This window comes from Fukomys damarensis, unplaced genomic scaffold, assembly GCF_012274545.1.
Source record: "Fukomys damarensis isolate Sample0158 unplaced genomic scaffold, DMR_v1.0_HiC HiC_scaffold_34, whole genome shotgun sequence".
In the NCBI taxonomy this organism is placed as follows: domain Eukaryota; kingdom Metazoa; phylum Chordata; class Mammalia; order Rodentia; family Bathyergidae; genus Fukomys; species Fukomys damarensis.
In genome coordinates, this window is record NW_022900946.1 from 10,118,782 (window position 1) to 10,190,607 (window position 71,826).

Here is a 71,826-nt window from a genome sequence, read left to right on the forward strand (position 1 = left end):
GGAAACATGGGTCAGCCAGTGAATTTTTGTAGTAAAAATATAACTATGGCTTAAAAGACCAGTGAATGATGAGTTTCATAAATGTGGATGGTTTGGTGGAAGGGATGAGATGTGACCATTCCGTAGCAGCAAATGCACTGCTACTCCTGTTGACCTTTCAAGCCTTGGTTGGATTCTGTTGACCCTTCAAGCACGTACCTGAAGGTTCTGGTCTAATGAACGAAGAAACTGAAAAATCACCGCCTGAATTTATTTTAATTAGCTTAAAAAGTATCCAAGTTATGTGCCATGTACAGGATTCCTGATAACTCCAGGCGGTGTAAACATTATATGCTGTAATGTGAGCTGAGACAAATAGGATCAACAAGTATGAAAAGGGGGATAGGGCAACCCGAGGAGGAGGAGGAGGAAAGGGAGGGAAGGATAAGGGGATGAAAAAACCAAACTGTAACATGTACATGGATATGATTGTAAACTGCCTGAGTTGCAAACGCGCCAATAAAAATTTAAGAATCATATTAGTTAATCTAAAATTATTTCCCTCCCTAATTAAGCTCTGTCTGCCCCTTATCTCATGTAGAAAGGTAGGTTAAAAAAACAAGTTACAAGCAACGAAGTGATCCGTGGGCCATAGATGTAGCATTTGGAAGGAGGCACAAGAATTATTGCAGTATTTGATGTAAAAAAGTAAGTTTAAGATTTATCAAAATTATTTGGATTAGAGAAGAAAATCATGTAATTTAAGAGCTTCTTGAAAATTTAGAAAGGACTCTGAAATGGAGAACAAGGACTGCTTTTTGTTCCGAGAAGAGGAAGAAACAACTTGACATTAATAGATTGGGGTTGTCCTTGTTACTTGCCAGAATTTTTAAGTTCCCCAAGTCCGTTCTTTTATTTTCCCTCCCAGTATCTACCATTCACTAGTGATACCGTTACTAATTTTATAGGGGATTTGGAAGCAAAAGTTCTCTCCCCCCAGAGAAGGTTTTGACATTGACTTTGAAGGATCCATTCCCCATAGATAGCTAGGAAAGGGACGTGGGAGAAGGAGACACATCTCTTTGGGCTTTTGTCCAGCCACTTGAGAAGTCAGTGACTTCAGGAAAGGCTGGTCGCTTTTGAAGCCCAAGGGCAAGAGAGGCTGATGTGTATTTTCTATCTCAAACATTTAAAGCCTCTGTAAGATAATTCTCTCACTCTTGAGGAGATAAAGTCATTACATTTAATTATGACTACAAATAGAATCTCTTGGTGAGGAAGGAGTGATGGCTGAATGGAGCTTACTCAGTGTTGGAATCACTTTGGCTTTGGGGACAATTTCTAATTCTACAGCCATGCCAGTCCTTGTTGGCAGTACACTACTATTTAAAATTTCTCTCAACCATGCATAGATGAAATAATGAAAGAAGACTTTGCTAAAGGCCTGGGAATATGGCCAAAAAACCAACAATTAGACCTTTGAGGAGATAGTCAGATGTAAAGTCTGTAAATAGCCTTGTCACATTAGTGGGGTCTCAAAAAGAATAGCCTCTCCTAGTCCTTCTTCTTTGGTTTCAAGTCTCACCTTCAGCATCCTTCTTCCCAAAAAGTGAATGTAGATATCTAGACTATCCAAGTCAAGACAAAGAGACGCTGAGCTCTCTCCTGCTTTCGAAGAGCCTTTTCCTTTTCACTTGCCTGATGACAAATGCTATGATGACCTCACTCTCTGAGGAAGACCCTGTCCTTTCCCCTCCTGGTTGTGGCCTTTCTCTGGTAGACCTTGCTGGGACAGCTGTGTCAGATAACATCCTGCCCCAGATGATCAGGTACAGGCAGAGGCCCACGTACAGCTACAGGGAGTCATTTCCTTACAACCTCTTAGAAAGCAGGTATTTCTAAGATTAATTTATAATAAGAAGAAGCCCTTGTCTCCAGCTGAGGAATATTTGTATCCTCTCTCAAAGCCTTGGAGACATACTTGACATACTGGGGGCAGGTGACCCGTACCAACGCTCATCCCCCTGCCAATAGGACTCTTTCCATTTTTATCATCACTGGAGCCAAGAGACAGCAACCCTAATGAGATAGGAAAGTGTTCTTTATGCAACTGCCACCAGTTCATTCTGACTGCTGAAGTTTTATTTCCGGGATTAGCAGCGAGGGAACACTCTGAGAACTAGGGTGGCACTGGGGACCACATTTCATGGTGTTGACATTGCCCTTGTGCTTACAAGGCAGGCAGCAGAACCACTGAGCTAATTCGCCGGCCCCTCTGCCCTTCCTTTTTGAGGTCAGTACAGTAGCCATTCCCCTTTTACAGATGATGAAAGTAAAATTCGGAGACGGGAAGTGAGTTGTACAGTGTCACAGCAGGAGAATAGTGAAGCCAGGACTTGGACCCAGATCTGCTCTCCCCACACTCTTTCTCACCAGCCCCCTGCTACATTAAGGTTTTGCAGTACTTCAGGTACCTTATTTGGGTGCTATCTTGGTTCACTCCTAAAACTGCTATTTGGTATCTGTGTTAGTTACTTTTTTCTCATTGCTGAGGCAAAATATCTCACACCCAAAGTTTAAAATGGAAAAGGTTTATTTAGCTCACAGTTTGCAGAGGTTTCAGCTCATAATGGGCTGGCTCCAAGGCAGAGTGGCACATGGCAGAGGGGCAACAGTTTCTGACTGCAGAAGACAACCAAAGTGACAAGGGACTTTGACAGCCTCTTTCTGCCCCTTTTATCCTGACTACTTAGGGCAGGCAGCACTCACATCCGTAATCCCAGTGCACTTGCACTTAGCACTGCACCATGAATTAGTCCCAGCATCACACACTGTAGATCTACCCACCTCTGAAGAAGCCCTACCTATGACCACATGAGGCTTTGGGGAGACATCTAAACACAAGCCATAACAGTATCCTTATTTTAACCAGAGTCAGTTAAAAGTATTTTTGAGGCTAGAGCTTTTAGAGACCCGGATTAGAGCTGGGAAGATGAGCATACAGATGTCGAGGCTCTCTGTCCTCAAAAGTGTATGTCTATGGGGGCACCCAGCATCCCAGCCATATTTTGAGAATGTGCAGTTAGCAGGAGGATCAAGAGAATTTTTTTCTTGTCTTTTCTCTAAGTATTTTGACAATACAACACACCTGAATCTCTGCTTTCTTGGTGATTATGCAGTTTCCTGAGCCTTTTGCAAAATTCCCTAGGTCACGAGGAACAAGAACAGGGGACCATATTTTTCTTTCCAGTAGTTCTACCTTCACTCACACAGGGACTCTAGTTCCTCCTCTCCAAAGTATTTGGAAGCTATTCTCTTGATCTTTCTTCCTTTTTCACTCTATCCCCAGTGGAGAAGAAAGGTCTTGACTAATTTGTAGAATTAGGAGAAGGAACACTGTCTATGTGACAAGTCACTTTCCCTCTCCATTTCCCAGGTTGGCCTGCCCCTGGGAGGGACAGAATCTGACTCTGTTTCTATATAAGATCACTAGCTATATTGTGGTTCAAGCCTGCCTTCCAAAGGATGGTGAAGGCCTATTTATCTCTTTAGCATGATGGATTAACTTAGGAGGCAGAAAGTCTGTGTCACTGTTTACTTTTCAATCCCAGTCTATCTGGGTGTTTGGTCCAAGGTTCAGCCTGGTTGGGGAGGAAGTCCATTGGTCTTGAGTCCAACCAAGGTTCTCCAGTCCTCCCTTCTAGTAATGGAGCTTATCTCTGATCCTCATCAGACCTTTTTCTGAATCTCTTTCTATTTGCTCTAAACCCCCAGAGGGGGATAGTGGGCACAGTTTCTTAGCTCCCATAAGGTTCAACCATGAAAAGTGTATACAACTGTGAACTTTCAAGCAATTTTGGAATCTAAATTAGTGAAATGATCACCTGATGGATTATTTGGGAGAACTGTATTGTGATTTCCAAGTTCTTATAGTTGACCAAATATTAGTAAGGAGGCAAGCGTTTCTCAATCTTGGCAATATATCAGAATCACTTTTCTGGGTATGTTTTTAACAATTCTGATGCCTTGGGCTCATTCCTAGAGATTCTGATGTAATACATCTAGACATAGATTGGGACATAAGTTTAAAAAAACTTCAAGTAAGTCTAAAGGGCAGTGAAGTCAGGAAATCATTGAAATAAGAAACTGTTAAGGCTTCACTATTTAATAGACCAATTCTTTCCAAAATATAATGCTTGTAACTTGGAGGGGGAAAAGTTTAGATCACACAGGGCTTGGCTTTTTAATATTTAAGGATATCGTGAAAGTTGCCCTTTCTAATTTGCCACCAGTCCCTATGATTAGGTTAAGGAGAAGGTCTTCATATGGTGGTATGAGATCTTTAACATCCAACTTCTGTTTTTAGCAAAAGAGACTGGGTATCAGTTTCAGACAACAGTATGTATTCACAATTACTGACAGGCTTTGGTCATCTGTTTTAATTACTTCTATTTATGATGGATGATAGTAGCTTGTATTTATGGTAGTTTCTTTAAAGAAGTAGGCAGTTGTCTATCCTGACTGAACATTGGACCCATCTGAGTGGCTTCATGGTATGTTGGTGTCTGGGTTTTATCTTGGGCATTGAGATTTTCCAAAGTTGTCCAAGTGTGAAAAATAGTTGATTTAAAGGGTAATGCCTCTCGAAATTTAATGTGTGTATGAATGACTAGGGGACTTTGTTAAAATAAAGAGGGAAAGACTTTTATCAGGCTGAGTTGGAGTTTGTAATTCTACATTTCCTACAAGCTCCCAAGTGATGCCGATCTTGTTGGAGATCTTGTGTACTATGATTCAAGGCCCTAGCGGAAACTGATTGTGTAAGAAATCACATCTGAAAATAGTTCATAAAATGAATAATGCTATCCTAAGATCTTTTTCAGTGGGGTGGGTAAATGAAAATCTGTATCTTCATATAAAATTTTTTCTTTTTTTCTCATTGAGTTTATTGGTACATTTTAGGTATACAGTACAGTTACATTCGTCACTGGGATCTTGTATACAAATTTTTCTTAAATCAAAGCTATGGACAAATGGTTTCAGGACCTTGGACAGAAGCACTGGCAAATGTTTTGAAGGGCCAGGGCCTTAACTGGAGGAAGACTGAGAGTTAAAACTGTATGTAGCCCGGTGTGGTGGCACATGCCTGTAATGCCAGCACTCGGGAGGCTGAGGCAGTAAAATTGCCATGGGTTTAAGGCCAGCCTGGGCTGCGTAGTGAGTTCAGGGCCAGTCTGAACTACAAAGGGAGACCCCTGCCTCAAAAACAAAACAAAACAAAAACAAACAAACAACAACAAAAAGGTATGAAAGCATTTGCCAAACAGTGACATTGAAAATATCATTGAGGGCTATATAGGAAAGGTTTTCTTTTATGTATATACCTTATTGTGCCTTCCCTGCTAGTAGGGTCTGTATTGTTTTGTGTATAAACTCTATTCTGCCAAATTCTACTCTATTTTGCCATATTTCATCAAACAAATAAATTGGGTCATGAAGTAGAACTCTACAGCATCATTTCTCGATGACTTTGGACTCCTCATGAATGGAATTAGAAGATGACTTTAGCCTGAATATCAACCTCGAATGATGAAAAGGCTAATGGATCCAAGCTGCTAATTCAGGAGAGAGAGTGTGTAGGTTGTCAGCAAATAGATATTGAGGTGGCCCGCTGAAGTGGCTTTTGGAACCATACACAACGGAGCTTAATACCAACTCACAAATCACTCACTGTGGTTTTAGGTGAACTGAATTTAGTCCCCATGAAGCCCAGTTTGCTTATCTGAAGAAAGGAGGCAAGGCGCTCTCCTTCAAAAGTTATTGTGAGGGTGAGGTGAGATCACCTACTAACATTTAGATTGTGTGACCATAGGCAAAGGATCTCTTGGGTCTTGGCTTTTTTTTTCTGTTGAGTGAAATAATTTCTGAGACTTATTCTGGCTCTATAATGATTCAGTGATAGTGAAATGAGGATCTAACTTTTGCTGGTTATTCTGCAATTTCTTCCCATCTTGTTTTGTCCTTGGTTTATTCTTCAGGTTTATGCCTTGGGATCTGGGTACTAAGAACTGTGCCACTTCATTCCCTTCCTGCGTGACTTTTCTCTGAGTTTGGCCAGTGGGAGGTATCGGTGTAGTATCAAAGGAAGTAAGAGGGAGGTTGGAATGTTCCCATGCCTTTATCTCTGGCACATATATCTGACTGTGTATGGCACTATCTTGCTGGAAGGCCCCTCCTCCCACAGCACAATCCTCACTGAGTTCCAGTGACCCTGTCCTGTGATGGCCGCATATGGCCGAGGGAGGTAAGATTACCCATTATTTCTAGGGGAGCTCCAAGAAATTTTGATGGTGCCCTTACTCTTGCACAGAGCATTGTTAACAGTCTGTTGGTTAAAGCCCCGTTGAAACCACGTGAGAGTAATTTGCCCCCCCCCAAAACTCAGATTGATATAGAAATAGGTCAAGAGGAGCCCCACTGAAAACCTTGTACAGAGTTAATAGAGATCCTTCAGGTGATTACTTCTTTGGGTTAATCCAGATCCTCCACATTGTAGATGAAATATCACCTCCTCTTCCTCCATCTTTGATGGAGAGAGATACTGTGTTACTGTCATTCTCACACAGAAGTAGGGCTCCTTAGACAGGGTAGCATCTCATGCAGAGAGTTTATGAGAAGACATCTGTCTTTTCTGTGGCCCCATTTGCTCCCTTGTAATCAGGAAGTTTCTCTCTCTTTCTCTCTCTCTCTCTCTCGCTCGCTCTCTCTCTCTCTCTCTCTGCATGGCAGTGACACATTTTCTGTATAAATCCAGGAAACTCACAGTGTCTATTTACCCTAGTAGACAGGAGACTCTTCTCCTCTCTTGTTGTGTCTGGCAAGTACTAGATTAACCACACACCTTCACAGAGCCTGGGTCATCACATTTAGCTGAATGCATTTATAAAAGGATCATTATTTAACAGCTAAGCCTCAATTAACTCACTTTTATCTTGCCTCCCTGAGTTGGTGAGTAAAATTAACGAGGATGTTGTTGCCATGCCTAACAGCTTCTGTTTGTGACCCTTTCATCAAATTCTTTGCTTTTATGTACTTACTGTCCGCTTTCAAGTCACTTTCATTCTCCAAGCTGACGCAAAGATGGATTGCGACAATAGTTTGTGGGTGGCTGTCAGAATTGATGGTGGTTTGTGTGGGAAAATGCATAGCAAGTTTGAGAGCTGATAGAATCAATTAAGAAACTTCTACCTTACAGGAAAAGATCAAGCTAGGTGTTTTAATTATGATGCTGTTATAATATAGCTCATGCTTGGATGACCTGGGTTTGAAGAGTTGCAAAACTATTAAATATTTCCAACATGAAAAAGGACATACAAATAATGTGATCTTTTGGAGGATGACTCAGTATCTTTCAGAGAAGCAAAGAGGTAGAGTGGGAAGGGTGAACTTGAGTGACTTGGCCTCCATTCTGGACAAAACTGTTTGCCAATTTTAGCTTAGCTTCCTCACCTCTAAAATGACGTACAACTGGAGGTCTTAGAAAGTTTTCATAAGCACTGCAGAAAGACCTTACTGGAACTATGATTAGTCCCATTTTATGGAGGAGAAATTGAGACTCAGAGAGATTGAGAATATTACTCAAGGTCATCCAGCCTGCAAAGTCACTGCCTGTAAATAACTGGCTCCAGATCTTGGGCATCTGACCAGGAAAGCATCAGCTTGCCTTGTAGCCAACTTAAAAAAATTTGCACCATTTTCTAGATGCCATCATCAGTGATCTTCAAGTTATATGGTCCAAGGCCATATAACTTACAAGTTGTGGAGCTGGGACATTGACCCAAGACTAATACCAACCTCCATGCTCTTAGCTTTTATGCTAAATTCTCAATTATGATTACAACCATACTGTCTTGAAGATATAAAGAGGATGTGATGTGAAAAAAATTCAGATTTATACCCAATAGATAATCTAGTTTATAATTATAGGAAACAGTTCAGGGGCCTCAGATTCTGCACTATATTTGGCTAACCAGGAGGAGGTGGGACCTGGGGTTTTATTCTAGCTCCTAGCATAATGTGTAAAGGAGATGAGCATTTAGAAGTTTTAATCAGAATTTTGTAACTTGGGGGATATTATAGTAAGTGAAAATAAGCCAGATCCAGAAAGACAAATATCACATGGTCTCACTTCTATGTAGAATCTAAGAAAGTCGAATCCATAGAGGTAGAGAACAGAGTGACAGTTATAGGGACTGGGGGAGGTGGGAGCAAGGGAAGCTTCAGCTGGACAAGAGGAATAAGATTTGAAACCTATTGCCCAGTAGAGTGACAATGATCAATAATACTGCATATTTCAAAATAAGACATTTCCAAGTGTCTTACCAAAAAAATATGTGAGGTATAGATATGTGAATTATTTTGATTTAATCATTCCACAGTGAATACATATATCAAAACACCATGTTGTGTCCCATACTGTATACAATTAATATGAAAAAAGTCAGCATTCTGCAATTGCTTGAATATGTATGCAAGTACGAAACACCAAGTGTGCACCATTTTAAAATTTATTATAATACAAACAAGTCCAAACACAATATATTATCTAATTATGAAAATATGAACATTTACTGTTTTTCTGTGGACCTTCTGTTCCATCCTTTGAGCTGGAGTAGCCAACATCAGAGTCTCCTATTCACTTCAGGTGAGCTCCTCCTGTTGGAACAGGGCACCAACTGTGCAAAGTGACCTTTCCCAACACAGGTGTTTGCAAGATGGAAGTTCATGCCTTCTCATTGTCTGTGTTTTATTATTTGTCGCTAATCCTTCTCTCTTCCTTCCCCATGAGATATTTCAGTCTCAGAGTTATTTAGTGACAAGACATAGCATGTACATGTGTAGCATCATCGCAATGTCCAACCAAAGAATCCGGCAAAGGGTAGCAGGCTTTGAAAGAGCCAGCATAGAGACCCAGGCAAAGGCAATGGCTTGGGAGTTCCAGTGGCAGCTGTTTACATGACAGGCTCAAAATTCAAGGCTTTCTTTCCAAAACTGGCCTGAAAGAAAAGGCTTCCAAATGTCTTAGAGTGAAAAATAAAACCCTTTTCATGATTGTCCGTGGTTATTATGATAAATAATAATAAATTAAAAAATACTTAGGTGAGCCAGGGGTTTAGCTCAATGGTTCCACCGCCTGTCTCCCAAGTGCAAGGTCCCGAGTTCAATGCCCGGTACAAAAAACAAAACAAAACAAAAAAACAAAACAACCTTAGATGATATCACATATTTTCAGGACACATGTATCAGCCAAACCCTCTGGGCATTCATAGGTATTTTCAGCAGAAGATGGCAACTCACCAGAGTGCTTTCAAGAATCAGAACTTTTAAAATATCATTTAGCAAAATAGAAAATAGACTCAGAAAGAAAAAGAGATCATGACACTACTTGGTAGAACTGTTATAGGTGAAAGAAGGAATAAATGAATGTCTGAAGCCAACACTCCCAATGCCCATCCAGTTTTAAAAACCAACAATTAATTTTACATATACAGGTAAAACTGGAACAAAGAGTGTTAAGATTCACAGGCTATTTTCCTTCTTAATGTACATCCTCAAAAAGGAATTGCTTAACTTCGATAGATATTGCACTCTGACTCATTCATGTAGAGCTCATACTAGCATTATTCAGAGCTATGTATTTTAAAAATAAATAAATAAATAAATAAATATATATATATATATATTCAGTATAGGTAGCCTTTGGTCAATGTTCAGTTATAAAGGGGTGTGGTGGAATCACGCCATACACTTAGGTAATGGACACACATTCAGCAACACATGCTTGGCAAAAAAAGAGACTGAGAGAGATCTGCAGTTTAAGGGATATAGGGGACTCTACTTGCCATTTCCCTCAATGAGCCTACACCCTGGGGAGTAAGTCAGACAGGAAGCAGAAGTCTATGGCCCTCAGTCAAACAACTTCTGTGCCCTTCTTTTAGTGGGAGCGTCTTACTGTACCAGGGTGGTCCTGACGTTCTCAGACACGTTAGATCATACAGCACAGCCCTCAAACACAAGTCCAGTGAGTCTTGTCTTCAGTGAGCCTTTTCCAATGCAGGAGACAAATTTAGCCATCCCCAGTTTTTAAAGGGGTAGTAGTTGATCTTCCACAAGACTGTTCACTGAATACTTTGCGCAGACAACTTTGGCTCTGCCAGAGTTTTTCTTTTGCACTAACTTTAGAATCTAACCTTCTAGTGCAGTAAACAAGTAGGATTTAGGATCATCAGGACTAATGGGACACAGAATTATATTGAGTTAGTATTGGCTGAAGTTTAGGGCTTGTGCTGCCCTGAGGTCTTTTCTACCCTATTCACTTATTGCAAACTCCTGTAAAAAGAATAAAGACATATCTTCCGATTTGGAGACAAAATGCAGTAAATATTAGGCTTAAGGAAACAAGTGTCCCAGTTGGACCATCAGCTTTTTATTTGGCCACCAAAAATAACACGCAACCCCCAAATCAGTTTGGAAAATTTCTTCCAATACGGGGATAAGTTCACATACTGAGAATCTGGGAGAGAAGTTAAAAAAAAAAAAAGCAAAGCAAGAGGAGCTCCAGCATGAAGTTCCCTCTTATAATACATTACCGGACATAGAGGGGCCTCACCAAATCAAGTATACATGTGTGCGTGTGTATGTGTGCATGTGCACACATAAATGGAAATTCCCAACGAAGCTCCTGTTAATTGCATCCTCAAACTGTTCTTGCCTTGGAAAAGCAAAAAGGGAAAATAAATACATTTATGTTTTATCATTTTGCAAAGGGTCCGGGTTAAACTCTTTCACCAAAAACTGGCACTGTCTTCCAGCATGGCAGCACTCACACCTTTCCGTGTCAGTTGTGCCTGCATTTGTGGTCTCGTGGCAATGCCAGCTGGACTGTGGACGGGAACTGAGAACGTCTCCTTTCATACCCAGAGAGCTAACATTCCTGACCCTTGAATATTACATTCAGTTAGGAAGTCACTTCAAATAAAACAAAGGGCTTCAGCAAGCAAGGAGGCAGGGTTGGCGATTCTACACATAAAAGGCTTCTCTAGGAAGCTGTGTGGTACCACAACAGAAGCAATTTTGTATATGGGGTTGTATACAGCCGACACAGAGATGGACTAAAACAATGGCAAGAGTGGGCTTATTTTTTGTTTTTCTGGGCTCAATAATTCCTCCTTTCCCATGCACCAGGCAGGGTCTTTGTTTGGGAGGCGATAGATAAAATCTATACATTATGGCAAATACAAAACCACATTTTAGACCTCAGGTCATAGTTACATTGGTATGGAGCCTCCCTGCAGAAGCTCTGGCCAGTGTTTGGGTGAGATGCAATACTCCCCTTTCCCCATTATGTGTTTGTGCAGCCAGGGGTGCCAGGGTCGCGTCAAGGCCACCACTCCTTCTAGGACAAAGGGCACCTTGGAAAAATCCCTGATCACTCAGCATTGTGAGCTGCTGGGAATGGCACAGGGAAGCGACAGATCACCTCAGCTCTTGGAAGAAGAGTGTGGCTTCAGCTACGTGCTGCTGTGACTTGGTGTGTCAGTCACATAAATGAGCAGTTCCCCGTGATTGTGGATGGGCCAGGTGCAAAGTCACAGACTGTTCCTCTACTGGGTGTTCTTACTGGTCACAGGATGATGACACTTAGGACCTCCAACGGCATCTTCCAACTGGTAGGAACTTTTGTTGTCAGCATGATTTTGTGAAAAGGAATACATAAATAAAAACAAGATTCATGCTTTCCTTTCTTCTCTTCTATTTTTTGTCATCTACCAGTTTGAGAGTTGCTCACTCTGTGGAGATAGGAAATGAGGTGAGCTCTCTTAAGAAGAGCTGTTGAGCCACAGGATAGGAAGCCCTCCCATCTGGAAGTGAATAACACAGAGGCACTAGGTGCCCAGCCCTTGGGGTCACGGGGATACCTTTATAGGCTTTCCATTTTTGTCATACTGGTACACCAGCATCTTGATACAGTGTGAGTTTGCTGGTGAGATCCAGGGGCTACTAGTTATGGAAAAGTTGTGATTGGTGTAGAACTGTACAGGCTGCTTCTGGCACTTGAAGAAGGCCTTGAGGGTGGCAGCTGCCATGGTGCGGAACCTCTTACTGATGAAGCAGTAGAGGAAGAAGTTGATGGCTGTGTTCAGAAGGGCCAGCATGTTGGCAATGTCAGACATAATGTGCACCAGCCAGCGGTTCTGGATGGGTGCCCCATAGAGGTGGTAGAGAATCACGATGATTCGAGGCGCCCAAAGGGTGGCAAAGATGGAGGTGATGGTGAACAAGATGGCAGTGGTCTTGCCTGTGGAGTAGCCCCGGAGACGGAAATTGCTCTTCCTCCTTAGCTTGTACACAATGATGGAGTTCAAGATGAAGAAGATGGAACAGGGCACCAGGTACACCGTGAAGCAGTGGACCCAGACCAGGACATGATGAAGGGAGGTGCTGATGTAGTCTTCAGTCCAGATGTTGGGCCACCAGTAGTAGGGGAGGCTCGTCAGGAAGCAGGTGATGTAAACACTGACAATGACTTTCCGGGTGCGGGCTGGGTAAGAGACCGTGTGGTACTTGAGAGGGTGGCAGACAGCAATATACCTGTCAATGGTTAAGGGGACCGTAATCCAAATGGAGGTGTGGATGGAAGAGAACTCCAGCACTTCTATGATCTTGTCAGGAATCGGAGGCATCTGCACGTTCAGGATGAAATCTTCTAGTAGGAAGTCCACAAACACAATGAAAAAGAGGACCAGGATGTCAGCAGCAGCAAGTGCCAAGAGATAGTTGTAGGAGGACTTCTGTCTTCTAGCCACCAGCTGAGAGAGGATGATCACCGTCAAGATGTTTGCTGTGGAAGAGAAGAGAACTGGGTTTGTCTTTGAAGCAAGGGAGACTTTGTTGGCTACTACGGGTGCCTCGGGCAGGTGTTACTCAGGACACTCCCGTGGAGGTCAGAGGATGGAATCAGTGTTTTTCAGGGACAGCCTCTGCATTACACATCACACCTCATGAGAACCACTGGATGTCATTTTAAAATGGGGCTCTCGTTCTGCTTTATTTGCTCCTTACACAACCAGAAGAGGTGGTACTATCATCATCCTGCTTTAGAAGTGAAACTGAGCTCCAAGAGCCGGAGGGCCTCGCTTAGCATTACTCAGTCTTAACTTGTGGTGACAGAAACTAGACCCGGATCCTGGTTCCCAGATGCCACGCACGCTCTGTCTTTGGCCTGGCTGTGTCGAAATGTGAGGCCGAGGTACATTATCCTGGTACACGGGTTCAGGGAGGAACCTGGGCTACGTAATCATAAAAAACCTTTTTAGAACTTAAGATTTTAAGAACTTTCCTTTGTAAGTGGATATAGAATTGAAGGAAAAGACATGATTATGACTTTCAGATTAATTTAAAACTGAATCAAATTGATTTTTGGACTAGACAATCCACAAGCATGGTACATAATTAGAAACACCAGCAGAAAAATGTGTATTTCTCTTCCACTGTTAATTCTCCAACCATCCAAGTTTCATTCCCTCAGGGCAATCATGGCCAGTAAATAATTTATATGTATACATGTCTCTGTAGCATGTGTGCACATAGACAGTTTTTGCACAAAATGTAGCAATGTGTTCTTTTCTGCAGGTCAGATTCGTGTTGAAAATGTATCCACACAGTTCCTGATCAGTTTTAAAAACAAGTGTTCCCCAAACAAGACACATTCAGAAAGTCATTTAAGATTCACCCTAAAATGATACACCAGTGAATAATATCTGTAAATTGTTCTACGTGTTGATTCGCAGTCATTCTCACGATCAACCCTGAAATTTGAACATTGTTAATCCCGTTTTCAAGCGCATATCCTTCGTGTGAGATCCCTCGCAAAGCTGGAATCTGATCTCTCTCCTCCCCTTCCCCTTCGTGCTCCCTTTCACAGAAGTGATTTCCAATACCACACAATAGTCCGCACAGGAAAATGTCTGTAATAAACACATTCACACATCTGGTGCTCTCATCGCTTGGATTAAACAAATTTGAACATTTTGCTAGATTTGCTTCAGTGCTTTTTTAGGTTTTTTGGTTTTTTGTTTTTTTGTTTTGGTACTGAGGATCCAACTTAGGACCTTGCGCTTGCGAGGCAGGCAGCAGCCCCACTGAGCTAAATCCCTGGCCCTTTTAGTGCTTTTTAAAAAAAAGGAGTAACACTATGTATAGATACAGACCGAGCCCCCCCAGAACAGTTCCATTCACATTCTTTGTTCTCCTTCCCTCTTTTCTGTCGCCAAGGTGACTGCAGGCTGCGGGCTGTGCCCTCTGCCTGGGGTCACCTTTACCTACTCTTCCTGTCTGTAAAACGTCTGCCATTCCATAGGCTGCTTTGGTGGTTCATCATTACTGGTTATTTTGATTCATGCATCTAGCTTATTCATTTTAGTGACTCTGTACTTGTCTTTGAACTCATTGCAATTATATATGAATGATTGCATCAAATGTTTATGTACAGTATGTTTAAATTGGTTCTAGGATTTCATTATGAATCACTGTAGTTAATAATCACAGTATGATTCTCTTAGAAGTATATTTATTGTCTTTTGGTGCATGCATTTTCATCTTTATTAGCTATTGAGAATTAACTGTTAAGTGGTTCTATTAATTTACACGCCTAACGGTAGAATATGATGTGTGATAGGAAAATACAGTGTCTAAATCTTTAAAATTTATCGCAGTAATAAACAGTGCCATAAATCCCCTTCATACCATATCTCTCACTTCAAACACACTTGTGTCATCCCTCTCGCCGCTTTCTGAAGCAGCTCCGGGAGTCCTCTTTTCTGAGTGTCTCTAGTTGCCCTATTGTGGCTGCCTCGATGTCCTGAATCAGTGAAAAAGTTTGCCTTTTTGTGGTCATTTTGACTTTGGCGAGGAGCCGGAGGTCACATGGTGTCAGATCCAGGGAATGAGGCAGATGAGGACGCGGGGCCGTGTTTTTATAACCCCGCCTTTCCATGGGAGGTGCTCAGCAGTGACAGTCGCCATATTTTTGGTGACACCTTGTAAAGACACTCATGAAAGAGGACTTTCAGAACTTCAGAGAATAGCAAGAGTGATGGAATAAACGTGTCCGAAGTGAGGAAGTGCATCGTGAGGGGGCTCAATGGCACTGTGTCTCTTACTGTAATAAAACTGTGAAGTTTAAACCTCCACCGTGCATTTCAGCCATACCTTGGATATTTATAAACCTGACATTTCAGGTTTGCTTGTGCATTCAGCAATGTTTTTGTTTATCTACTTGGAGCCGTGCCCTGGGAAGGGATGGTGAACAAAAAAGACCTTGTCAGTCCTGCCTTCATGGAGCTTATACCAGGGGAGAGGAGCTTCAACAGAAGAACTACGGAAGAAAATTTACAACCTCAAGTTGTAATAAGTGTTAGGACGGAATGTTTGGCAGGGAGTTAGGTTCAGGCTGAGCTTGAGGACAAGCAAATAAGCAAAACGTGTGGAAGGGGATGTTTTAGCAAAGGAGACAGCATGTGCAAAGGCCCCGAGGTGAACAGAAGTGTGGAAGTATCGGGTTTATTAAGGCAAGGAACACATATTGATTTCTGCTTGCTCTGTAAGCATTTTTGCATTTAATGGATCTCTTTTATTAAACAGCCTTTGCTGTGTTCTGTTGAAAAGCTTTTCAAAATGTTTTATTCATCTATAAATCCTTTCAAAAAGTATTTAGCTTCTAACTTTTGTGGGCAAAGATCTGTGCATGGGCTGAAGGTGGATACAAATTGGTATTGCAGACATTTGGCGCCTCTGCTCCAAGAGTGTAGAGATAGCGTGAACGTGGCTAAGTGTGAAGAGGTCAAGGAGGGCAAATGCGTGGAGACAGGGTTGCTGAGCTGAGCTGATAGAGGGCGAAGGGGAACCGTTCAGGGCAGGGTCTGGGCTGAGGCCTGGCTTCCAGTCCCTCTTGCCGCCCCGATCTCACGAGTACAGGCCCAGCTTCCTGGGACTGGGACTGGGGCTGGAAGATGGGCTCTGAAGCTCCCTATTGTGCCAAGGCTGTGGGAGCCCAGGGGCTGCCTGGGATTCGCTCTGTCTCTACCACTTATTGGCTCTTGAACTTTGGGCAAGCTTCTTCAGTCTCTCTGTGCCTCAGTTTCCTTCTTTATGAAATGGGGATAATAAGAATGACTGTCTCATGCGGTTCTTCTCAATGAGACCAACATTGAGGTAAGTTTTGCAAATTGTTAAAAGGGCGCTTAGCCGGGCGTGGTGGCGCACGCCTGTAATCCCAGCACTCGGGAGGCTGAGGCCGGAGGATCCTGTGAGTTCGAGACCAGCCTGGGCTACATAGTGAGTTCCAGGTCAGCCTCAACTACATAGTGAGACCCTGTCTCAAAAAAACAGGTTGCTCAGAAAGGGCCAGTCATTGCCAGAGAGTCCATTCATTCAGCAAATATTAGTTGGGCATTTCTCATCCCAGGCATTACACAAAGCAGCCTTAGAGACACAGGAAATAGCAAAATGGACAGCTTCCTTTTTGTCATGGTATTATAGTGGGCACAACACACACACACACACACACACACTCTCTCTCACATTTCAGACAGTCATACTACGAAGAATTAGATCAAGGAATGAGACAGTTTGATGGGAGAGGGTTATCTTTAGCTTGGATGTTAACAGGTGAGTTCAGTCCCGGATAAGGAGAAGGGCTCTGGCATGATGAGGAGGATTCTGAGCAGTGGAAATGGAGCATGCAAAGGTCTTGGGGTAGCAATGGGCTTGGTGTGTTCACAGCACAAGAAGAAATGGGAACGACTCCCCATTTTACAGGTGAAAACACTGAGCGTTTTTAAGTCATTTGCCCCAAGTCACAAACTAAGCAAATGGAGAAGCCAGATGGTGATTCCAGCTCTTTGTGACTTTATAGAATGTATAATTCTGCTTTGGTTATTTTTGGTCATAGGAAAGGCTTGTCAGCTACAGGAAAGTGATTCCCATTCCTTGGACTTACAAGGTGCCATCCCCGATGGGTTTTTTTTTCCTCCACGAAGCAGTGTCTGCACTCCCTCTCAGGCGCCCTCCCCCCAAGCCTAAATGCTGGGGTCTCCCCAGAAAGAGTGCTGTGTACATTCTGCGGAGGGACTGCCGCTGTCTCTTCCTCCCCACATGAACCCTGCTTTCCATGTGGTGCTAAAAGTTCTCCACATCGCAACTCTTTAAAAATATTCTAGGCCCACCTAGTTAATGCTTTCAGTCAGGCGAGTCATCAACCCCAAATGAAATTGCTAGGTATTCACATTTGACATTTCCTGAAGTTTCGAGTAATTGCCTCTCTTGAGAGACAGACCTGCCGAAGCCAAGAGTTTCCCATTCCTTTTGTACAGGTGGACCCCACCCCCACCCCAAGGTGAAGCCAGGATCTCTTGGGATCTCTTGGGGTGGGGTAAGCTGGAGAGGGCCAGAGGGGAATGTGTGCCGCCTGTGTGTTGATTCTTAACAAAAGAAGGTAGAGACTTTAACTCTTAAAATTTGACATTTGGTATAACCCCTCCTAAAAAAAAAAAAAAAAAAATCCTTTCTTTTCCACACTGGCACATTTTTCCCCGAAGAGAGAGAGCAGTGTTGACAGGGTCTGTGTGTATTTATAAAGGGTGAGGAAGCTAAGAAAGCCAAATCACTGCTGCCTGAAATTGCATTTCACAGCTTTTTTTCTCCAACAAACTGACCCAGGGACTCTGTGCTTGAGGAAACCCAACCAATCCCACCCAGGCCAGCCCCAGTGAGCCCCGCAGTCAGAATGTCAATGCTTTGAAACAGCAAATCCTTTCTGTCAATGGTGGTATGAGATAGGTGTAAGCCGCCGGGTCATAGAAAGCCCATGTTTTATGATTGCAAAGCTTCTTGGTTATATTCTTGGGGGAATTCATTTCCTGTATTTTGCTGCTCGACTGTGCTCCAACCTGAGAGGATTTGGGGAGTGGCTGGGAGGACCTCTCAGGCTGGGTTGTCAGACCACACCACTGATGGTCTGCTGGTCCAGAGAGAGGGCCCAGATCTTCAGAACTATTTTCTGCATCTCTGAGGACTAAGGGGCCCCCAAGGGTTTCTTGGAGGAAGTGACTGGATTGTGAGAAAGAGAGAAGATTGGGAATTGTGAGTTTCTATCTCTTAGTTTTGTTATATTTCCTGTTTTTGTCTTTGAAAATTATTATTTTCAGTTATAAAATAGGCACTTGTAAAAATTAAACATTATGTTAGTGCATCATAATTATAGAATTGGGTCACCTTTATCGAGCATTTACTCTGCCCAGAACACTTCAAACCATGTTCCATGTTCCATACCATCTCACTTAATCTTCACAACTACCCTGGGAGGTTGGTGCCACTAATTCAGGGCATTCAGATTCAGAGAGGTTATAAGTCAGTTATTTGAGGTTACACAGCCAAACATTATGAAACAGAACATAAAACCACTTGCTCTTTCTTGAATTTATACATTTAACTACTCCTTTAGAAATTAGAAGGGGAAAGGCTGCAATACCTCATCTTCCAGAGATAATGGGATAGCCAGCCTTACAGATGGTTCCAGTGAACTATACCTCCTGGAATCCACTTCCTGATGCCTTATGGACATAGTCGCCATGCCTTGTGTTGGAGCTAGCCTTTTGACTTTTGAGCAGCAGACTCCAGCAAGAGGGATGTTGTTTGACCTCAGAGGCCATAAATGGGCCTTTGAAACACTTGCCCCTGACACTTGGAGAGAACATGTGCAGGTACTCTAGTTGAAAAGCTCAATTCAGCTGGTAACCAACATCCGGCTTTGGTGGTCAGCCATGGGAGAGAGCCGCCATTTTGGATGCCCACAACATGGAACCCTGGAGACCTCTGTCCCCGCTGCTTCCTGGGAACAGCTGCAGGAGGTCAGAAGCACCGCCTAGCAGACCCCAGTCAGCTCCAGCTCTGTGACACATAATCATAAATTGTTGCTTTAGCCATAGATAACCAGAACAGATGTTTTTTTAGCCATTCAGTGTTATCTCCAGAATGCTTAAGTGCCTAAAATAATTACATAATTAGTAATAATGATCATCCCCACAAGATGGGGTTGTACAGAATAGTACTGTGCAAGCTTTAATTTTTTTCACTTGCAGATAGATCATAGGTTTGTCCGTCCACACATGGGTAGATAAAGAAAGTATCATATTTATACACAATGGAGTACTACTCTGCCATAGAGAAGGATAAACTTGAGTCATTTGGAGGAAAATGGACACAGCTTAAGACCATAATGTTAAGTGAAATAAGTCAGACCCTCAAGCTGAAATATCACATGTTTCTGTCTTACATGGGAGATGCAAAATATAGAGATGAAAATAAAAGAGAGATAATAGGACACAGGGAGATGGGTCTTTTTCAAAAGGAAAGGGGACCAGGAGATGGAGGGAGGAGGGAGGGAGTGGAGCAGAAGGAGATGTGTTCTGTACATGTACTCATAAAAATAAAAATTGAGAGAAAAATATTTATGAAATATTCTATCACTAGAAATTACTTCTTCTCATTTTTACTATCGGAGGGGTCACTCTAGAGCATTTTTGTGCATTTCTGTCGGATAAATTCCCCCAAGCCAGAAGTGTCTCTTTCACTTTTCTTGCCTCCTAGGGTAGATTCTTCCTGCCTCCTTGGGGTGCTCTGTCCTTCCCTCGTCCCTCCCTCCTTCCCTCCTAAAGACAGCTGAGACACTCTGTCGGGAGGAAAAGAGCTGAAGCTGGAGCTATAAAAAGCTTCAGGTTAGACACCTAGAAGAACTTTTTGATCGCAGCATCGGCAATTATGTGACAAAAAGCAGACAGTGACATTTCAGTTGTTCTGTCCACGCAGCTCCTAGGAACTGGAGAGAGAGAATTGTGTATCGGGGCTAATTAAATTCCTGGTGTAACCTTTTGCAAATCCTGTTTCTCTGCATCCTAAATTACGTTCTTGTGAATTTCCGAAAAGAGAGCCGTTCGCCCCTTTCTGTCACCATCTGTGACTTCATTGCGTTCCTCCTCCTCTGGTTGCCTGTTTTGTGTGCTGGAAAAGTCAGCCCTCATGTCCTGCAGGCCCCTGGCACTGCGCGAGATTCCAGAGGGGTATTTACCTGCTCCAGAAGCCCCAAAGATGGATTTTTAGGTGGAACAGCTTTCCATCCTCTTATATAAGAAGTCAGCAAAGTCCTCATTTAGATCAGGGAGGAGGGAGACAGAGCTGTATGATGGGACACTGGCTCTTGAAGTTTATCATCTTTCTCATGGGCACCTGTCTGTTCCGGATCTTAGCACAGAGGAAGAAGACATAAATTGACGAAACTAGCTGGGCATGATGGCGTATGCCTATAGTACCGGCACTTTGGGAGGCTGAAGCAGGAAGATTTCAAACTTGATCTTAGCCTGAGCAGCTTAGTGAGACCTTGTCTCAAAAATTTAAAATATAAAAGACCGGGAGATGTAACTCAGTTAAAATACCCTGGGCTCCATCCCTAGTACCCCCTGCCCCCAAGACACTTGGTGCTTGGTCTTTTTGGCCTCTGGGGAGAGCGTCAAGAAGCTCTGTCCTGAGTGCATCCCTAGGACAGGAGCTGGTAGGAGTTGGAGGGTAGCTGGCCAGCCCTGGTCCCCAGGCTCAGAGCTGTCAGCTGGCCAGTGACCACCCCTACTACCTGGGGTCCTATTTGCCCCAAGCAGAAACCTGGGAAGGAGGAGCTTTCTCCCAGAGGTTTGTTGTTAAGGGCACCAAGCTGACTGTGGCCTTGTGAGGGTAAGGTTAGGCAGTGGGACCTCACCCCACCAGAAGGACACCCACGAGGGGCAGCATCCAGGCTCCTGAGGGACTCGGAGGGCTGTCTGGTCTTTCCATTCTTTGCAGACTGAATCTTACCCAAACAGTCTGGGTATGTAAGAACCTAACTGATCGAGGAGACATTCTGTCAGGGAAAACAGTCTGAATACAAATGCCAAGAGAACCGCTTCCCTAGTAGTTAGCAAGGCTCCTAATCTCTCAGCCTCAGTCTCCACATCTGTGAAATGGGCATTACAATAAATAGCGCCCCCTGAAGTTATATAGAATAACGTGTACAACACTTAGCAGAGCTCCTGGAACATAGTAAATACTCAAGATTAGCTATTGTTACTTTTTTTTCCTTTTTTTAAGCACTCAGCTGGTGTGGTTCAGCAGACTATTACTGCCAGACCCTATGATAGTTGCAGAGAGAGAAAGCCTGAGCTCCCAAGGAATCCAGAAGATTCTGGTTTCCCTCCATTGCCCATTCCAAGTGCTGAGAATCCTGTCGGCCTGTGGGAAATTCTTCACTGCTTCTAACCCCAGCCCTCTAGTTGCAGCTGTCTACCAGTCTTCGCCCACTCTACTTCTCCCCTTGGTGGACAACGTTGATCATTATCTATGATCAACTGTCTACACCCTTAAGAGCCATTACTTGACTCAGTCGTAATGACTCAAATCGTCTCTTACATCATTGGAAATAATTTTTTTAAAAAAAATTTAGTTCCTATTTCATAGCTATTTTCCGTGCTCTTCTCTGTTATGTTCCTTGTGGACACCATATAACATATCCAAGTATTTGACTGGATTCTTTTCAAAGCTAGTGCTTCCCCTTCTTTGTTTCTGTCTTTACAGTCTCATATAAAAATATTTCATCTTCAATCTATTAGCAGTGGCTGTCTGGACGCCATGTTGGAAAGTATACTCTCAATATGCCTAGCTTAGGGGAGCTGGGATGAATTATTGATGTCTGCCAAGATAGAACAAATGTTCTGCACTTGTCCTGTAGCTCTTGCACTCTAGATCCAGGCTGCAGCTTCCTTGACTTTTCCTCAGAAAATGGTGTGACTTCCAGGGTGGCCTAGTTGAGGCCTAGTAAGCACCTCCATTGTTGTTGACAGGCAGCAAGAGCTAAGGTGGCTGCCACCCAAGGGCAGCCTGACTCAGGGCGATGGGAAGAGTGAGTCAGCATCAATGTTGCAGGACTGGACTCAGCCTTGCCAATCAGGTGACCTTTCTGGACACCATAATTAGCTCTGGCTTTTTGATCAGGGGCAACTTCCTCGAGTAACCATGATAATTCTAGGCCCTGATCAAGAAACCGTATCCAAGCCATCCAACAGACCCTAAAGCTTCTGAAAAGTATACTTCCCAGTGTTAAGTTCATTTTCTTGGACTGCCCTCTATCGAGCATCTACTGTGTGTTGGCTTTCTGTGGGTGAGATGATCTTATGGAATCTGCTGATGAACATTTTTAACCTCAAAAGTTATGGCTATAGTTTAAGTTGTATTAGAAGAATGTTATTTTTCCATGTAGGGTAGTGCTAAATGCCTGCTTATGTGATAGATCCAGCATACTTAAAAAAAGTGACTTGATTGAAAGGAAACTGTAAGGAGATGACAGTACAGGTAGAATCAGGTGTCCATATACACCTTCAGGATTCCATTTACAAATGAGGAAGCTGATATTCAGGAGTAAGCCCCCTGCCCATGACAGAACAGCCGGTAAATCGAAGTGGCATCTTGCAAGCCCTTGATGGTGCCAGTCTGGGTCAAGCTCTGCCCTGAGTGATGGATGCAACTGTGATCTCTCCGCTCTGGGAGTTTGTCACAAAGACAGATAGGGCAAGTCTTTGCAGGAACAATTGTCGGGTATGTAGGTGGCTTTCAGAATGGCCAGGATACTGAAGGTGAGAGATAAAGGTTTTAGCCTTGGGAGATCTTGGGTTAGCCTCCCTGCCTTGCGTTTTTCTAACTGGCATTTTTGGTCAAGTTGTATAAACACAATGAGATTCAGATTTCTCATCAGCAAAAGGGAAGCAGTGATGGTACCTAGTTCAAAGGCTTGCTGTGAGGATTAGAGCGAAGTGTGTACACAAAGCTTTTAGCAAGAGCTGGCCCAAGGGAGCATCCAGTGAGTGTCATGGTTATTACGGAGATGGTCTGTCTTTCAAAGGTGAGAAACTGAACAGGCAAGGGCCCCTGGAGGAGGAAAATCATTAGCGTTTTCAGACAGGTCCTCCTGCTGGTCTGCTTCTTGAGGCCAGGCCAGTTAGCTCTAGAAAAGACCTCTGGCACATGTATCAAGACTCAGTCGAGGAAAGCGTCCCTAGATTTCCTTTGTGTTGGATTGGCTGTGACATGGGCCTCTGTGTACCCTTGGATAAACCACTTCCCTTCTGATGGATGACCTTGGTTTCCAAATCAGCAAAATAAGCCCTTTAGTTAGAAGGGTTAATTCTCATGATAGCATCGTAGCTCACAGCTGAGGAAGATGAGTTGGGGTCTAACAGACAGACAAGGGCAGTCATTGTCTGCGAGGAGTATGAACAGAACAGCCAGGGCCGAGGCCAAGAGGCACGGAAGGGGCAGGTGCACATTTCTTCAGAGCGGCTGACAGTAGTTAGGTACTTACCATGTGTCAAGCACTATATCCCTTCTTCATAATTCATGCCCAAAACGTGATTTACTCTCCACTATTATAATGCTCAATACAAGCTGGCCATGGTGGCACACACCTTTCATCCCAGCACTCTGGGGGCTGAGACAGGAAGACCACAAGTTGGAGCCCAGCCTGGGCAACTCAGAGATTTAGTGAGACCCTGTCTCAAAGTAAAACACTTCCGATGATAAATGTCATTATATTGTATACCTTAAATATACCAATAAAATTAATTAGAAAAAGAGAAATGGACTAAATGCATTTTTAATAAAAAAACAAAAAGTAAGGGCTGGGGATGTAGTTCAGGGTGAAGGCCCTGGGTTCTCTCTCCAGGGTTGCAGAACAAAACCACAGAAGCCCCCAGTTTGTAAAGGTTTGAATTCCAAAGTTTTCTGCCTTGTGACGGTACAGACTTGATGTGCATTCAGCAGAAAGCTGACCTTGAATTTGAGTTTTGGTCTTTGCTTGGGTTAGCAGTCTGTGGTACGATCTTCTCTAAAGGTCCCGGCAGCTCCCAGTCAGCCCATGATCCCGAGGGAAACAATTCAGCCTGCCATGCACTGTGTCTCTAAGCCAGGTTATTCACTGGATGAAATATATCGGTGCATTTCCCACTTATGATATTTTTAACTTACAAATGGGTTTCTCTGGACATAACCTCATCATAAATCGAGGCACATGTATATTAAATATCCAGTCCTCAATCCTAACTAATAAAGTAGATCCAGTTTTCATCCCCATATAGATGAGAAAGACTTAGGCTTGGGAGAATCACTCATCTGACTGAGATTGTCCCCTCTGGTATCAGATGCCTCCTCCAGCGCTCCCGTCCTCTGACACCTGACATACAAGAGCTGAGCAAAGCTAGTACATTTAACAACAGTGGTCTCCTTTCCTGAGCACTTACTGTGCTAGAAGTTTTATCTTATTAGTGCTAATTCTCACATGACACCCTGAGACATGCATCGCTTGCAGCATAGGCCCATTTTAAAGACAGGAATGCCGAGGCTGGGAGGACTTAAAGGACTTTCCCAAGTCAGACAGCAAGTGTATGGTGGAGCCAGGACTCAAGTGACTTTTTATGGCTCCAGAGCCCATGGGATGCATCAGCTTTTTCAGATGTCTTTACAAGCAGCTCAAGAGAATGGACCATTAAATAGAAATGGTCCAGGTTGTCCTTTCTTCCCCCCTTTAAAAACACATCGGCTGCTCCATGTGTGGCATGAGGGAGGGTGGGAGAATTCCTTTTGGAGGAGACTGGCCTTTGAAACGCCCTGGAGACTGGGTGTGAGGGATGTGGATGTAGAAATGGGTGGAGGATCTAATCACTTTCCTAAAGCTGGGATTGTGTGACAGAGATGCTCTCCCTTGTCCCTCCCAGTATCAAATGGTGCTCCCTGCTGGCTAATGGCCATCGGATTCATCCCGTGGGCTTGCTCTCTGCCCAAACTGCCCATCCGCTGACTTCCAGCTGGTGACTGCCCTGGGCAGAGGATGCTCGTTTGTTCTTGTTGCTTTGCAGAACCAGGGCAATGGTCACCGGGTGCTGGGGACCAACAGAGGTCAGAGGCTTCCGGCCTCTTCATCTGGAGTTCACTGGGGCATCGGAGGCTAATTGTGGCTCTGCTTGGGTTGTCGCTGTTTGATTAAACGTCTTGAGCTAAGCACTGGCTATCCAGTGGCCGCCAGGGGTAGGTATTTTTAGCTGCGGGCAAATCGCTTATCAATTGTGCATACAAAATGCAGCCAACAGAAAGCCATCATTTTCTGTGACCCCTGCCTCCTTCTTCCATGCAGCCAAGGACAAAGGGAGAATTAAAAGAGGTTGACATTCAAACATTTCCTGAGCCACCTACCACACAACAGGCAGATTCCAGATACAAGGGTGCAGCAGTATGCAGACATAAAACACTTCCTGTCCACATGAATCATCCACTCTTCTCTGACCCAGTAGAATTCTGCACTTCTACCTGTGCGCTATGTGGCACCAAGGAGGTCATGCTGGATCTGGACTTGCCTCTTCCATCTGGATTAGCAAGGGCTGACTGGGTATGGTGCACTTGCATTGGCAAGGCTGCTGGAGAAGGGGTGGCAGCCCCAGTTCCACCGGAAGGGGGCAGAAAGGGAGAGAGGCCACATGGCCAAGCAGCAAAGGTGACCAAGGAAGTGCAGATGTCCCCCGGACCTGTGGTGGCCAGGGAAGCTTCATGGAGGCAGAAAGAAAGAGGCTGGGAGGGGGTGGATTGCACTCAGCAGTCCAGGCACAGCATGAGCAAAGGCCAAGAACCTAGGAAAGAAACTAAAACTAAAATCCTCCGCCCATGACTCAAGCTGTCTTTCTAGCCTTAGGGCTGCTGTTCTATAAGGCCACTTCCTAGGATGAGACAGCTCACCAATAAAGTGCAGCCATCAGTGCTTGACTTTGTGTCCTCATCAGATTTCTAGAATTCGGCCTGCAACCAGTGTGTGCATCTTGAAAGAAGAAAAAGCAGTAACATGGAAAAAAACTAAAGAAGGACAGGCATGTACCAGGTTCCGGGGCGCGTTGTTAGGATCTACACACCCAGGATTCTGCTCCTGCAGACACTGTGGGAGCCTACCGCCACCGTGAGAGCCCCATGCTGATGATCTCGAAGGCAGCTCCGGGGCTCCCAGCATTGCCCAGAAGGACTAGAGTGGCAGAGTGGAGCCAGGTTGCTAGGCTTTGGAGCTGCATGTGCTGCTTTCTAGCTGTGTGGCACTGGGCAGCTGATGGAACCTCCCTGTGCCCTGGCTTGGTCATCTGTGAAAAGGATGGTGATGCAGCACCCGTCCCAGGCTTTTGCGGTGATTACATGAGTTACTGCCAGGACAGTGCCCAGTATGCTTGAAGTGGACATTTACCATCACTCCTGTCAGACGGGTAAAGAGGCACAAACACCGTGTCCATTTTGCTACTAATTATTAGTATATTACCTCCTTCTTATACATTGCTGGCATTCAGTATATGTTCAGTAAATATCTGTGGAATGAATGAAGGAGTGGACAAGTCACTAAGAATTTACATAGCATTGTAGATAGGTGCAAGGATCTGGCTAAGAGTTTTGAATTGACCGGAAGATGACCAAGGGGATACTAGAGAAAATAAATTGGGTGCTGCAATCAAGAGTAACTAGAAATTAATTTTGCATTGTGTGTGAGAGATTTTTATTGAGACTTGCAGCTACCAAGAAGAGGTTTGGTGCCAGAATTTTTCATGTGAATCCAGTTCAGTTTAGCATCAAGTTGGGGGTCCCCAACTGTGTACCAGGGTCTGGGCCAGGCTCTGGAAGGACAGAGACCCATTCCTTGGGCTGCAGATGCTGGGAACTTACTAAATAAATCAGCCCAAAGCAGCAGGAGAAGTCAGTGCAGACTCCCCGTGCATTTCCATGGTTCTATGCTAGGACTTGCAAGCTGAAAGGCAACGGGGATCAGGCAAGTAACACCCCCGAGTGTGGTGGGCATGGGACGGGGCCTAGGGGAGAGCGTGTTTGTGCCCCATTGCCAGAGGCCAGTCACAGTTTGGCTCCATGTGTTCCTGAATGTACACAGACACAGACACACACATGCACACACACACAGCTGCCCACACGCACACATGTGCAAAGACAGTGTGGCCCATGATTAATCTGTTTGAGACGTCTGCTTCATAGGCCCCACTACAGAGTTCTTGCATGGCCAACAAAGTCCTCCCACACCACAGAGTCACTCACGCACACCTTGTTCCTGGGTGCACAATGCTCTTTCTCTCTGTAGCATCACACAGACAATTTCTTCTGTCTACAGTGACTACCTACCTCCAACCCTTTGCCTGGTAGACTTAATTTCTGAAGCCTTCCCTGAGCTTGATGTGTAGAGTTGAGCATCGCATTGGCAAGAGTCGTCAACACATATTTTGTAACAATTTCCTCTAGTCTTTGTCACTGTTCACTGGGAGCCCCTGGGAGGAAAGGACTGTATCTGTTTTTGTTTTTTTTTCCTGAACCTGAAGGGCTTATATCACAGGGTTGTCAAGAAGTATGCAGTTCACCAGTGTTTGTAAAGTGAAAGCATGGTGGATGGATAGATGGATGGATAGATTCCTCAAGGCTTTCTGTGGAACATTCATCGGCTTGCTGTCACTTTCGTGGGATTCCAATGTCTGAACAATGACTGATCTCACCCCTGCTTTCTGCTTTCTTTCTCTCTCTCTCTCTCTCTTTTTTTTTTTCTGTACTGGGGATTGAACTTGTGAGGCAGGCAGCAGAACCACTGAGCTAAATCCCCGGCCCACTCCTTTCTGCTCTCTTCTCTCTAAACCCCATGTCTCGCAGTAGCTGCTTGGAAATTCTTTCTTATTACCTCCTATGGTTGCTGACAGATCTGCATTCCATTTACTCATTTACTTTCTTGGGCATGATGCTTAGTTCAGTTTCCTCATCTGTGCAATAAGAAATAATAACATCTTTCCACAGGGCTTGATAAATAGAGTGACTTCACATGTGCAAAAATTAGTACCAAGCCTGGCATGCAGTGGGTACTCAGAAACAGGACTCCGTTCTCTTCTCAGTGTGGTAGTCAGTTCCTTTCTTAGGACAGCGGATCTTTGTCTTATAAAAAGCGGAGAGTTTGAGAGCACTGGTTCTTATGAAACTAGAATCCCAAATTTGCGGAGTCTGAGCTTTGAGATACTGGCTAAGTTTCTTAAACACTCTGTGTCTCAGTGTTCTTCATCTGTAAAATGGGGCTCATAATAAGGCTGGGGATTTAGCTCAGTGGTGCCACCTACTGCCTTGCAAGCACATGGTCTGGAGTTTGATCCCCAATACCCCCTCCCCCAAAACGGTCTTTTAGGGTTCTCTAGGAATTAAATGACCGAACACAAGGGAAGTGCTTAGAAGAGTACCTGGCACATGGTGGGTGTTATTTTGGCTGTTTACCAGCCTAATCCGAGAGACTCTGGGTGACAAGGACTGTGCATTTACACCAACAGCACTCAAGCCAGCTGGCCTCCTCCCCTGCCTTCCATCACAGGTATCTGCCGCTCACTGTGTCCGGCCTCCTTGCTGCAGGCTGCAAATATCGCAGTAACCAGAAGAACAGGTTTCTGCCCTTCTGTAACTTGTAGGCTGGCAGAAAGGCCAGATAGATACTCAGAAGTTCCTCGAAGGCAAAAGGCGGTATGCTAAGGGAACAGTTAAGACAAGGGAATAAACCTAAGCAGAGGGCCACGGAAGCCTTGGAGGAGGTGGCTGGTGCACAGTAACTCGGAAAGTAGGAGCCCATCAAGTGGGGGAGGAGCAGAGCATGCCAGCAGCAGGGAACAGAGTGTGCCAGGACCAAGAGGCAAGAGAGAGGGTGGAAGCTTGGCGCATGACAGCAGTTACAGACTGGCATCTCCTGGGGAACATTCTGGGTAGCAGATGTGCCTGTGAGGTTTTTAAATTAGCTGCCATGTTTACAGATTGGTTATTTCATGTCCAATACAAGATCTGAGCTTCTTTTGGAAACTAGAGGGACGGCCATGCTGAGCCCTCACGGTCACATGGGTCTCTCTTTTGCTCAAGTGGTCCCCACTAGGCTTAGTCACTTAGGCCACCGTCCAGCTCTGCTGGGAAACAGAAGTGGGAAGGGCCCAGCTGGGGAAGAGGGAGGAAATTGACAGCTCTGGATTGCAGTGACTTTGCAGCCCTGTTGCAGGTGGATTTGTCTTGGGGCCATGGGGAGTCATGGAAGGGCTTTAAGCGTTAAAGGGCTTTGCTAAGTAAAAAGGTTCTGATTTGTGCTAAACTGCTGACATCCCCAAAGGCAGAGGAGGCGGAGGAGTAAGAATACAGGCTCCTTCATCTTCCTCGGTGGAACTTGCAGATATGGGTGGGTTATGGCTTCCTCACCCCGTTCAGTTTGACGGGAGAGGACAGGAATGCTGAGAGGTAACGCCCTCCCACACAGTGCATGCCTCCCTCCCCCTCCTGGGTTAGCAGAGGGAAGGATCCACGAGATCTAGATGTTCAGGAACATTAGAAAATGCCCTGGTACATGCAGCTCGCCTGCACATGTTGCAAGGCCACCCTCCCGCGGATGTTCTGTCTCAGACACAGGGTCAAAGTGGCAGCCTCTGTGCTAGATGGACGAAGAACAGGCCATGCCCAGAGGACAATGTCTAATTACCTGGGGGCCTTGGGAAGCAATTTTCTGTAGTTGGAGAAATTGTTTTTGTGCCTCCAGCCCAAGCACACAGCTGAATGACATGTAGGTCAAGGAGGCATAATTATATGGAAATGGTTTTACATTTGGAAGCTTCTAAAACCCCACCTCTACATGCCCCCCCCCATGGTAGACAGGAAGTGACTTTGGACCCACCCAAGCTGATTTGAGCAGGTGGCAGTGCCTTGCTTCCTCGTGACTTTGGAGATACTGGCACCTTTTGGGCCCAGAACACAAGGAGAAATAAGGCCTGCCTGGCTCAGTGGTCATGAGCTGGGTGCTGGGTCTGAATCTAATCTGCCTTTCTTGTGTGACTGCCATGGTTTGGCTGTGGTTGGTTCTCAAAGATTCATGCACTGGAAGTCTGATCCCCAGCATAACTGTATTTATATTGTGGGAGCTTTAAGAGACGGGCCTCAAGAGCGGTGATTAGGTCCTGACTGTTCTTGTGCCAGGATCAGCGCAACTCTACCAGGTTTGAGTTGGTTCCCTTGAGAGTGGTTATTACAAGAGAGCAAACCCTGCCTCTCCCTGACCTCTTATTTTCTTTCTCGGTCTCTCTTTTCCTTCCAAGTGTACCTGCTTTCCCTTCTCCCCTGCTGTGTTGTGGTGCAGCCAGGAGCCCCTTGTTAGATGCTGGAGCCATGCTGTTTAGATTTTCCAGACACCAAGATGGCGAGCCCAGTAAACTTCTCCTCCTTTTGTATTACCCAGCCTTAGGTATTTCATCATAGCAACACAAGGCAGACTGAGTCAGTGACCTTGGGCAAGTAACTAAAATTTCCGTGCTGGTTTCCTCACCTGTACAGTGGGACTGAGAACTAAAGTTACTTCATGAGACTGGAGTGAGAACTCAACAAATTGATGCACATGAAGAGCTAAGAAGAGTTTGAGGTACAGAGTAGGCATGACTAGGGTTTTAGTCTCTGCTCGGGTGTCCTTCCCGTTTCACCGTTCACTTCTGCACCCCCTAACTAGACTGGAAGAAACCACTGTAGTTGAAGCTTCCACACAAGCCACTGTGTCTCCAGCCTCTGGGACTTTGACTGTGCATTTTCGTCTTCCTCTTAACCTCCCCCTGTTCACTTTGTCTGGGCGACTCTACTCTGTCCAGGCAGGAGGATGACAGGTTCATGTCCCACATCACTGCCACAACCCTGCCCATGACAGAACCTATGCCTTTCTTTTGTTTCTGCTGAGAAGAAATGTCCCAAGATGGGACAGGAAAAGTCTCTGCAAGGAAAGCCACCCCCACAAATAAGAGAAAAATGTAAATAATAATAGCAGTAGCAGCAATAATAAGGATGATGATGAAAAATAAGCACAGGTATTTTCCTATGAAGGAAGAGGTCTTAAGCCCAGTAAGAGTTTCTATTTAGTAATTTCTTCTCATAAGCTAAAAACAACAGTGAGCGTTCTGTACTTAATAATCACCGTCACTTTCCTCACTTTGAACAAGTGAATTGTTAGACCTTTTCTACAGAGGAGCAGATAGAGATTTAGGTTTAGAGATTTGCCCAAGGCCAGGTAGATAGGAAGTTGCAGAGTCAGGATTGGAACCCAGGTCCACCCGCTTGCAATGTGCCAAGTGCTACATTTTTTTAAAGGAGGGTGAAGTCTTTGGGGCCATTGCTTGCACCAGCACTCAGATTGGCTGCAGGACAGAGCTTAGGCCCATTGGCAGGGTGGTCTGCCCTGACCTGGGCACCATCACTGGTGTTTCCTGCTCTTGGGTGAGTAGACTTTCCCTTCCCTTCCTGCTGGCCCTGGGCTTCCTGGTATGGACAGGGTCTTCCTTGGTGGAGCAAGGGAAGGATGGGTTGCCTTCCTGACAGAGGGAGACTCAAGTGCAAAGTCGCGGAAGTGTGAAAAGCACACTGTGTCTGCAGAACTCTAAAACGACAGGCTTGGCTGGCATGTGGGCCACAGGGAAATGAGGGATGAGAATTCAAGAACCCGGTGTGATAACCTCGGTGAAATTGCTTTGCAAACTCCCAAGGTTGTTGTGGGGACTGTGAGAGATAATGCCCAGGAAGCGGCTTTGCAGACTGGAAGAGTGTCAGGCAGATGTTAATTATTGCCAGAGATTTCAGAGGTAGCCTGATTAGCATGAGGGATGAGATAGCAGAAAATTAAAATATCTGTTGATTTCTCTTGAATCCACATTCTCAAAAGCATTCATACATGAAGAACTCTAATTCCATCGCTCTCATCTCAGATAAAGAGATTATAATAGATTTGAGAAGCTAATAAAAATTCAGCCAGTTTCCTGGTTATTATCGATTATGCAACCAGGTTTTGAAACTTGGAGTAATACAGTATTTAGTTCCCTGCCCGTAAGACCACATCCAGCTAATTCTGTACCAAAATACCTCATAGATACGTGCTGCCTTATCTTTTTCCTTGGTTGTCCTGATGGTGGGAGCCTTGGGAGGATGTGTCTATGTCCAGCTTTTTTACAACCATATTCTTAGTCTCCAGCGAATATTTGTTTAATGCCAAATCCAACTCTAGATGTCATTATGTCATACCCGACTTGCTGCAGGGACATCTCAGCTCTGCCTTGTCTCCTCTGCTCTTGGAGCTGTTCTGTTTGTGTCTGAACAAAAATTCCATTCATTTCCCCCCATTCTAATAAAATACTCTGGGTGAAACCAATTTCACTAATAACAAATCCTGATGCTGCTGGTAGAGAACCCAAGCCCACGGATTAGCCAGTCATAAGTTAGGAAATGAAAACAAAAGGTGTGACTCTGCGAGAAACCAAATTGTTGATATTTTTTGCAGGTAATATTATTATGTGCTTAAAATTTGAAGAGAATTATCAGAAAAGTTACTAGAGACGGCAAGGGATCCATCAAGAGGATCAGAGACCAATGTATCAGTCATGGCTGGTTAAACAATGGAATAGGAAGAAGATTCCATACACAGCATCCCAAGTGCCCAAACCTGACCAAGGCTATGCTGGAAACAAAGATGGCAACAGTGATCTTTCCAGATTTGGGCTTATACTTTGTCTTCTGGGTCCTCAAAAATGTTGGCTCATGCCCCAGACCTGACAATTGCTCTGTTAGCTTCTGGCTCTGGTTGGTGTGAAAATTAGTTTCCAACCCTGTCTGCCCAATGGGGGAATCAGACGCCTCCCTCAGTACGGACCTCACCCCTTCTCAGGAAATGTTTTCTCTCTGGGTGGTACAGATGTACCTGGATCCCCAGTAAGACCCAGCTTCACAGTTCCTAAAGGTGAGGGCTTTGATCTCACATCTGCATTTTAGAAGGGAGGGAGGACAGCTTGAGTGAAACTCACTTGACTAATCTTGGAACTACAGAGCTGTCCTGCCTGAACATATTTTTAAAATCTCCACCTCTCCATGCAGATGGGAACAAAGGTTCTGACACCCAGTGTGTAGCCTGGAAGCTTGACTTTGTCATAATACTGACTGCATGACCTTGAGCCATTTACAACTGACCTTGTGCTTATCTGCACAATGGGGTAATGATAGTATCTGCTGCACGCATTTAGAAGGATTAATCAGAAAAGTCATGTAGAGTGCTTAAATCGATGCCAATACGCACTCAGTTCGTATTAGTTATAATGATGGTAAATGCCTGTTACTTTGTTTTCTACCATTGAGGCTCCAGAGTTTCAGTTGTAGATTTTGGCCACAAGGAGGGATGTGGCTGTGGACAGGCATGAATGCAGTATCTGGCCATTTGTTTGGGGCTATGAGGTCCTCCTAAGATTTCTCCAGAGCAAACTGTTACACTGTACATATCAGGCTAAATAATATACAACGGATATTGTGAAAGGTGGCCAAATGTTGACCATTTCTTATAGCACAAACTAATAATTTTTCAATCAACTTGTTTTACCCAGTGGACCGAGTATGTCTAGAAAGTAAGGGTAAAAGTTCATTCTTCTTTTCTCCAGTTCTTAGCAATGACTGAGCTGTGAAGGAGGTACTCAGTGCAGGTGTCTGACAAAAGAAAAAAAAAAAAAGGAATTTGTGATCAGGATGCACAGAGCACGGTGATGCTTACACTTGGTCCTGTCAACTTGATTGGCTTGGGAGCTCCCCAAGGGATTAGTAAAGCACCCTTCTGGGTGGGCCATGGAGGCGTGGCCCTGAGTACTATATATGATCCCTGGCCCCTTCCTCTCTGGAGTTGTTTCCCTGCTGTGCTTTCCAGCCACAGTGAACTAAGCAGTTTTGCTCCCCTGTGTCTTTCCATCCTACTTTTGCCTTGGAGCCAGATTGCCATGGACTGGATTCGCTGAACCATGAGCCAAATTACACATCTTGTCTTTTAAAACATGTTGCGTGTTGTGTCCCAGCAACAGGAAAGTTGACTGCATACTGTCTCAGAAAGGAGGACAGTGAGTTCCAGACAGCAAGGGCAAAAGTCTGTCCTGAGAACTGCACCTTATCTCCAGCACTGTCCCCAGCCCAAAGTTGGAGCTAATGACCTTTCTCTTTGTCTTATAGTACCCTGGACTTCCTTCTAGTACACCACACACGATTGCCACAGCAATGTCGTTACTTCTTCATCTCTCCAACTGCACGGTGCCTTCCTTGAGGGCAGAAATCCAGATTTATTTGTTTTTGTGGCACCAGTAGCTAGCACGCAACTCACAAATAAATGGACAGTGGAAAGTCCTTGCAATATTTGGAGAGATGGCTCCAGTTTGGAAGTCATTGCTGTCTTTGACAGCTTTGTATCTATCATGGAATGATGAACCCTAGGCTTAAGGGCCAAGCCTTTAGCTTCAGTTTTCAGCCCTGCTTTCTAGTAGTAGGTTAACAAAACTGTTTAACTCCTCTGAATTTTGGTTTAATAATGGGTGAGTTCTTTATAAGTGTTAATTCACTTCACATATTGGCCAGCACTATACTAATATTAATGGTTATTATTGATGACTCTTTAAGAATTAGGGGTAGAGGCTGGCACATAATAGATGGGCAATAAACACTCTATGAATTGACTTTAGAGTTCTGAGTTCTGACATTGAATGCCCTCTATGGCCGAAAAAGGAAAATCTTGGAGGATATGGAAGAGGGCAGGGTTTTATTTTTATGATTATGATTATTATTTTTTGGAGAATTATTGCATCACAAAATGCTAGTTTAGGGAAAAAAAAAGAGGCAACTCATTTTCCATTTTGTGAGTTAGATGTGGGGTGGAAAGGGAATTCACCTTCCTGTCCTTGCTTAAAAATAATTTCAAGTAATTAAACCATCTGCTTGGAGAGAGGGCAAAGGGGACACTGGGAGCGTCCTCAATCAAGAAGGAAGACAGAGTTCCTTAAAGCGCCTGTGAAGACCAGGCTGGGAGGGTGAACCAAAACAGAGGTCGGCAGACACTGCATTTGTCTTCTCCTGTGCCCAGAATACCAATGTCTGTGGCAGGCCCAGTGGCAAGCACAGAGCACTAGCAGTGATATGTGGGCTTGTTGCAGCTCATCTGTGCCACTCAGTAGCTGAACAGCCTTGGGCAGGTCACCTTCCTCCTCAGAGCCTTGGTTTCCTCATCCACCAAAGGGGCAATGCTAGAAGTACCAGGCTCACAGGCAGTGCTGTGAGGATTAAGTGAGGTAGTATAGAGCAATGTGTCTGCTCTTTGGTTTAATGATTGGCTCACAGGAAATGCTCAATACATGGTGGTGGTAGTGGTGATGATGGTGATGATGAGGATGATGATGATGATGATGGAGAGGATAGTTATGATCAAGATGCATTCAGTTTCATGTAAACTAGCATGGAGACTGTATTTATGAGGTCAAGAAGGCAGTCAGCCATTTGTTCATGCATTCATGATCCATGTATCCACCCAAGCACCTGCCTGTCTTTCCACCCATGTGTCCAACCAATTACCCATCCATCATCCATCCATCACCTCTCTCATCATCTACTCATTTTTCCATCTGTCCACCTATGCATTCCATTCACCCATCCGTCCACTCACTCACTCATTCATCAAATACGTATCAAACCCTTTCTCATGTGCCAAGGCCACCCAGAGGGCACTGAAGTCAGAGATGACAGTTTGTGTCCACTTGATTGTGGCTATGTCAGAGGCTCATCGTCTAATTCAGCACTTTTTGATGTTCCCAGGTAGAGACAGATAACTTCTGTTTCTTCTTTTGAGTTCCTACAGACATGTAAAAATGTCACTCCACCACTACCTCCCTGTATTATAGAACATGCCACACATTATTATGATGATTGATTTTTCTTTCTGGCTACTGGGAATGTGAGTCTTTGTGGGTAGGAACCGTTTCCTGATCTCTTTGTTTTCTTCTCCTTTGCTTTACCCCATCTCCCTCGGCACAGAGAGGAGCCTCAGGAAAGGCAACTTAGTCCTTAAAGTGCAGCGTGAAGAGCCCAGGTGGGACTCTGACAGAAAATACTGATCGGTCTTAAACGAAGAAACTTCCTATTTGTTAAACACCTACTATGGGCCAGGTGCTTCAGGCCCATTGTCTGGCACATTTCCCTCAACAAGGTGGGCACTCAGCCTCATTTACAGGTACGGAGATGGAGGTTCAGGGACTTTGACGTGCACAGTAAGTTAAATCCAGATTTTATAGCTTCCCTTGGTACAGGAACGTCTTTTAGAGTGGTTGGAGAGAGGAGCTAACGCCCAAACTGTGATGATATAAACGGATGTGCGTGTGTGTGTGTGTGTGTGTGTGTGTGTACCATGCACATAGGCAAATTCGAGGTGACCTGCAAAACAGCAACCATAAGTTCCTACGGGGCAAGGCAGGGAACATAAAAGAGAGAGATGACAGACCAGGCATAAGATAAATCTTTGTCTAGAGGAGGCAACAGGAGAGGTGGGTTTGCATTGAACTGGGGTAGCACAAGCCCTGTTTGAGGGAGGCTATGGTTACTTGGCTCTAGGCTCTTGGCGACCTCTGGGGAGAACCTAGATTCCCAGACCTTAATGTTTCTCAAGAGTCATGATAAATGTGGATTTTTATGTGCTTGCCTCTGAATGTTACTTAAGGGAAAATACTGTTTTGTTTTTGTTTTCCAGTACTGGGGATTAAACCTAGGGCCTGGAGTTTCATCTCCAGCCTTTCTGTGTTTTTTGAGACAGGGTCTCCCTAAGTTGCTAAGTTGTTCAGTTGCCCAGGCTGTTTGGAACTTGTTATCCTCCCACCTCAGCTTCCTAGAGTGCCAGGATTATAGGCTCATGTTCTGAGAGGTGTCTTTCCAGGTAGCTGTGGATCAATCAGTATTCCTACTTCAAACTTCTTCAGGAAGGGAAGCAGTCAAGAAGGGTGTTAACCAGCACATATCTGAGCAACATTTCAGGGGAAGTATTTAGTGCCAGGAGCACTGACTAAAGGTCGTATTTCCAGCACCAGCCCCCTTGGACTGTTCAGAGGAGACTCAAGAAGCAACTGGCCTTTACTTCCCTCCTCCACGAGCTACCTCTGTCTGTTTTAGGAATCTCTGCCTCCAATTTAGGGGCGTTACTCCCCTCCTCTTGGGGGACTCTACCACCAGAACCGAATGGAGTCATAGTGAGAATGTCCCTCTGCCACACTGGACAGTTTATGTCCTGTTCATGTCAAATGACAGTGTTTCGTATGACCTTCCTTGTCCTGTACCCTTCTGTCAGGTGGCAGCTTGGCCCAGGGCCTCCCTGCCTCTCTGTTTAGGATCTGACGAGGCACACCTGGGTCATCCGCCGGACTTTCTCGCTACTACAGCCGAAGTGCTAGTGCTCTGCCGTGCTTTGAGCGCTTCCCATGGCCCCAAGAGCCGGACACACACATCCTTGGTGTTTAAGGGCCCGTTGAGGTCGCTCACTTCTCCCGGCTGTCTGTGGTCCTTGGAGACCGAGACCGTGGGCAGTGGTGGATGGGCCAGCCAGCGTGGGATGAGGGAGGTTGACTGGCATTATGACCCTGACCCTCACTCCTGCTGTGTGCCAGGCACCCTCCTGCTGGTTCCCTCTCTCCTCTCAATGCCCGCGAGGTCCCCACTACCGCAACAGCCTCTGCTCTCTGGCTGTGAGTAATGTATTCACGAGAATCAACCATCCACTGACTTTCCATAGCAGCCGGAGAGGCCTTTGAAAGGTATATTAGATCGTACCACCTGCGTCTTTCAGCAACACTTAGAATAAAATCTAAACGCGTCCCTGAGGACCCACAGGCCACCCAGTCCACCCCATGCCTGCCTCTTCCCCTCATCCCCCGTCCTTCTGTCTTGCTTAGCACACCCCAGCCACCCTGGCTCTGGGCCAGCTCAGCCCCCCGTCTGGGCATTTACCCTTGCTGTCCGCACAGCCTGGTGTGCCCTTCCTTCCCCCTGTGGTCCCCCTGGCTGCCCCTTCTGGTCACTGAGGTCTTGCTCAGGCATCACCTCTTCAGATCACTCTACCGGATGCGACTCCCTGTCACATGATCTCTGTCATGGTTTAGATGTCCATGTCCCCCCAAGCCTTGTGTGTGTGGAAGGGCCTGGATCCCAGGGGCGCCGTGCCCTCCGTGGGTGCATCCATTGTGAGTGCAGTCACTGAGTGTGCTGTTAGGAGGTGGGGCCTGGTTGAAGGTGGCTCACTGGGGGCGCGGCCTGGAAAAGCCTTTTCTTGTCCCTGGCTCCACTTTTCCCTCTCTGCTTCATGGCTGCCAAGTCTTTCCTCTTTCCTGTCCCTCTGCCACCTCATTTCTGCCTTGAAGCCTTCCATGGACTGAAACAAAGAGCCAGAGCCCCCCTCTCCTCCTTTAAGTTGTGGGTGGCGGGTGTTGTGGTGCAGGAAAGTGTGTAAGCCAGTCTCCACAGCACACAGCAGTACCTACAGTGGTTTTGTTTATGCCTCTGTTTACCTGCTTGCCACCTGTCTCCTTGGTGGAATGGAGCTGGGACATCTTTGTGTTCTTTGCTTTTCTCCCCGTGGTATAGAGAGGGGCTCCATACTGTACCTTTATCTAATAAAGCCAGTAGTCACCTCCATTCCCAGATGAGCAAGCCGAGGCTCAAAGAAGGAGAAATTACCTGCCCAGCATGTGGGTGAACAAACAGACACACTTGTTCACATTACGTGAAATAGATCAGACACATAAGCCTAAACATCACACGGTTTCTCTTATGTGAGAAACCTGGAAAATAAGTAGCCAAATAAAAAGATAGATAATAAGTAGGGAGAGCTTTTACACGTGGGAAGGGCATCAAGAGATGGAGGGGACAGAGATGGGAGGAGAGGGGATGAAGAAAGAATCGAGATCGTCTCGTACATATACTAACTCTCCACAGTGCATGCAGTCGTTATGTAATGCGAACAGACACGAACGAAAAAGATGTCACAGTGAGCAGAGATACAGCCCTGGGCCTGCAGCCCAAGCAGGGCCGGTTCCTAAGCCAGTGTCGCCTCCCATGCCCTTTGTGCTGAGAAGGGTTGGTCGGGAAGGGAGTGGAGGGTGAACACGATGGGGGACGGTGTTCTCTGAGGCTCAGGACTGGGGATCCTGCGATTTTGTTATGAAACGCCAGCCCGCTCTGCTCATGGCGCTGTCCCCTCTGGAACTCCCCCCTTTCCCTACCCCATTCCACCACATGCTGGGGAAGCAAGCCGTTTCCGAGAGGCAGAAGAGGTTCTTGAGGTGAGGCCAGGAATGCTAACTGCAAAGGGCTGCAGCCAGAACAGCACTATTGGCTTCCCTGTGGTGGTGGTGGTGTATGTGTGTGTGTGTGTGTGTGTGTGTGTGTGTGGTGTCTGGATGGAGTCCCTCAGCTGAAATGACATGGTGATAGCTTGCTTTGCACTTAGCTGAAATGATAAGAAATGCTATGGCAGAAAAGCCATTCCCCAGCCCTAGTGACTGCCAAATATTCCGGCAAACAAGGGGGAAGAAGAAGAGTAACGGGTGGGTACTTCCGTTTACACACTGAAAATGTGTTGTCAAGACATGCGGTCAGTTTACCCAGCTTCCGTGAAGAAGACTGGCTTCCAGTCTCCCTGCTTGCTTCTCCTCCACGTCCCTGCCCTGTCACTCCAGACCCCCGGGCCCTCTGTCCTCATACTTTCAGGCCCTCTTCCTGCCAGCCCTGGACCCTGTCCCTTCTCCCTTCCCTTCCTCCTCTTTCAGATCCCAATTGTTCCTCCTCCAGGGGTGATTTTCTTGGCCTCTCTGTCTGGGTCAGGTTCCGTGGTGATAAATTCCCACATCACCGATAGTCTCTTCTTTGTGACCCTTTCACAGTTAAACTGTGTGTGTGCGCGTGCGTGCGTGCGTGTGTGTGTGTGTGTGTGTGTGTGTCTGCCTGTCTGTGGTGTGAATGCAAACATGACGAAGCAGGGACCGGGCCTTCTCTGGCTTGCTAAGTAGCCAGCGAAGCACCTGGTACCTGTTAGTATGCAGTTCATGGGTGGTGGATGGCTGGGTAAATGAACTAATGAATGAGGTCAGTTGTATGATTGTGGTCTCTTGTGTTTTCTTTTCACGGAGCAAAATGAAAACATACATTTGGGTGAAAAGTCCTTAGCTGCCTCTCAAACTATTTCAGCTGATCATGACCATTCCTCCAGAGAGGCCCAAGTCACTTGGCTCCCACAGAACAGAAAGGCAAAGATCCCAGGCCATCCATACAGAGAGGTTCCCTCCCTCTGAGCCCCGCTGAGATCCATGCAGTCGCCTCCTCCCCCCACCCAGCCCCACCTGCTTGGCATTTCCTCGGCTGTGGCTGAGGGGCCTACATACATGTGTGTCCCTCTTGCTTCTGCAATGGCGGAAGTGAGTGGGATTTGAAAGCCAGAAGACTTGAAATCAAGGCTCTGCCTCTAGCTATATAACCTTGGATAACTTCCTGGACTGGACCTTCAACCTATTTTTATATTAAGGGTTTTGTATTAGATGAGGTCTTGTCAGCCGTCCACGACAATGGACTTAACTGTCCCCACCTCCCAACCCACAAATTCATAGGTTGAAATCTTTACCCCCAAGGTGATGGTATTAGGAGGTGGGGCCTACGTGATTAGATTTTAGGAACAAGCTTAGTGTCCTAAAAGGGGCCCCGAAGAGCTCCTTGTCTCTCTCTCCTGTGTGAGGATTCAGAGAGGATGGCAGCCTCTGCCACATGGGAGGGGGCCCTGCTGGTACCTGATCTTGAGAACTGTGAGAAATAAATTTCTGCTTTGAGTAAGCAACCTAGCCTGTAGAACTTTGTTATAGCAGTCCAAACTAAGATCCTCACCAATTTTATAGTTTTTGCTGCATTCAGAAATCTGTTTTACCTGTACCGTTATTTATTTTGTAATTTGTTTGAAAGCTATTCATCTTTTTTCTTGAGTTTATACTTTACATAGTAGTGTGATCTGATATAAACATAATGAGCCACATAGGAAATTTAAAAAGTAAAGAGAAACAGAAACTAATTTTAGCACTGTATTTTATTTAACTACACACATCCAAAATATAACCAGTATAAATTATTGAGATATTTAACAGGTTTTTTTCTGTGCTAACTCTCAGAAATACAGTGTATATTTCACACTTTCAGAACTTCACTCTATGGAAGTTAAATTTTCATTGACTTCTATTTAGAGGTCATAAAATGTACCCTCGAAAGAGTAGATTCACATCCCCAAGTTGTTCCAGTTACAGTTATTTTCTAATAACTGAATCAAATACCAGATTTTAATTGTAAATTCATAGAAGTGAGATGAAATAAAACTACTCTCTGTTCCTCAACTGCAGTAGTCAAATGTCACATGCCTATCAGGCACAAGTAGCCACTGGTTACTGTATCAGACAGCACAAATATAGACAGCCCCGGACAACACACCAGGCTCCATGATGGAAATAGGAGAAAGCCTTAGAAATAAATACAGTGCCAATACAAGAGGGACATTAAATTCCAGGTAGAGACTGTTGCCAGCTGAGATGCTGAGCCCACAGCCTGCTCTGTCAATTAAAAGAGGCAATTCAGCACATACTGAAAAGGTGGTGAAGACACACTATGCCCAAATTGAGACTTGCCCTCTGATGGAATCCAAGGAGTAAGAAAACTGGAAAGGCACTCAGGTGGCATTTGTGTACCACCTAAACTCATTGTAGATACCAGTACAACAAGCCAAAAAAGTCTAAGTGATCGCTCCAAGCTCAGAATTCCCCAGCCTGTTTCTCCTTTATGCCTGTCTCTCTGCTTCCTCTTCAAGGACCACTGGCAGCACGATTTTGTGAGAAGCAAACCAAGTGAGAGTTGTGAAAGCTAAGTTCTGGTTAAGACTCTGCCATTTTTAGCCCTGCAACTTTGGCAGAGGTCTTAGGTGCTTCATTTCGTAAAATAAAGGCATTTGGATCCAACAAAAAAATAACAAAACAAGACAAAACAAAACCCATCAGCACCTATGAGAGTCGGGCACGGTGTCCTGTGCTCCCAGAATGATCTCATTGTACCCATATCACAAACTGTGAAAGACAGTGTCATACCCATCCTACAGACAGGAACACTGACGTTCAGAGCATATAGAGTCACTTGCCAGAGCCCACCGATATGAAGCTATGAGGCTGAAGTTGGAATTCAGGTTGGGAATTCCTGAGCCCACATCCTAATCTACTGTGCTGGCAGGTTCTGAGGATTACTGCTGTTCCCAAGATGGTAGATTTATGTTCTAAGACCTTGTCAATGTGTAGTTTGTGGTATTTGTTGGAGCTTTTTCTTCCAGTTTATGCCAGATCCCTGGTTTGTGGAGTTGGCATGCTTTTCCTGGGGTAACCACTTATTTCTCAGCCTCGTCGTTCTTATTAGTTTTTGCTCCCCCTTCTAGGTACTTCTTTTTATTCTCCACCTACTAGGACCCCATTGGCGTTTCTTGTTGCCTTCTCCTTTCCCCGTACCGAGCTCATGAATAGGCCGCCGGTTGGCCATATCCAGCCTGCAAGTGTTTGGTCTGTGCATGAAGTGTTGGCTCATGAAGTGTTTAAAAGAGTTTCCAATTATTTGCCAGCATTGAAATACTACACATTTTACATAAAAATCTGGTTTTTCGAACAGTTTGGTAGCATGGAACCATTGGATAGAAAGCCAAAGCCAAGAGGCGATGGATTTACTGGTTCCCCTGGTACCTAAGCTCCCCATTCTTGTCATCCCCACTTCTTCACCGAGCTTGAGTGTTGTCAGCTGTCTAAGTGTGTGTGTCAGTGTGTGTGTGTGTGTGTGTGTGTGTGTGCACGTGCTCGTGTGCACATGCGTGCACTCAGGTGGTACAGTGGATTTGTCATTTTGCTGTACAACCCTGAATAACTGCCTCACATTTCTCATCTGAAAAATGGGTATAATATATACACACCTCAAAGAATTATCATGGGGTTTAAATGCGTCCATGCCTGCGAAATGCTTTAAAGGACGTCTGCACACAGCAAAAGCTATGTAAGTCAGTAAGCTATGTAAGGGGAAAATACAGCTGGGCTTGGTAGTACGCACTTGTAATCCCAGCACTGGTGGGCTGAGGGAGGAAGATCTCCAGTGTGAGCCCAGCCTGGGAAGCTTAGCAACTCAGTGTGACCCGGTCTCAAAATTAAAACAAATGTAAAAAGGGTTGGGGATGTATCTTAGTATGAAGGCCCTGACTTCAGTCTTCAGTATGACAGACAGACAGGGGGAGAGAGAGGGATACAAGTTTGAGTTTGGGGGAAAATAAGAGAGCCACGTACTTTTGGAAAAATAGCAGGAAAGCACACTTGTTTGAGTGAAGCATTTCTTAGAACTGGACCACAGTGGTCGTATACATTATCTGACTGCCCTCCGAGGTACCTGAATTCAAGGCACCCACCCTCCTCACCGTGCCTACTCCAGCATTTCCCGGTGCTCTCTGCATGACTGGCATCGTTTTCAGTCACTGCCAGCATGGTTCAGATGCACCCTGGTTACTGTCCGTGACCTTGGATGCAGAGCCCAGGACACCCTTGCTGGTGGTCCTCATCCCTATTTAGCAGCATTGGCCAAAGGCCACTCTGATATTTGCTAGAGTTTCTCTGGATTCCAGGTGACTCTTAGGAGGCCACACTCCCTAGGCTTAGGATAGAATGAATTCCGTCACACACAGACTCATTCTCTTCTGATTTGCAGGGCATGGAGTTTCATGTCCCCTTGGAGTAGCACTGTGCACGTGTGGAAAAGATCTGTCAGTAGGATGACATGTGGCTACACAGGGCATTTACATAGCCAGTACATGTGGATGTGCTGGACAATAAAGCAATGGCGGTTCCTACTTATTGAGCGCCTACCATGACCAGAGGACAGTGAAAAGCCTTTGTGTGTTCTTTCTTTCTTTCCTTTTTTTTTTTTTTTGGCGGTACCTGGGATCAAACTCAGGACCTTGCCCTTGTGAGGCAGGCATGGTGCCATTGAGCTAAATTCCTGGCCCTGCGTGTTTCATTTCTAATCACCACAGCAACGTTGCAGGACAAGAGGTTAATAGCAATGTTGAATTCTTACTCTGTGTGCGAGCACGCACGTGGCAGGAAGGGTGCCGGGCATTTTCACAATTCATGTAATCCTCAAAGCGACCCTGGTAGAGAGAGGTAGCTATTATCTCATCTTGTGGCTGGGGAGGAGGCTGAAGCTTAGAAACGGCGAGGATCATCAGTCGGGAGAGCCAGGATTCAGACTCATGGGACATACCATCAGAAAGTACTGGCTTAACTGCTCAACTTGACTAGCTACTTTGTTGCTATGAGAAATCTGGCGCTCAGGGAGGTGAGGTGTTATGCTCGGTATCACACAGCCAAGGAGGGTTCAAATCCATGTCTGGCTCCAGTGCAGTGTATTTAATACTTCTCTTCACAAAGTAGAGCTGATAGGATCATTAAGGAAGTTGTACAAGGGCTGGGGGTATAGGGCCCCAGCCCCAGGCCAGCCTAGACAGTCACCAGCAGAGCTGCATCATTAGTTTCTGACAGGCGGTGCTGGCTTTCTGCGACTTTGGTTGAGCCATCAGGAATGACTTAGCCAAGGTCAAGCAGTGAGCCACTGCCAGAAAAGACCTGGAATCAGGATTCCTGATGCGGAGCTCTTTGTCTGACTGTTAACAAAGGTTATATGGTCAAACGGTTAGGACAGGCCAGACAGATGTCAGAGGGGAGTTACGTGCATTTTGTGAGGACTGTAAAGGACTGAAGTGCATGTGTGCTTTGGAAAGGGGCAGCTACGAAGTAAATTTTGATCCACACAATGGAATACTGAACAGGTGTATGAAAGAGTGATTATTATGTAAAGGTACAGGATCCCAATAATGAATATATCTGTATTGTATACCTAGATTGTACCAATAAACTCAATAAAAAGAAAAAAAAGTGATCAAGTTCTATGTACGTTGTCAGGGATGATTAATACAGTAAGTGAAAAAGAAAACTAGGCGCCAGTTTGTATACCTAGATTGTACCAATAAACTCAATAAAAAGAAAAAAAAGTGATCAAGTTCTATGTACGTTGTCAGGGATGATTAATACAGTAAGTGAAAAAGAAAACTGTAGGCCAGTGTATATATTGTTCTCATGGTGGGGAGAGTTAAAAAAAAAAAGCGAGGAGAGTAGAATCCCTCAATTCCTGATTACTTGTATATGCGCAAAGATACTTTGAACTGGTGAGAAACTGAGACACTGATTCAGTGTCACCACCCTGTGTGGTGGTGGTGAACGGGGGACCTGCTGAGCAGTGAGGAGTGGAAGGAGATCTTTCAGTGGGTGCTGTTTTTTTAGGGTTTGAATCCTGTGAGTGCCATCACCTGTTTCATGGGGGGGCAGCTATTTCTCAGTTCTAGGGAATTGTTACCTTCAGAGGATGTGAGCCCAATGTACATTCTTCTGGTTCACAAGAGAACATGGAAATCTATTTTTTTTTTATTCCTGTTTTTAATTTCACAATTTTCACTGCAAACATGATGAAATCACTTGTTAGTTAGTTTTAGGGAGCTTTTTTTTTTGGTGGCATCTTTGTGATTTTCTGTGAAGGTCAGCATATCATATGTGAATACAGATGACTTAGTTTCTGCCTTTCTCCATACCTTTGATTTCTCTTTCTTGCCTTATTACACTTTCTAGGACTTCCAGTCCAATACTGAGTGGGAGTAGTAGGGGCAGCCATCGCTGCCTTGCTCCAGATTTAGGGGCAACATTGGGTTTTCCACTATTAAATGTGATGTGGGTTGTGGTTATTTATGGATGACCTTTATTGGGTGACAGCAGCCATCCGGCCCCCTTTGTGGCACTAGGGATTGAGCCCAGGGTCTTCACAGTGAGCCGCATCCTTACCCCTTTGTAAAAATTCTTATTTTGAGACAGGGTCTTGCCAAGTTGCCAGGCTGGGCTTGAACTTGCCACCCTTCTGCCTTGGTATTTCACTGTGCTGGAATCATAGGCAAGCGGTACCACGGCTACCCTAAGAAGTTCTTTATATTCTTAGTTTAATGAGTTTTAAAAATATCATGAATGGATGTTGAATTTTGTCAAATACCTCTTGTGCGTCTCTTGAGATGGATCGTTTGGATTTTCCTTCTTAGTTTCCTAACATGCTGAATTATATTGAGTGATTTTCATATGTTGAGCCAGCTTTGTATTCTGCAGATAAACCCAAGTTGGCTTATATATTATCCTGCTTTATTAGATTTGCTGTTTCTTGAGGATTTTTGTGTTTATGTTCCTGAGGATTATCGGGCTGAAGTTTTCTCCTCTTGTAATGCATTTGGTTTCCTGTTATCCAACAAATTGGGAATTTTTCCTGCGTTTTTAAAAGATGAAAAAGTAATTGCACGCTAGGCATTGCGTTCAATGCTTACTTTAATCTTCTCAGCAACTCTACCAAGCGTCGGCCATTGTTAGGGTAGCCGTCACTTTACAGGTGGAGCAGCTGAGGCATGGACTGAGGTGAGGTAACTTGTCCGCAGGCCCACAGCAGGAGTCAGGACTCAAACTCCCGCGGTCCAGCTCCCGCAGAAACATTTATTCCATTTTTCTAATAAGGGGTGTTTAAAGGCACAGCTCAGTCCACCGAGGCCATCGGAGTCCCACCCATCCTTTTCATGTTCTAAAAATCTAAGACAAGTTCTCACAGAATCACCCAAGCTGAGCTTGAACTTGTGATCCTTCTGACTCAGCCTCCCTCCGTACTGATATTACAGGCACGTACCACCCTGCCATGCATTGGCTGGCTTTTCTTATGTGTCCTGCAAAGTGAGCAATACCTTGCTTACTTAAAAAAGGAAGAGGAAGAAGCTGAGCTGGGTGTGGTGGTGCTCATCTGTCATCATAGCACTTTGGGAGGCTGAGATGAGAGAATTCCAAGTTTGAGGCCAGCTGGGGCAACTTAGTGACTTTGTGAGACCCTGTCTCAAAAAAAATATCGAAAGGACCAGGATGTAGCTCAGGGCAAAGGCCCTATGTTCAGTCCCCACTACCTCAAAACAAAAACCAAAACCAAAAGGAGGGAGAGGGAGAATGAGGTGGGGGTTTAGGAATGCTTGGGGCCCAGTGTTCTCCACTGTTCCTACAGCAGCATGAGCCCAGCAGTGAGGAATCCGGTGAGAGGTGATGAAGAAAGCAAGTGTGCTTGGATGCTGTAGACCACTGTAGACCACTTGCTTCACTTCTCTGGGTCTCAGTTTGCTCATCAATAAAATGGGCTAGAGACATGTATAGGCCACAGGGTAGTGACAGAGGAACAGTGCAGTAGCATAGGTAGAATAAAAATCTGGTGTGGAGAAGGCAGTGAGGAAAAAGTGCTTTCCTTGGACCAGGCACAATTTTGGAGATTGCTTGCTTGCTTGCTTGCTTGCTTTCTTTCTTTCTTTTTCTTTCTTTTTCCTTTTCTAGAATGGAGTCTTCCTAGGTTATCCAGAGTGTCGTTGAACTTCTGAGTTTAAGCAATCCTCGTGTCTCAGCCTCCCAAGTAGCTGGAACTGTGGACTATAGATGTGTGCCACTGTGCTTGGATTTTTGCTTAGATTCTTATTTAATAGATTCTACCTGCGTGGGACATTATGAACTACTGTTGCCCCCATTTTACTGATGGGGCAAGTTGTGGTTCTCAAGGGTAGATAATTTATAAGTGGCACCTTCTACTCATATTTAAAAATATTGATTGATTGATTGATTGATTATGGTGGTGAGGATCCAACCCACAGTGGTGCTCTACCATTGAGCTATGTCTCCAGCCCCCTTTATTTTACTTTATTCTTTAATTTCAAGACAAGGTCCTGCTAAGTTGTCCAGGTGGGACTTGAACTTGTGATCCTCCAGCCTCAGCCTCCTCTGCCCGTAATTCACATTAGAATTCCTGGGATCCCATGCCAGCCACTTGAGTTAGACTGTGTGGTGCAATTCCTTGAACCCGGAGAATAGCCCACAAGGCTTTACTAAGCTCTTCCTTGCACTTTAGAGACTGCAGCCAGCCACACACCTGCTGTTTCCCCCTAATTACTGGCTCCCATGACAAACTTCCTCCACCTTTCCTCAGTTTCCATCCAAGTCTCCAGCCACTACTCCAACCATCTGGAAAACTTGGGGTGAGTCCCCCACCAGGAATAGTGCTCCAATTCAAAGCCCCGCTTCTAGTGCTGTTATGGAGGCCTTCAGTCTGTTGCTTCCCACCCAGCAGGGCTGAGCCGCTGTCAGCCGTGAGATGTGAGGTCTGCTAATTGCTGCTGGCCGGGAGCCCTGTGGAGACTACTGTGGTGCACTTGCAAGAGGAGAAGCACACCACGCCAAGTGCTTTCCTCTGTGCACCCTGGCCCTCTGCTGGCTCCTGATGGTGCTAATCAGCCCCCTCCTCCTTGCCACCCAATCAGCAATGTGACAGCCACATCTGTGGCCATGCAGCATGAACCAGTGTGTGTGCCAGGCGCCACACCTCGAGCGTAACCTGCACCATCATCACCATCAGCACCATTGCTTTTCACCTGCATTCCGGGGGGGAGGGCCTCCCATTAGCCCATTTTACAGATGAGAAAACTGAGGCACGCAGACACAAAAGACTGTCCCCCATCTAATGACGGCAGAGCCTGGATTAGCCTTCAGTCAGCATTCTTATTTGCTAGGAAGTTCTTGCCTGCTCTTCTGGGTTTAAGAGAATCACCTACGAGTCTCATTTTGACCCATCCTTGTAGGCTGGTAACAAAACTGTTTTCAGCCCATGCCTTCTGGATGAGCCTGGCCTCCCCACGTATGCTTCTCTGGGATGCCTACGTCTTCTGCATTCATCTGCTGCCTCTGGAGCCGCAGGCTCACCTTGTGAGCTTTCTGAACGCAGGAGCTGCCCCCAGGACACCGGGAGGCCCTTCTGCACATCCTAAGTACCAGCAGGTGCTCAAAACTCTTAGCTGGCCATCTGATCGTGACAAACATCCCCCAGCTTCCAATCCCAAGCCTTCTTTACATCCTCAAACCCAGGGTTAAGGCCAGGGCTAGCACAGAGCCGGGCACACTGCAGCTGCCAGTGCCAGGAAGGCTCTAGCTGGCACAGGAGTTAGGCTGTGAAGGTTCAGAGCATGCTGACTTCCTTCCACCTTGAAGGATTTGTTGACCTGAGCTTTCCTTCCTTCTGCCCATCCTCATGCCTGGGCTTTGGAAACTGGAAGCCTGGCCCGTCCCTTGTCCTTAAGTTCAGTCTCTTAAAGCATTTGCAGAGGAAAATCTTGGGGCAGTGAGCGAGCAGCCAACCCACTCCGGCAGGGGAAGAGATGGGCGGACAGACAGGGAAGGGATGGAGGTCAAATGCATCCTGATGAGCGTAAGTTCTGTTGCTTCTCTGGCTCTCGGCAAGCATCCCCAGTAACCAGACCTCTCAGAAACTCATTTCCCCAAAGAGAGCTCTGGGGAGGGTCAGAGGGGAGGCTGCAGCTGGGCTGAAATCAACCCCAGCTCCAGGTAATTACAGGAGGTGTGCCACCACCCTGTCAGGGCACGTCAGAGGTGGGGCAGCTGAGCCCTGAGCTAAGAATAAAAGCCCGGTCCCTTGCAGGATTGGGGGAAGGTTCCCAGGTCAGGACACTTGTGCTTTCCTGTGCCTGCCAAAGTTGGGGAGGGGGACCAGTGACCGAAGCCATCTCACGAACTACAAGCTGGGTGCTTTGGAAAGGAAATCTCAGCAAGGCTCTTAGAAACCCAGCTCCCAGGTTCCCCAGATTCCAAGATGCTCAGGTTGGCAGATGAGAGCTGATGGGGTGGACAAAGCTAAGATGCTAGCCTGGATGCTGGTTTTTCCCTTTCTGTTGCTCTCTCCCTCCTGCTTGTAAGTGATCTTCAGCAATCTTTCTGTCGTAGAGATTATGGGGAAAAGGGGGCCATGCATAGCCAGAGTGTCAGAAATCCTTCTTTCCTCCTCTGCCTGTCCCTTACTCTTGCACACAGCCCTTCTCAGTGGCTCAGCTCTCTTCAGGAATTCTCCACAAGTCTCAGCCACACTTTGGAGAGGACATTAAAACAGGGAGATGGGAACTGGCTGTGAGCTGCTGCCCAGGGGTGGTGAGTGTGTGTGTGTGTGTGTGTGTGTGTGTGTGTGTGTGTGTCCGCGCGCGCGCACACGCTCTGGAAGCTAAGCTAGGGGCCAGGCGTATCTTCAAGGAGACTGTGACCCCCGAGGTGGTTGCCTTGGCGGCAGAGACTGCTTACTGCTCAGGGTGGTCAGCAGGGCACACACAGCATCCCCGGCTTTCTCTTGGGTCAAGCAGGGATGCTAGAAGGGCAGAGCGGCAGAAGTGTCTCCAGCTGCGTGGGGTGAGGGGCGAAGGGAAGCCTCTGCCAGCTTTCTGTCAGGAACCTCCAGTCAAGTCACACAGCCTCCGTGGACCCTCTCTCACACGCGGCGCATCCAGCCGCGCACAGAAATGCATGCCGGAGTCCACAGACCGCTCGCACCAACTCACACGCGATGCCCACAGCTTGCTACACACACACATCTCTGCCAGGCCGCAGCAACTTCCTTTCTTCCCGGTCTGGAAAGTCTGGAAATCTCCACAGTTGTCCCTAAGGCTTAAACTTTTTTCGAGGGGCTGCAGGGGACGCACAGGAAGGAGGCCAGGGGGTTCCGCGCAGGGTCGGTCGGCGCTTAGGGATCCCAGACTCCCACCCTCTCCCCACAGCTCTCACCTGGTAAACCGAGGCACAGCAAGAGGCTGTAGTAGACCACGGGCACGAAGCCCAAGCCGCAGGCCGAGCTGGCGGACCAGAAGAGCGAGCTGTTGGCAGCGGGGAGGTGTGCGTGCGTGTGCTCCATGGGCCCCCCGGAATCCGGACGCCGGCTGGGGTGGCGGTCTGCAAGGCAGCAGCCGGAGGGAGCAGCGGCGCCTTCCTCCCCGCAAGACTTGCTTCTGTCCTTTGGGAGGGGCTCCCGAGCCCGACTGTGCGCCTCCCACCTCGGACCGCTGGGCTCCCGCCTCAGAGCCGGGGCTGGGACAGACTTTCCGCAGCCAATCAGCAGCTGCCTGGATGTGTGTGGGTGTGTATGTGTGTGTGCCTGTGTGGGGTGTTGGCGGGTGACTGGGGGAGGGGGTCCCAGCCGCCTTTCTTGGCTCCAGAGTCAGAGGCGTAGATGGGGTTGTACCTGGGAACCCCGGGTGGGGGGAAGATGGGGTGGAGAACAGCCCCCCCCCGCACCCCACTCTGCAGGAAGGGCGTGGTGTGGGTAGGACCTAGGACCTGCTTCTCCTGCAGCGCCTCCTTCTTACTCCACCAACGTGTCCTCGGTTTGCCTCTTCTGACTGCTCTCCCAGCGGCGATTTCAAATCCTCGCCAATGCCTCGAGTCCGTTTTCCTGTACAGCTCAGTGCATCCCGGACTTGCGGGGAAGGGGAGGCCGTGGGCGCCGCCAGGATGCTGAAGGGCCGTGGGTTCTCCCTACCCTGCGCTGCTCTTGTGGGCTGCGGAAGGAGGGAGGGAGGGCGCACACCGTTCTGGGGCTGCGGTGGCTCTGGGGGCATCAGCGGGAGACCTGCCCCAGCCTGGAGCGTGCACAGAGGGGATGCAAACTGCTGAGGAGGAGCCCGCCACTTGCAAACCCCTCGGCCACCCTCGCTCACTCTCACAGGAACACACAATACCCGCTCAGCGACACTCGCTCACTCTCATGCGGCTGGCTTGCCCCGCACCTGGGAAGACACAAGAAAATCACACAAAGGCCACCCTCGTGCCGAGCTCCCAGCGTACACAGAGATTCACTTGGGGGCGAGTGGAGGGTCTGGGGGGGTTGGGGTGACGAGAGAGTGTGCTTGGAGCAGTGGAGGGGACCTCCTCTTCCCCTCAAGGTGGGCAGGTGGTGGGTTCCAAGAGCAGCCTTCTCAGGGCCACGGCGTGTGTCTGTCCCAGCTGCTCAAGACAGTGAGTGAGACACCGTGAAAGACTGCAGAAATTCCAGGCAAGCATCCGCAGGAGCAGCTGGAGCCTGCTGCCCGTGCTGGGGCTTGTGGTGGCCTCCAAGGAGTTTGAGTCCCACCGCTTCTCCCCAGCACTTCTGTTCCTGGAGAGAAGGGCTGGACTGGGCTGGGCTTTCCCGGCCTCCTCCAGGTTTCCCCCAGGTGGGTGGAACCCCTGCCTCTCAGGTCCCCTGCCTGATTTTGTTAGGAGCTCCCTGAGCAGGGACAGGGTAGTGGGGGGCCCCACATCAGACAGAGCCAGGCAGTTTTCGGGGAGAAGGAGGGAGAGACAGCTGGACCTGGACCTGGCTGGGTCAGGCAGTTACCTGGCCCCCTAAAAGGACAGGTTAGTACAGTCACATGGGCACAGCGAAGCCCGGCCTGATGTTTCAAGCTCCATTAGATATTAAAATTTATGGTGACCGCTCTTGTTTAATTTTTTGTTTTAGTTTTGATTGACACATAATTGTGAATATTTATGGGGCATGATATGGTGTTATGATTTATGTATACAGTGCCTGATGATCGAACCAGAGTAATCAGCATATCCATCACCTTAAACATGGTATCATTTCTTTGTAGTGAGAACATTCAAAATCCCATCTTCAGCTATTTTGAATGTGAGTATCCCAAATAAAAACAAAATGAAAAACCCACTGTGTTGATAAATGGAGCAGTGCTTTATATCATAGAGATTCAATAAATAATTGTTCAAAAACCTATAGGTCAGATTTATCTAATCTTATTAGATTAAGTGGCTAGATAGAGACAAGGAACTGGGGATATAGAAGGAATATGTATGACTTGGCAAAGCCCCTGGTTTCTTCAGCAAGCTCCCTACATTGCAAACTACGGATAAGACCTCAGGACATTTGCACTAGCTGTCCCCTCTGTCTGGAATGCTCTTCCTTCAGAAAGCTTCATGGCCTCCTTTCTCTCCCTCTTCAGGACTCATGTTCACTTCTCACTGAGGCTTTTTTGGCAGCATATTCAGAATTGAAATCTCTATTCCTCTTCACTATGAATTATTCCACTTCTTTTGTCCTACCCCTGCTTAATTATTCTCTATTAGCTTAGCCTATCATACACATTTTAAAGAATACTTTGTGTTACTTGTCTGTTTCCATCTTAGAAGTGCAGGGGCACTTGTCTGTTGTGTCCCTGGCTCATTCCCAGACTCACACAGTGCCTGTATGTTGCAGACCCTGCCCCCAATATGGAAAGAATGAAAGCCCCAGTACCACCACCTTAGAGCATGCGCAGACCATGTCTTTGTTCTGGCAGCCCAGAGTGTCAGAGCATGGGATGCTGTGGGAGCTGGAATCACAGTCTCAGATTTAGCATGTAATTATCGTGTCTGAACAGCCAAACCAAAAATGGGTCGAGTGGTTTGAATAGAGGCCTCTCGTTAGACACTCTCTGTAAGAGTCGGCTGGGCAGAGGAACTGGGCAGCCTGAGGAGTCCTGAGGGACTCTAGCGTGCACATCTGTGAAATGGGAGACGAAAGCAAAGCAGGCACCTTTGTCCCCGGGATACTGAGCAGGGAGAGCGGCACTGGGGAGCTGAAGACAGTGCAGACTGCGGTTTTGGACCAGGAGGGCTTGGGTTGGGTCTTCTGCTGGTTCCATCAGGATCCTTGGCCGCTGGTCAAGGCCCAAGCTTCCTGGGAAATGAATAGTTTGGATTAGAATATCTTTGAAGTCTTGGGTCAGGCTTTGGGTCTTCTTGGTCCTGGAAAAGGAGCAGGATGAGCTAGCAGAGAAGGTCTGTTTGATTTTGGTCCACATGCTAGCTCGGTCGGCGAACGGCACGCTTGCCTGGTGAGGTCGGTCCATCCATTTATCTATTCCTCCAGCAGACTTTCACTGGACACTTCACGTGTGCTGTGCAGGGCTGGTCACATAATTTGTAGACCTCGATGCGAGAAGAAATTGTGGGGCCCCTTGTTCACCAGCTGTTAAGGATTTGAAGATGGCAACAGCAGAGAGTTAGACTAAGCGCAGGCCCTGGGAGAGTCCCCAGGTCACAGGCCCAGGTGGCTGGGCTTGCTCAGGGCCCAGCAGAGAGTGTTGTCATAATGAACTGAGATTTCCTGAGGGCTTGTCTCTTAGACATCTTATACTCAGCCTGACACCAGAAAGAGGGGGCAGCACTTCGCTCCATTGCATGAGTGAGAAAACCAAGGCACAGAGAAGTTCACTCATTGTGGAGCGGGTCCAAAGCAGCCTGACCCTGTGCTGAATCCATCAGGGTACTCGGGTTAAGGTCAGATGCAGGCCAGAAAGTCGTTAGCACATTGTCTCGCAGGCCCTGAGTGACAGGAAGGCAGAGTCTTCAGCTGTTTTCTCCTTCTTTGTATGTATTTCCAAGACACTGCCAGACAGTGGTCCAGAAAGAAATCTTCAGTGATTTTGCAAATAAATATGGAAGAGAAGTAAACAGTTTGTGAAGGGAAGAGTTGTGAACTCAAATGTCAAATAGCCTGGGTGGGTAATCAACATGCATGAGGCAGGAATATTGTACATTCTTCACTTCCATAAAGGAATAGGCCATCTCCTGTTTTCTTGGGAACCTTTGGCTTTCCTGGTATGGGTTCTGTTTGTCTACCTTTTGACAGAGTGGGTGGACTAAAGGAATGATTCTTTAGGAGAAGCAACAACACAAGCATAAACTGTAACTAGCACATTTCTCAGAGAATTCGGTAGGGAGTGGAGGGGACTGTAATAAAATAGAAGTGTGCTGCTAGCCACTGAGCTGGGTTCTGAGTATACAGTGTTTTAAAAATGATTGGTCTCTGCTTTCCCAGATTTTAAAAGTCAAGTGCAAGAGACAGGCATGAATCAGCACACACAATTGGATAAGGGCTATACAGAGGTGGTTAAAGAAATGAGAGAATATGAACCAGGAGATCTTCTACAGACTCTGGTGGCCAGGGAGGGCTTCCCTGAGATGTGAAGGCGCAGTAAGTGTTAACTAGGTGAAGAAGAGATGTGAGGCCTGGGCTGAGGGAACATCCCAGATCATGTAAGAGTGAGTGAAAACGTCCCAGGGTTAGAGGAAGGACTCTGAGGAACTGAAAGACCCAGTAGTGGGGGGAGATCAGAGCTAGATGCACTCAGAGAGAGGGCAGGGCTTATTTTGACCGGGATGCAGACTGTTTTTACTCCTGGCTTTACGCAGTGGAATGTCACAGTCAGATCTGGACTTTTCCGCATTGACTTTGTCAGGGAGGTGGGGAATTGATGGATGGGAGCCAAGAACAGAGGCCCCGGGCAGACAAGACAAGTGACAGGGCCGAGGAGCTGGACATGTGGACAGTGACAGTGGCTCGGACTAGGGTGGTGCTGAGGATGGGGAGGCCCTTTTTCCAATGTTAGGGGTGAAAAGGTGGAGGAGAGGAAGAGGAGGGGAAGGAAACAGAGAGGCAGAAAAGCCAGGTGGGGAAAAGGAGAGACTCGGCTCTCCTGTCTGCCTGTCCGTCCGTCTGTCTTGCAGCATTATTCATATCATCTCTATAGAGAGCAGTGGAGAGAGAGACATAGCCAGGAGATAGACGGATGGACTGAGGAGGACGCACACACCCCTCAGGTCTGAGCTCGCTCTGGGTGGGAGGCTTATGAAACGGGCACCGTGTCTCCATCAGCTGCCCCCCGACCATCACTGTGCAACCTGTCCCCACCCCCGTTTCTCCTCGCTTTCAAGGCTCTTCCCCCTTGCAGTACACACCCCCCCATAGCATCTCTTACTGTGTCTCTGGTGCTCAGGTTCTCTGTCACCTCCCATCCTGGATTCAGATTGCTCTCTGGTCTCCATCCCTGACCCTTCCCTGCAGTGTGCACAGCCGAAGTAGGGCCAGGCCCAGGTGGGAATCCCGGCTCTGCTCCCCAGCCGTGCTTGTTCCTCAGGACCTTGGGACAGAAACTGATAGGGAAAAGCTCCAGGTAGCTCAATTTCTAAAATGCAGTGTACTGACTCACATAACCGAAAAGCGCAGAAGTTTGCCTGACTGCAGGCAGGCACGTTATGTACCTGTCTCTTTCCATCAGCAGCCTCTGCTTCCCTCTGATGAGCTGCATCCACAGCGGGCTCTTTGGGGCGGAGTCCTGGGAAGCTCTTGATGTACCGTGCAGGGTCACGGGCTCATCTCAGACAGCCTCACGAGCTTCGGATTTCTGTAACAGAATACGGATTGACTGGGTGTGGTTCATGTGTCCATCAGTCAGAAAGGGTCAGTTCTTCCCCAAGCACATGGACTGTGAGAGTGGGCGAGCCTTTAATCCCCGGGAAAATAGGGATGCTGTACTGGGAAGAATGGGATAGATGCTGGGCAGGCAAAACCGACCCAGATCTACAAGGTGAATTGTGCTCTCAGGATGCCAGTTTACTGTTGCTCTCTGAGAGCTACATTGTATGTTCCATTAAAAAATTGATAGACTATATTTTTTAGAGAAGTTTTAAGTTCATAGCAAAATTGAGCAAACCGCATACCCTCTGTCTCTGCACATGTGTAGCCTCCTTCATTATCAACATCTTGTACCACAGTAGTACATTTTTGTATTATTCAACTTTGCATTACTATAACAAAATAACTGAGGCCATTACCTTATAAAGATAAAAGGTTTATTTTGGCTTTGGTTCTGGAGATTCCAGTCCAAGACTGGGTGGCCACGTTGTTTTGGGCCTCTGGTAATTGGAATGCCTGTTAGAGCATGGGTAGTGGGAGGAGGAAGCAGGAAGACCCTGGGGTCCTATATCCTTCTTCAAGGGCATGACTGTAATGTGAGGTTTCCTACAGCACCCACCTCATAAAGGCCTATAGTACTTCCTGATAGAATCATCCTGGGGACCAAGACTTCAGCACACAGTTCTTTGGGGGGGGTGACATTCCCTTCAAACCAGAGCAATTTGTTACAACTGATGAACTAACATCAGTATCTCACTATGACCCCAAGTCCATAGATAACATCAGGGTTCACTTGTGGTGCTGTACATTCTATGGGTTTGGATAAATGTATAACGATATGAACTTCATCACGCAATCATCTGGAGTAGGTATACTGCCCTGAAAATACTCTGTGTTCCCCATAATCCTTTCCTTACTCTTCCTCAGCTCCCTTTTTTTTTTTTTTTTGTTTTTTTTTTGTACCGGGGTCAAACTCAAGACCTTGTGTATGCTCGGTGGGCGCGGTGCCTCTGAGCTAAATCCCCGCCCCTCGATCTCTGTTTTTTATGAACCATAAATAATCACTGACCTCTAGTTCATAAGGAAATTCTGAATTGAAAGATACTCGTGCCTACTATTCATTTCAAAATGCAAAGAAGTAATGGATAGAAGAATACACGTGATTTAAAGTGAGGAGAGAAATTAAATCTAGAGAATTAAACCTAGTGAGTTTCCGCTACAACATTTTCAACTTTTATGTATTCCTGAAAACTCTCACAGTGAAATATAGGAAAAAATATCTTGTGCAACGTGGCTGAGTCAAATGTGTTATTACAAGCAATTGAAAACAACATCTCTTGGAGGTAGTGCAGTTCTTTAGAAAGTCGGCCTTCAGAGTGGTTGCCGAGCACAATTCTTTCCCTGCTATTAGGCTGTCAGAAGGGTACCTGGTGTTTTTCCTCGATGCTCCTGGTTGTCCGTGACCTTGGCCTCTTCTGCTAGAATTTTTACCAGTTTGTCTTTGTCTGCAGCCTCTCGTTTGCTTTCCAGTAAGAGCCACAGCATTGCATCTCTCTGCAGTGTTTGCTTTACTCCCCAGCATGGCTTGTTGGGGGGACATCTTGGTGAGCTGCTGAGGCTCTGGTCAGGCACAGACCCTTCACAGTGGCTCTTTGGGGTGCCCGTCGGTTCTCACAGCATTTGGATCGCGCTTCTCGGTGTCTGTCCCTGACCTGTCCGTTGGTCAGGGGTGACCGTGCTTCCCCAGCTGCGTATGCATCTGTCTCTCACAGCCCAGTGGGAACAGGGGAGACAAAGAATCCAGATTGTACCTGCATGAGTCTCGCCTGAATATGACAGATGACTGTGGATGCTGTTAAGGAGCCGGGGTCTTTGCCTGAGAGGAAGGTGTGTGTGTGTGTGTGTGTGTGTGTGTGTGTGTGTGTGTGTGTGTGTGTGTGTGTGTGTGTGTGTGTACGTGCTCCTGTGTGTGTGTGTGTGTGTGTGTGTGTGTGTGTGTGTGTGTGTGTGTGTGTGTGTGTACATGCTGACCTAAGTCTGTGCATGTGTGCATGCTGTGTGTATGTGCATGCGTGTGTGTATGGACACTAGGAGGAAGGAGGGTGCGACTGACCAGGAGAATAGTCCTTTCTTTTCTAATTCAGGGAGTTCAAGAGACTCTTGAGATCCTCCAGACTCCCTTTGCCCTAGGAAACGTTTTCAGATAGGAGTAGAGTGAGAGACAGGGACAAGAAGGGGGGATGCAGCAACAAGGAGGGGAAGGAAGGAGATGAAAGGAGGCAAAGAGGAGAGGGAAGTGGAGAAGAGGGAAGGAAATGGAAAGAAGAGGGGAAAACGGGAGAAGTGAAGAGAGAAGGCGAAGGAAAGGAAACAACCCCACAACATTTATCACGAAACTACTGTTTTCCTATGGTGGGGCACGGATTGGGGAAAAGTAGAACAAACAGTGGTCCTGTCCGAGAGTGGAACACTGTGATTTGTTCAGGCATTTGACAAACCTCTGGGCAGTACTTAGTTTTTACGGAGGGGCTTCCCAGACTCTTATTCCTCTTCCCACCAGATCCCAGTTTTCTTTCAGAGAGTGATTCTTCCTCACTCGGTATGGTCTCGGTAGGAGAGTGAATTCAGACTCCCGCCATCCTGAAAGGGCCAGATCTTTAGATGCAGAGCAGTCCAGAGTGGATGTGCAGGTGACCTAAACTTGGTCAATCAGAGGCTGTCTTCTGGGGCTCAGAATCTTTTCTTTTTTCAGTACTGGGTATGAACCCAAGGACAATAGAGCTGTGCCTCCTGCCCTTCATATTATATTTTTTTATTTTGAGAAAAGTTTCCCAGGCTGGCTTTGAACTTGTAACCCTCCTGCCTCAGCCTCTTACATAGCTGGGGTTATAGGCTTGTGTCACTGCTTTAGGCTGGGGCATGGAGTCTTGAATGCGTGAAACAGGGACAGGAGGAGGAGTTTATGTGATTTCATTCACCTCAGTGAGAACTTCCTGGGAGGCTTCGTCAGCTCTGGAGCCATTGCTGTGATTCTTGCTTCCTGCCCTTTTCCTGATAAGTTTCTTGCTTATCTGTGAACTCCTAATATCTCCTTACCCCCCAGGTCCACCAAGGTAATGCTTACAATACACAAAATATACAAACAGTCTAAATACCTGTCAGTGGATGAATGGTTAAAGAAAATGTGGTATAGACATATAATGGAATTATTTACCCTCAAAAAGAAGGGGGGAATTATTTACCCTCCACATGATGTAGGAACCTGAAGGATATTATTGTAATGAAAGAATCCAGTCACAAACCTTTTTGCTACAGGATTCCTTTGCAAAGCATCTAAAATAACCAAAGTCAGAGAAACAGAGTTGAACGGTGATTCCCAGGGGTTGAGGGTGGGGAAATGCGGAGCTGACTCTCAATGGGTTTCAGGTTTGAGTAAGGAAAGCTGAGTAAGCCCCAGAAACCTGCTGTACAGGGTGGTGCCTGCTGTCAGTAAGAGCATACTGTACACTGAAGATTGTGTGGAAAGGGTAGATATCATGTTAAATAGTCTTACGACCTCCCCCCAATAGACCCATAAATAAAAAAGCCCTAAAGACTGTCCCAATAAGACTCTGTGGGGAATCTATGGCATGCGTGTTATTCATTTTGACTTTTTTTTTTTGGTACCGGGGATCAAACTCAGGTCTTTGCACTTGTTGCAAGGCAGGCGGCGGAACCACTGAGCTAAATCCCTGGCTCTGTTTTGCTTTTAAGACAAAAGACATTAATGCTTAGTTTAGTTTTTCTAAACTAATACCTCAGTATTCAGGTTTAATTGCAGTGTGTTGGCGTTTTGTGGTAAACAAGTGGGTTTGGGGTTGCTGTTTTGTGAACTCCAAAAGGTTCGCCATCGCTGCTGCAGAGATATGAACGGTAATCAGACAAATACGTGAATGAATGAATGAATGCACATTGCTGTCCATGTAACTCAGAGAAGGTTGCTCCTGCTAGCAACCCGAGAACATGCACCGATCAGCCAGGGATCCCTGGTTTCGTTCACAATCGATAGACTGAACCAAGCACAATCATGTCCACCATTTAATTTTAATTCTCCTCATGTGAAGTGGCAGGGCTGACCCTGTCAGCTCCTTCCATAGATGGGAATTCTGTAGTCCAGAGAAAGTAAGCATCGTGCCCATGATTACGTAGTGTTTGAGAAAAATGACACCCATGGGGATGATTCCATCTACTCTGTCCATCTCACAGGTGAGAGAATCGAGTCCAAAGAAGGTCCTGGAGGTCTCTCAGGCTTAGAACTGTGACCCAGGGTGTCCTGTGTAACTCAAAGTCTAATACCATTCATTTCATAACCAAGAACTGGCTCTAAAAGAGATAATATGTCCCATAAAGTGGGCATCGTGCCTGCTTGCTGTGTGTGCAAGTTACCAGAAGTCATTTCCCCTTGATTTGTATAGTATCAGAAGCCCGTAATTCTCACACCCAGTGTATGTGAGAATCTAGAACATTCCAGGTTCTCAAGTTGACAAAACCAGAGGAAGAGGCATTGGAACATTTGTTCCAATCTGTTAATCATGAGAACATTCCCCCAAACCCACATGCTTTCTCCCCACTCAGCCACTGCACTCCAACTGCCAAAAAGTTCAATTTTCTTTAAGAGCTTCAGAAATAGTCCTGACAGGGAGGCGTGGAGTATTAAGAGCCGCGAGAGTAGAGGTACTTACTGGCATCTTCCCTGCAGGGAGAAAACACTAAGATGTACAGAAACCATGACTCATCAATGCACAGATAAGACCAGTTCCGCCAGCAGCAAGAATGACAAATGCTGAAGAGCCAGGGAGGCCAGCTTATAGGCAATCTCGTGGCTGAGTGAGGACAGAGGAATGAGCTGTCCTGTTCAGGAAAGTTCCAGAATGTCCTGAATACTTGGACACCAGAGCCTACCTTCTCTTTAACAGCCCTGTCTTCCAAGAGTCCCTGCATCCTGATCTAAGAGACCAGTTCTCAATGTAACATAGCTTAGGGTTCCACTGTCTTCTCTCTGCATTTGACACTCTGTGTGCTGGGGAGGCTGCAGTTCAGTGGACAGAGGTTTTGCGGCTTCGCCCTAGCTTGTGACAGTGAGGGCTCACTATTCCCTTGGCACCTAACTTCTAAAGCTGGCGGGGTGCTGGAGCTTTAAGTCATAACCAGGAGGGTTTTCTAAGAGTACAGCACGATCTGTCAGCATGTGAAGATCTCACGTGGTGGAGATCAGGGGAACTGGGTTTCAGAGTCCTATGTGACCTTGACCAGATCAGATCTTGTCGGTGTCAGTGTTGCCATATGCAAACTGGAGGGAAAAATGGCAGTTACACGATGGGATTGCTATTAAGATAAAAAGAAATGATGCTGGGTGTGGGTTTGAGCCCAGCCTTAGTAACTTAGTGAGACCCTGTCTCAAAATAAAAAGCTAAAGAAAAGACTGGGGATATAGCTCAGTGGGATTTTAATCATTCTTTTGTGCAGTTAATGCTATCCACCTGATAGTAGCCATCTTGGTTATCAGATTGACTGTTCCAATATCAAAATGTTTGTGTTTAAGCAACTTTTGTTTTGCTTAATAATGTCTTCAAAGTAGATGAATAGTGATGTTAAAGGAGGCATCAGTGCATAAAACATGGAAAAAAAAAAAAGATTAACACTGGTGTATATGGCAGTACTTTAGGGCAAAGAGGAAAAAAACAGAGTACTATATACATATATCCGACTCAGTACTCGGTGGTTTCAGGCACCCATCCGGGGGTTTGGAAATGTAACCCTCACAGAGGAGCAAGAAGCCACACACATATCAGGAAAAGGGCAGCAGGCAAGGCCCACGGCAATGGCTCTGGTGCAAACAAGTCCTGGCAGGAAGTCCTTGCCAAAGATGACCGAAATAATCCAAACTCTTTTCCCATCCGTGTCTTGAGTGACAGTGAGCTGTTGACTTCGCCCAGCCTCGGATGGTTCTCACCGGTGAAATGACAATATTGTTGACTGCTTCTCATTGGTGTAGTGAGACTCATCGCTAAGATAATGGAGAGTGCCAGGCCCTTCAGTGATCAGTCTTCATGCCCATGCTCCTTCCCAGTCATCACAGAATACTCAAGCAGTGCTGTTCTCCACGGTGACATCGAAAGATCTGACCCTTCATTCACTGGTGTCAGCCTCCCGGGCCAGACAGTGATAACTGGTAACGCTAGCTGCTGACTTATTGTGTGTTTGCTGAGCAACACCCACACCCGCCAATTAGGTAACTCGTAAGTGGAAATGCCAGGAGTAGAAGCCTGATGAGTCTATTAAAAGACCCACACCTTTAGTGCCTATGCGATAATGCCTCTGTTTCCCGGTATAGGTCTTAGTTTTTAAATTTGCGAGTGGGCAAAAGAAGATCTTTCCTTGCCCACTTCAGAAGGCTCGGAGGAAAATTAAGTTACTCTGGATCTGCGAAATCCCAGTGACAACTCTGAACTACTAGAAATCGCTCTTGTTAGTTTGGATACTTGGTGCCAGACACAAGGAGCACAGTCTAGCACACCCACATTACTGCCTCCGATGTTGAATTCCCACCTCCTCCCTCCTCCTTTAAGGAGCCTGAATCTTTGGTCTTTCCTTCTTTCTCCACAAGACCACTCTGATGAATTCGTCTGTCTCCTTCTGTTTCAGATGCCCCGGGGCCCTAGCTTTCTTCCATGATGACAACTAGATAATATGATAAATTAATCGATGCCAACAGGCTAAAGAGAGAATGAAGTTGGAGTTGCTGGAGGCGGTATACCACCCCCACCCCTGTCTCCCTTCCTTCCTCCATCTTTCTTCCCGTTCCTCCTATCCTTCAATATGTCCACTATGATGACAGCTTCTGGAAAATTTCCTCAGTGCTCCCAGGATCTACTGCAGTGATTCTCAACCAGGGGACACTAGGTGGTATGTAGGGACACGTTTGGTCCTTAAAACTGGCCTGGCGTACTGCTACCGGCCTCTAGGGTTAAAGAGACCAGGGACATTTCTCAACATCCTACAATGCACAGGGCAGTCTCCAATAATGGAGAAGTATCTGGCCCATAATGCCAGGGGTGTCGAGACTGAGAAATCTCATTATGCGGTTCCCTAAGAACACTCTGTTGTGTTGATTACACAGGTGTGAGAAAAGTAGTTGAGCTTTGCCTTGGTTTCATGTTTTTAAGGCAGCATCATGGGCCACAGGTTTTGTTTGCCCTGTTTCCAGGCCTCTCTTTTGCTGACAGCTTCAACCTTCTAGGCGTAGAAGTGGAACAATCGTATCTCACTTAGAGCTCTGCTTTCAGAGATTTCTCAAAGGGGAAAAAAGCTAGAAACTCAGGGCTCCTCGTAGCAGATATGTAGCCCAGGTCTGAGATGAGGAAACTGCTGTGCAGGAAGAGGCAGCAGGCGTGACATGAGCTGTCGAAGAGCTGAAGACACTGTGGGCCCCTGGCAGCACCAGCCCTTCTCTTTGCAGACCCATCTTGCTCCTCTTCTTCTTTTAGAGCTCCAGTGACGCCAGTGTTAGGTCTTCTGCTGTAATCCTACAAGTCACAGAGGCTCTGTTCGTTTTCCTTTATTTAGTCTATTTTTTCTGTATTGTTGAGATTGTGTAATTTCTATTGTTCTATCTTCTGGTCCACTATTTTTTTTTTTTTTTGGTGGGGGGGGTTGGGCCCGCCTTCTCCCAAAAAAAAAATTTTTTTTTTTTTTTGGTGGGGGGGGTTGGGCCCGCCTTCTCCCAAAAAAAAAATTTTTTTTTTTTTTTCAGTGCTAGGGATTGAGCCCAGGCTTCACACATGAAATATTTTTTTGTATTATGTTAGGAGATTGGATTTTATGTAGACCCTCTTTTTAACTACTTTTCTGTTGCACTCCTCTGGCAGGGAAGAGAAGGTGCTCCCTATTAGAGGTAGAAATTGAATGTTTGCTTATTTTATGCATAACATCCAGGATAGAAGAATAGATAAAAGTACATCTACTTCGCTTTCTTGGGAGCCAGTTTCTTTTATTTAGCAGGCATCTACTAAGTGTGATAAAAAGTGCATACATAACTGCTGTTAGATCCAGCTAAGGCAGAATCCTGACTCTTCCACTTACAGGCTACTCCAAGGATCAAAGGCAGCATATACCGTTTCTTGAAAGAACTTTCATGTATTTAACCTTCACATCAAGTCTGGGAGGTTAGCAGTGTAATTTTACAGACAGGAAGGCAGATTTGGGGAGACTAATGAAACATTTCAAGACTATTTGGTTCTAAACTTTTCATCATATTATGGATGAGCTACAGAGAAACCTGGAAAGATGACTAGAAAGTGACAGCTTGGTGTAAAAGTAGTATGAAAAACAGAAGAGTAAGCAGTGTTATGGGCTGGAAATAACCCTGGGGTGATACCACAAGACCTTGGATCTGGTTCCAATAGGATCACTAGCTTAGGTGTGTTGTCTTGGGCTAGTCACTTAAGCTCTCGGGCCTTGCCTCCTACCAAATGAAAGAAGCTTAGGGTTAGATAGTATCTAAGGCACTTTTCACTGCTATAATTTTATGATGAACCAAAGATATATTAAGTTCCAGAGACATTCTTGATGTAGAGTATGGGAGAATACTAATCTATTAAACTCATAAAGGGAGACACAAAGAACATCAGCATATAATATTTATGATAACCAACAGCAAGAATCATATCAAGTGGGGGAAAAACTGAAATCATTCTTCCTAAAATCAGGAGCAAGGATTCCCACTATCACCATGTCTATGCAACGTAGTACTGGAAACATTAGCCAGAGCAATCAGGCAAGACAAAGAAATAACAGGGATACATATAGGAAAGGAAGAGCTAAAATTATCATTATTTTCAGATGACATGATACTCTACACAGAACACCCAAGGAACTCCACTAAAAAACTCTTACAATTAATAACCAACTTCAACAGTGTAACAGAACAGGATATAAAATCAACATACAAAAATCATTACATTTGTGTACATCAATAATGAACTTGATGAGAAGGAGATTATGAGAACAGTACCATTCACAGTAGCTTTAAGAAACATGAAATTCCTGGGAATTAACCCAACCATGGAAGTGAAGGACCTCTACAAAGAAAACGCACTCTGAAAAAGGAGATTGAAAAAGGACATCAGGAAATGGAAAGATGTCCCCTGCTCCTGGACAGGCAGAACCAATATTGTCACAATGGTCATACTTCCTAAACTGTGATACGGATTAAATGCAGGCCCAATCAAAATCCCAACAGCATATTTTACAGAACTAGGGAAAACAATCCTAAAACTTAAATGGAACACAAGAGATCCAGAATAGCGAAAGCAGTTTTGGGTAACAAGAGCAAAGCAGGAGGCCTTACAGTAACAGACTTGAAGCTGTGCTACAAGCAGTAGTGATAAAAATTGTTAGTACTGCAACAAAAATAGACCAATGGAACGGAATAAAAGATACAGAAACATCCCCAGACACATTCAGCTATTTGATCTTTGAGAAAGGGTTCAAAAGCGTACATCGGAGGAAAGACAGCCCGTTCAACAAGTGCCAGCAAAACTATTTATCGGTGTGCAGCAGATTGAAACCGGACCCTTATCTCTTAGCATGTACTAAATGAAAATCAAAGTGGACCAAAGACATAAAAATTCAACTTACTGGAAGATAAAATAGGGAAAATATTTGAATACAAGGTGTAGGAAAAATTTTTCTAAACAACCTCAAATGCTCAAGAAATAACAGCAAAAAATCAGTAAATGGGATTACATCAGACAAAAGCTCTGAAAAAGTCAATTAGTGGAGTGAAGAAAGAGCCTACAGAATGGGGAAAAATTTTTGCTAGCTACTCCTCAGGCAGAGGAGTAATATCTAGAACATATAAAGAACTCAAGAGCTGGGGATTTAGCTTAGTGGTTCTGCTGCCTGCCTCACAGCGCAAGGACCCCCGAGTTCGATCCCCGGTACCAAAAAAACCCCCAAAAAACCAAACAAAAAAAAAACCCCAAAATTTGACTGCCTAAAATTAAAGATCTAGTCAGTGAAATGAACAGACACTTCACAGAGCAAGCAGTATAAATGTCCAACAAATATAAGAAAAAATGTTCAACATCCTGGCCATTAGGGAGATGCAAAGTAAAACAACACTAAGATTCCCTCTTACTCCAGGGAGATGGAAATCATCAAGATACCAGAAAATATCAAATGTGGGCCAGGGATTTAGCTCAGTGGTTCCACCGCCTACCTCGTTGAGCACAAGGTCCGGGTTCGATCCTGAGTACCAAACAAACAAACCAACAAATGCTGGTGAGGCTGTGGTGGGAAAGGAACCCTGCTACATTGTTGTGGGAATGTAAACTAGTACAACCATCGTGGATATCAGTATGGAGATTTCTCAAAGAACTAAAATTGGAAATTCTACATGACTCAGCTATCCCCCTTCTAAGCATCTTCCCCAAAGAGCTTAAGACATCATAGTACAGTGCTGCGTGCATACCAGTGATTACAGCAGCACAATTCATAACAGCTAAACCTTAGGTACAGTCTGTGTACCCATCAACAGGTGAGTGGATAAAGAAATTTTGCATGTTCTCTCTCTCTCTATCTATATATAATGGAATACTACTCAGCTATAAAGGACAAATTTGAGTCATTTGTAGAAAAATGGATGCACCTAGAATATTGAATATTGAGTAAAATAAGCCAGACACACAAACTTAAATACCATATGGTATCTCTCATTTGAGTAAGGCAAAGTACAAATTAAGAAAAAAAAAAAAAGGATGGGTAGAAGGAGACAAGGAGATAGATCTCTTACAGATGGGAAGGGGTCCAGGGGACCAAGGGTGAGGGCCGAGGATGGGAAAATTGTAGAGTGAAAACTTGGCAGGTACAAGTTACTAATAACCGCAGTGAATGCAGACATTGTATGCCATAAACATGAACTAAGATTAATCATATCCAGAATGAAGAGGGGCAGAAGGAGAACTAAAGGAGTAGGGAAGGGGGAGAAAAGAAACAAGCTGTTTTATGTAGATGTACCCACTCCTCAAGATGATTTAAAATGCATGTGCAACACATGTACTAATAAAATAAAATTTAAAAATAACGTCAGTGTATAACTGGAGTACTGAAAACCACCTCTGCAAAGACCTTGGTCAGAGTGTTATTACCCACAAAGTCATTTCAGATGCCTCAAGGGCATCAGGTAATTCACACTAACTTCTCTTGAAAGAGGCATCTTAGGGTGAGAAAAGGTGCTGGGTTCCATGTCTTTCTGTCTTGATACCCTGGACTGAGTTTAGCCACCTTTCACTACTTTGCCCTCTATCAGATGTCTTGCTTTATGAAGACGGTGCCTCCCCAATAACATCCAAGTCCCTCCAGGGCAGCAAGTGGTTTTTATAATAACAGTGCTAACTAAAGGTAACCCATCCCTCGTTAAGGGCTCAATGTTGTACTCTTCTCCAAACAACCCTATGATTTATGTAACCCCTTTTTATGCAAGGGGGAAATGAGGCTCAGAAGACTCAGCTTTCTCCGAGGGCATCAAGGGACAGAGTCTAGGTGTTAACTTTGTTCTCTGTGCCTCTTGACACTCATTCTTGACCACTATGCTATGCTATGTCCCGTGTCTTCTTAATCTCTGTGACCCCAAAGCCCAATACAGTGTTGAAACGAGATAGTTGATTGACAAATGTTCGTTGAATGCATGGGTGCAAGGGAAAGACTGAAGAGAGAAAGAGTGATCATGGAAAGGTAGATTGGTAAAAAGGCAGATAAAAGAAAGGGTGCAAGGCTGCTAGATTGGTTGATAACTAGAAAAAAATGGGTAGAGAGATGGATGCATGAGTAGAAAATCCTCACATAACAGTGGGGCCTGAGACGTGTTAGGGAGTCCAGGCTGCACTTACTAGAGAACTCTTAAATTCTGCAACTTACCTCCTTGCTTCTCTCTGACCGCTCATTCTGTTAAAGAGTGACGGAGCTCACACCCTCGCCTGTCTGATGCCAAAGTCTGCTCCTCCTCTGACCCCTCCGGTTTAGTTCTGCAGATGTTCCCCATATCCTAGGTGCCTGTTCTAGAGGTGAAGCTCTGTCACAAGAATCTTCGAGAGTAATGATTTGGGTTGGCTGAAGGGAACGATCCAGTCAACTTGGAATAGATATGGAGACCAGATCCGGTTCTTAGTAGAGGGAGCTAGTGAGTGTTAGGTAACCCCGAAGTGACAAACTGAGTCTGTGATGTTTATTAGCTAGGTGACCTCAAGCAAGTTATTTTATCTCATTGAGACTCTGTTTCCAAATGAAGGTATCATTGTGCCCATTTTACAAGGCTATTTAAAGAGTTAAATGAAATCACGTATGTATACAAGTGGCTGATTTGAGTTCTCAGTAAATGGTAGCTAATATCATCACACTCTTCTTCCTTTTATTATTATTCTTGTCATTGAAAAACCTTTGGATTCGAAAGAACTGTTTGTGACTCTCAAGCCAGGGAGTTACTAGCTAGCTGTATGGCTAGAGATGGGAATTAATCTCTTAATCTGTCCCTGGTGCTCCTTTTCATGCACCACACATGTACTGTTCTGAGGGTGGCACTCTGTCCTAGCTGCCAAGGGCTGTACATCTGTCTTGGTCTTTGCACGGAGGAGCTCATGGTAAAGTAGAGGAGACACACATCGCAAGCACAACCTACTGAGTGAAGACTCGCTAAGGTGGTAACAGCAGACCGCTTTGCACCTTGGAGCCGGCCACGTGGGAATTCCATTCCCGACTCCATCCTTTCCTCTTCATGGACTCAGAGTCCTGTCCTCATTAGTAGAGCGAATCGATGATGATAGAACACATCCCCTAAGTTATTCTGAGTTGTAACTGATGTAATAACTCGCGTCCTTGACATAGTGCCTGGCACCCAGGAAGCAAAAGTGTGAGAATTATCTGCGGCTGTATAATGGGGACACTGATGCCTATCCTGCCTTCCAATGTCACGTGGATATTTGGATGCTAAATGGAATAATACAAAGGGATGGGTTTTTAAAGGTGTGATACAAAATATTATTTTTATTATTTTAAGCATCAGAGTAGTGACAGAAATTGCACTACCACAACTGCTGTGCCTAAGTTGGTATAGGATGAACACTTGCTGATGTGTCGTGAGGAGAAGTCTGTCCTAGTCTCCCTCTTGTCCAGTGAAGCTGCTTTCAGAGCCTTCTACAGCCAGGAGAAGGGGGAGCAGACGCAGAGACGGGGGCAGCAGGTTCCAGATGAGATCAGGACGGAATAGCAGGTAATTGCATGCAGTTTGTTTTCTAGTCAGCGGCCTTGACTTCACAGCTGTTCCCTCAGACCAACCCCAGGTCACCGCCTGCCGTCCTTGGTGCAGGTGTGAGGCAGGAAAGCGAAGGAGAGAACGGAAATAAATAGAGCCAGCTGGAGAGGGTCTTCAGGGCAGAAAGCTGTGCTGTGCCGGCTGGGACTGGTGCTGCTCTCAGGCAGGGTGGAGTGTGGAGTGAGTTAGCCTGCCTTACGTTGCGGTTTATACGGGTTCTTTCTGCTCCTGTCCATTCACTCATTTGTCCATTCAACAAACATTTCTGGCATCCTTTGTGGGCCCAGCACTGTTCTGGGAACTGCAGATAAAGATGTGAACGAGACAACATCTCCGCCTTCCAAGAGCTTATATAGAGTTTCCAAGCTCAAACACCTATGGGGGTTACATTAAGAAAACGTTAGATACTATGATAGGCACAGCAGCATTTCAGTGGCTTTCGTACAGGGAGAATGCTTTGCTCACTAGAGAGATGGTCCAGTGCAGGTGCTCCTGGTGGACGGAGGTGAGTGGCGAGGCCCCTCCCCATGGAGCACTAAGGCCCTCTGACTGGGGGAGGTTTCCCGAGGTCTAGGGCTGCCCGGGGCATCTGTGCAAAGCCTGCTGACAAGGGACGAGGGAGGAGCAGGGATGGGAGTCTCTCCTGGGCCAGGATTGGAGGCGGACCTCATCTCTTCTTTTCGGAGGTAGTGAACTAGAGCCCAGTCACATGGTGTCGTGGCTTATATCTAGGTGTCCCCCCAAAGCGTCATGCGGAGTAGGTGGCTGGATCTGGGGAGTGGGGTACTGGGATGAAGGGTGTAATGCTAGGATTGAGGCTGCCCCCCCGGGTGTGAGCGCTACCCCTCCTAAGGGTGGGCACCCTGGGTAAGATGTAAGGGACAGAAAGAGGCTGTTGTCCTTGCTTGCTGCTTGCTTCCTCTCTGCTTTGGTCTCCTGCCGCTTCCTTTCTGTCATGAAATGTTTCTCTCTGTGCTGCCCCACTTCTGTGCCACCCTGACTTGGAGCCAGGCAGCTGTGAACCGAGACTTCTATAAACTGTGAGCAAAATAAACCTTTCCTTCTTTGATTCTGGCCATTAGGCATTTTGTGTCAGCAATGAGAAAAGTAACAGACACATGGCCACGATGAACTGCAGGGCAGGTTGGGAGATGCAACTGAGCTGTGAGCTTAGGAGGAAGAAGAGAAAGGTTTGGTGGCCGGATGTTAATCTCTGCAATACTCTGCTGTATGATGCCATAATGGCGTACCACTGTGTTAGTCATCTTTCCATCACTGTAACAAAATACCCGAGGCAGTCAACTTATAAAGAGGGGTTTATTTTGGCTTACAGTTTTGAAGGTTCCTGTTGGTGATTGGTTGCCCTGTGGCTGCTGGGCCTGTGCCACCAGCGCAGGGTGGCAGACATGTGGCCAAGCAAAGCCTTTTACCTCATGGCCAGGAAGCAAAGAACACCCCTCTGTGACTTCCACTGGGCCCTGTCCCTTAAAGGTGCCACTGTCTCCCAATAGTACTGTCCTGGGGGTCAAACCTGTAACGCATGGTCCTTTGGGGGACCTTCAAGATCCAAACCCTAGCAGCATAGACTAGGGGATTCATGGAGAAGAGACATTACCTGCAATGCTGGAGGCTGGGAGCCCAGGATGAAGGTGCCAGCCTCTGGCCATGTCCTTCTGCAGACTGCACTGTCCCAGGGTGAGAGGGAGAGGGAAGGACGGCATCTGCGGGACCAGCAGAAGAGAGAGGCCGCGTGACAGTGCCCTTAGCAGTCATCCCCTCGGGACAGCCACACCCTGGCAGCCTGATCCTCTCATCTGGGCTATGCCTCTCCTCACCAGAGCAAGGAGGTTAAGTCCGCAACGGCCGAGCTTTGAGACCACAGCAGGGTCACTCCGGACTGTGGTGGCTGGATAAGGAGCTCTGTGCTTACATGGCACGAATGTGTCCCAGCTCTCAGGGTGGCTGCCATGAGGAAGGATCGCCAACTGTTTGGCTTTTTCCAGAGAAACAGAAATCTGCTTTTAAAGTGTAATTTACTAGTTCTTAAATATCGGCAGTTAATGCACAGATGCAGAGGCCCTGCGTGGACAGAATTCTGCCGTCCAAGCTAACCGACCTGCAGGCTAACCATGAGTTATTCACACCTCATTTTGGCTCCTGGCTTGAGGCTCAGCAGGAGAGATATGAACACAGGATTGAGGCCCAATGTGGTCAGAGCAGGC

The 71,826-nt window shown here is 46.1% G+C and overlaps 1 protein-coding gene across 1 annotated transcript; it reads right to left on the bottom strand.

The window, feature by feature from the left end:
- Positions 1-9,192: 9,192 nt before the first annotated feature.
- On the bottom strand, positions 9,193-51,033 carry Gpr139 (G protein-coupled receptor 139). The gene is made up of 2 exons (XM_010610048.3): positions 50,811-51,033; positions 9,193-12,880 (listed from the first exon to the last, which is right to left on the bottom strand). Exons 1-2 carry the CDS (start codon positions 50,935-50,937, stop codon positions 11,946-11,948), a joined length of 1,062 nt encoding a protein of 353 aa, XP_010608350.1. The 5' UTR covers positions 50,938-51,033; the 3' UTR covers positions 9,193-11,945.
- Between the last annotated feature and the right edge of the window lie 20,793 nt (positions 51,034-71,826).

Coding starts and splice junctions, on each gene's coding strand:
- Gpr139 (XM_010610048.3), bottom strand. CDS start 50,937: ATGGAGCACACGCACGCACACCTCCCCGCTGCCAACAGCTCGCTCTTC. Junction 12,881..50,810: donor GCTGTGCCTCGGTTTACCAG/GTGAGAGCTGTG, acceptor TCTCTTCCACAG/CAAACATCTTGACGGTGATC.